The sequence below is a fragment of the Triticum urartu genome, chromosome 3A (genome assembly GCF_056163025.1).
Source record: "Triticum urartu cultivar PI428250 chromosome 3A, HENAU_Tu73, whole genome shotgun sequence".
NCBI classification, from domain to species: Eukaryota; Viridiplantae; Streptophyta; class Magnoliopsida; order Poales; family Poaceae; genus Triticum; species Triticum urartu.
In genome coordinates this window covers 625694339-625765601 of record NC_141875.1, presented here as the reverse complement: position 1 = coordinate 625765601, position 71263 = coordinate 625694339, and the positions used below count along the sequence as shown (strand labels likewise).

The 71263-nt window shown below is 46.7% G+C and overlaps 3 protein-coding genes, 2 long non-coding RNA genes and 2 pseudogenes across 7 annotated transcripts in view; 4 read left to right on the top strand and 3 right to left on the bottom strand.

The window, feature by feature from the left end:
- The window catches only part of LOC147980877 (uncharacterized), a 3566-nt gene extending 58 nt beyond the window's left edge, over positions 1–3508 (top strand). The window contains exons 1-2 of the mRNA XM_087516982.1: positions 1–540; positions 2216–3508. The exon at positions 1–540 is cut by the window's left edge and continues 58 nt beyond it. Of these exons, the coding sequence (XP_087373108.1) occupies positions 156–540; positions 2216–3105 (1275 nt within the window). The 5' untranslated portion in view covers positions 1–155 and the 3' untranslated portion in view covers positions 3106–3508. The remainder of the gene's footprint in view (positions 541–2215) is intronic.
- Positions 3509–10202: 6694 nt separating this feature from the next.
- LOC147980876 (uncharacterized) lies at positions 10203–13117 on the top strand. Its single transcript, XM_087513652.1, has 2 exons — positions 10203–11544; positions 12393–13117. The coding sequence occupies exon 1, from the start codon at positions 10417–10419 to the stop codon at positions 11539–11541; it is 1125 nt and encodes a 374-aa protein (XP_087369778.1). The 5' UTR covers positions 10203–10416; the 3' UTR covers positions 11542–11544; positions 12393–13117.
- Positions 13118–46867: 33750 nt separating this feature from the next.
- LOC147980875 (uncharacterized) lies at positions 46868–49651 on the bottom strand (annotated as a pseudogene). The gene is made up of 2 exons (XR_015598730.1): positions 49591–49651; positions 46868–48055 (listed from the first exon to the last, which is right to left on the bottom strand). The product of XR_015598730.1 is annotated as an uncharacterized LOC147980875 (transcript).
- Positions 49652–49801: 150 nt separating this feature from the next.
- Positions 49802–51996, bottom strand: LOC125529950 (uncharacterized; annotated as a pseudogene). Its single transcript, XR_007292797.2, has 2 exons — positions 51527–51996; positions 49802–51405 (listed from the first exon to the last, which is right to left on the bottom strand). The product of XR_007292797.2 is annotated as an uncharacterized LOC125529950 (transcript).
- Positions 51997–53069: 1073 nt separating this feature from the next.
- On the top strand, positions 53070–63069 carry LOC125529949 (uncharacterized). The gene is made up of 7 exons (XM_048694372.2): positions 53070–53347; positions 53665–53697; positions 57040–57441; positions 59828–59952; positions 60428–60969; positions 61042–61138; positions 62625–63069. Coding segments are annotated over exons 1-7 (1464 nt in total). The 5' UTR covers positions 53070–53084; the 3' UTR covers positions 62627–63069.
- LOC147980874 (uncharacterized) lies at positions 54138–56798 on the top strand. Its single transcript, XR_015598731.1, has 3 exons — positions 54138–56402; positions 56548–56660; positions 56778–56798. It is a non-coding gene; the product is annotated as an uncharacterized LOC147980874 (long non-coding RNA).
- LOC125529951 (uncharacterized) lies at positions 57167–63568 on the bottom strand. Its single transcript, XR_007292798.2, has 3 exons — positions 63229–63568; positions 57728–57750; positions 57167–57282 (listed from the first exon to the last, which is right to left on the bottom strand). It is a non-coding gene; the product is annotated as an uncharacterized LOC125529951 (long non-coding RNA).
- Between the last annotated feature and the right edge of the window lie 7695 nt (positions 63569–71263).

Sequence of the window (71263 nt, the reverse complement as noted above, 5' to 3'; positions counted from 1 at the left end):
GACAACTGTTGGATCTGTTTTTTCTTTTCGAAAAAAAACAGTTTTTTTTTGCGTGGAAACAGTTTTTTGGACGGTGTGATTTTTTTTGTCTGCTGTTGGAAATTCCCTGATCAAAACCAAAATCCACTAATCCAGTCGAAGGGGAAAAAGGAGAGATGGAGAGCGGCGGTGTCCAGGAGGTCGCGTCGTCGATGGCTCTAAGGAGCGGAATGACCTTGTGCGACGACAGCCCCCTCGAAGAGAAGGGTAGAGGGGTGGGGGGCGGTGGCGCGAAAGCCGTCTCATCGTCGATGACTCTGCGCCGGCGGAGCCGCGACGATCCAAACGAAGAGAAAAGAAGTGGGGTTGAGAGAGGCGGAGCAGAAGCGGTTGTATCGTCGACGGCTCCCCGGAGCATAGTGACCTTGGGCGCCGACGGGCGTCCCCTCGACGGCGTCATACGTGGTGAACTGCTTCACAACTTGAAGCATGGCGATGGATCCATCTACACAAGCAGCAGTTATTGTGCTAAAGTTTATCGTCTCTACGATACCAGCGAGAGTATGTATCTCTTTCCATTTCCATTTCAATTGTCGAATGACTTAGATATCAATCTTAGCTTAGCTCATATAGGTGATTTTAGTATTACCAAATCCCTAAAGGGCACCTCTTTTATATGTGTTTCTCGATCTGAACACTTACAAGAGCACAACTTCGGCAAAATGGCAACTTTAGATTTTGGCCATCAAAAGAGCACATCATTTTGCAATCTTCCATATCTGTGACCCTGCCGTTAACTACGACATTTTCAACTGGATTCAACACACAAGGAACATTTAAAAGCTGTCATTCGGTATAATAGCAACACAGTTGCTTAATTCTGACATGGTTCACAGCAACAACATCACAACAGGGGTTGTTCGCATAATAGTAGCATGGTTGCCAAATAGAGATCTGACATAGTTTTACACCAGAGAGATTCGCCCATGTACCAAGTACCAACTATAATTCTTGATAATAAGCCTTCTGTTTATTCCTTCAGATGAGATGGATAGCATTCTTTCTAGTTCTAGAATCTGAACTTATTATAGAAATACGTGCCATTCTTCTAGTGTCACACCTGGGCTTGAGTGAGCTATTGCAGATGAAGTCTTGTTGTTCTTCCCATTGCGAGGGTTCAGCAACATCTGTGGAGACTTTAGCGCCTCTGGATTTTCTTTTATAACTTTATTAAGACCACAGTTGGTCTGGGGGGCATGATGTGTATTGTGTAGTGTAGGTCAGGGGCAAACATGGAGAGAGAGGGGGGGGGGGGGGGGGGGGGGGGACATCGATTGAGGCAATGGACTGAAACATATGGAAGGCCCAAACGGAATCGTCTATTTTGTGACGCAGTGTTCTTCCCAATGCTATATATCTGAAGTCAGGTCTTTCAGTAATATTTTGCCAAAATGGTGTTATTTTAATGGTACAGATGCAAATTTCCCCTGTTAATGGTATATCTAAAGTTAAAATAGGTGTGTTCTATGATCTAAAAAATGTCTACTGATCATTTGCAATCACTTGTTTCTGTTGATTAAAAATATTTAGATGCACAAGATCGATGGATCCTCGTGTTGTTGTTTGTTTTACTTGGTAATTTTTTGCAAGTTAAATTCGGTTCATTCTTTAGATTATATATATGTGCAAGACGATGTCCCAGTTCCAAGCCTGTTTTAAATTAATCATGATCCGCTGTTTTCATACGTTCTGCTGCATATTCTAGAACATGCCATGTACTTGCAAAAGTCACCAATGGTACGTAAAAAAAATCATATTTAGCTATATGTGAAACAACTTTTGCAACTAGACATTTAGTGTACATACTCTCCCATTCTCATCCCACGAAGCACACTACACAAGTTCAGTATTTTCCACTCATTTTCTGTAGCCAAAAATTTATTAGATTGCCGTAACAATAGGAATTTTGCCATACTTAAGTAAGCTATATGCTTAACATTATGGTTTTTATCCAAATTTATGACTGCCGTATTATTATGTTAATATTCGTAATTGTCATATTTATGTTTCAGTCCTACATTATAATTTTGGACATCATTAGGTCTCATATGTATGAGTACGAAAATCATGATTCATGATATTTGTTTGTATCAATCTATTTTGTCTCCTTTCAGTTGAAGGCTGGAGGTTAATTGTTTTAAGCATGTACTGAATGATTTCTATTGTTGTCGATCAGCTTGTCTGGAGCCAATGATGATGACTGTGCCTTATGACAGTTGCATGCCTAACTGGAGGGTCTGTGGAAGGCATTCATATTGCGCCATGATGCAGATATTCTCGCTGAAGCTAGCTAACACATCATATCTTGGTGAACCAGTTGAGTTGTATGGCTACGTGGCTGTCAGAGATCTGTTGAACCCTATGCGCAACTATGTCTTCAACCGTACAAGAGATGCTCCTTTCATTGTGGGGCATGATGGCCTCATACAAATGTCTGGCCCTAAGAGAGGCATCAGAATGCAAGCTACTGTGGTAATCGAGTTTGACCTGAAGATTAAGACAGGAGGAGAAGAATGTGGTGATCTAGAGCTCATTGATGGTGTTGCCCAATTCAGCGACAGAGGCACAGGCCACGCTAGGGTAATCACACGACGATTGGATGGTGATTGTGGCTCAGTGGACATAACGTTTGCACTTCTGGAACAAGCCTCGGAGGCCACTGTACAGGTTGGGATATCAGAAATTAAGCAGGACAGTTGCTTAAGCCTGTGTTTGGTAGGGTCTTACACTAGCCCATCTTATGCTGCACGTGGCAAAATCCAGCTGTTTGATGGGGTTATCGCTGCCGAGACATCTGAGCTAACCAGGGCCGTGGTTGCTGTGGCGCAAGATGCAAAGTTGGTTGTAACATTGAAGCTCAGTCAGAAGGGTGGGCCGGACATGTATCGATGCGATGTTTTCCGGGTTGAAAAACATGGAACTCAGAGCTTGCCTTTCTATTTTGGTTTGGCCACTGTGGAGGTGATGGTAACTTGGTCAACTATGGATATTCCCTACAATCTTCTTGGGCCTAATTGCTTTAGGTACGAGTTCCAGGCATCTGATGGCATTGAGTTTGACGATTGATAATTGCACTTGTAAGAAAACTAGCACTCCTAACCCACTCCGTGATGTCTAATACCATAATGTCTATCTCAGCTGTGTACTACTACTCCCTCCGTTCCGAATTACTTGTTTTGGATTTGTCTAGATACGGATGTATCTAGACTTATTTTAGTGCTAGATACCTCCGTATCTAGATAAATCTAAGACAAGTAATTTGGAACGGAGGGAGTACTTGATAGCATATTCAAGTGCTCTGAAACCTACCCATGCGTATGTGAAATAACACCAGTTTGTGGTGTCATGAAAAATTGTTGCACTCTTTGCTTTGTTTGTCTTGAGATTTATGTGCAAATTTGAGTGCTCCTAGTTTTAGGAATTATTTGGCATTTGCTCATGTGGTCGTTAGACAGCTGATGTCCTAGCGCCAGGTCGACCTGCTGGCATTGGCTGCCCAGAGTGTGGCATGCCTCTTCATTCGCATGGCTTGAACTTATACGTGGCTGTTGGATGTACCCTGTTGGTGGTGTTTGCTCTATAACATAAAGCAGGGCTATGCAGTACTTGGGCTATGGCCTTTTGTCTTACAAAAAAGTACTCTTTAACATGTTTTCCATGGTCTGTTGCAGACATTAGGTATACTAGCAAAAGGGCCCGTGCGTTGCAACGGGAAAACAAAAAATCATAATCTCCAATGGCCATGACCACATTTTGCTGCATCTCATGCACATATTTGAAATCGTGAACATTATTCAAATTCGTGAACACTGTTACAAAATTTTAACATTTTCTAAAATTAAGAACATATTTTTTTAATTCATGAACATTTTATACTATTTGCAAACATTTAAAAAATTGTGAACATTTTTTGAAACAACTTTTTAATCGGCAAACATTTCTACAATCGATGAACATCTTTTTGGAAATTGATGGAATGATTTCTGGAATTCATGAACATTTTTTTATTTAACAAACATCTTTTAAATGCATGATCATTTTTTTGAATGGACGAATATTTTATGAATGAGTAAACGCCAACCGAATCCCGTGAGTCCGCCGAAAACAAACCTCCACACGCTCTCTGACAATGCTAGAAACACCACCAAAATGAGGACTAGACGGAAAGAACCTTATTACATGTTTAGACAGCCGCAGCCGCCTCGCCTCTTTGAGCAGGACACAATGCCTAACAAATAAAAACATGAAAACATGAAGCCTTCCCGCAGGCAAGGGCTAGGATCCACCACGCCTCCATGACCCTAAGACCATAGGAGACGAGGTAGACCGACGGCGGCACCAGCAGGAGCCACGAGATACCCTAGCAAAAGATGACAAGAAAAACGAACTATGGTTGACAAAGAGACATTTTGGCAGCAACCATTTTAATCAGAGACCAAATGTTTAGCCATTGCAATTTTTCCTATTTTGTTTCGAAAAGGGAGTACTCAGTCTCTGCATCATGTGATGCACACAATCATTATTTTAATCTGCGCCAATTTCAAGCCACCGAGTATCAATATCTCTACTACTTAAAAAAATGTAAGGTTCCCATTTCACATTTCTTCCCACCACCAGTTCATGAACATTTGTGTTAAAACTTATATTTATATACAACATGATATTTTTGAAGGTTTTTTGTTTTTTATTTCGTCCATAAAATACCTTTTTTTACTTTCTCACGGGGCAGTTTTATTATAAGTGGATGGCATTTTTTATTATAAGATGGTGGCATTTTTTATTGAGAGGATGATAGTTTTATTTTTAACGACATGGCAGTTTTATTAAGAAGAGAATGCCATTTTATTAAGTAGGATGACATTCTTATTATTATGATGATGGAATTCTTTTATCGTTAAGATGATGACATTTTTAATGCCATTTTTATTATTAGTGGCATGGCAGTTTTATTAATATAAGAGCATGCCATTTTTTGTTTATAATATGATAGCATTTTTAATAGTGAGGGGCTTTTTTATAATTATATGACATATATTAATAAGAGAATGACATTTTTTTAGGGAAAGAGTTTGACATTTTTTATTTATAACAGCATGACGTTAAGATAATGACATTTTTTAATATTGAGAGGTGGTATTTTTCTGCTGCCACTTTTTTTTGCAAACAAAATTTTTGGGTGATGACCGGGTACATGGCAACTTGTGTTACGTTTTTTCATTTTTCTGATTTTTCTTTATGGCGTTTTCTAGAGAAACTATTTAATGGACCTTTGGGCTGATTGGAGAGTCGCCATGGCAAGATGGTTCTAATAGCAAGATGGTTCCTTATTCTGACATGGTTCACAATAACAGCATCACGGCTGTGGTTGTTAGCATAATAGTAGCATGGTTGCCAAATAGAGATCTAACATAGTTCTGCACAAAAGGCCATTGTTTTACGCCATGGAGATTTGACCATGTACCAACTACCAACTGTTGTTTTGGATAATAATCCTTCGGCTTACTCTCCAGGTGAGATGGATAACATTCTTCTAGTTGTAGGACCCGAGCTTATTGGAGAAAGAGGTGCCATTCTTCGGGTTGTGACACACACCCCGGCTTGAGTGGCCTATTGCAGATGAAGTCTTGTGGTTCTTCAAGGGTTCAGCAACATCTGTGGAGGCTTTAGCGCCTCCGGATTTTGTTACTAGGAAGACACAACTTTTGGGGTAGGCAAGGAACAGTTCGTGCATAATGAGACACAACTCAGCAATTTAGTTCTACCTTGATTTTATTTTTTTTGGAAGAGTAAGTGAAAGCTCTTCGAAAGTGCCTTTCTGCTCCCGAGCTCATTTGAGCTCGGTGAACAGTAAAACCGAAAAAAAATCAAAAAAATCCAAATTTTTTTGGGAGAAACATTGACAAAAGTTCTAAGTGCTTGTAAAAATTCATCATGAAATCACATTCCTGTAAAGTGTGGCAAAAAAAACAAATTCAGTGCTCCAAAATGCTTTTGAAAGTAGCTTTTTCAGAGTACTGATTTTGTTTTTTTTTGCCACGCCTTCTAGAAATGTGATTTCATGGCAAATTTTTGCAAGCACTTAGAACTTTTGTCAATGTTTCTCCCAAAAAAAATTGGATTTTTTTTAAAAAAATTTGATTTAGTTTTAATTTTACTGTTTACCCGAGCTCATTTGAGCTCGGGTACAGAAACTCCGCGTCCGAAGCTCTTGTCCTAATTCAGCTTGAGTAGCCTTCTGCTTTCCCTACTTCGCCTGAAACATATGAAAGGCCCAAACGGAATGCTGTATTTCCTAACGGTGTGATCTTTTGATATTATTAAATAGGGATGTTGTATTATCTTAATAAAATGTCTACTGAGCATTTACGATCACTTGTTTCTGCTGATTAAAAAATATTTAATCGGACAAGATCCATGGATCCTTGTGCTTTATTGGACTGTGTTTCCCTTGTTTGTTTTACTTGGTAATTTATTGAAAGTTAAATTGGATTCATTATTTAGATTCGTTAGTTCTGTAGGATGATACCCCAGTTCCAAGCCTGTTTAAATCAATCATGGACCCACTGTTTTCACACACTGCTGCTTATCCCACAAAAGTCATCAGTGGTATGTTTACATAAAAAATAATATCTAAGGCACCTTTTTCGATAAAAGGTTTCCCCGCTTTATATTATAAAGCAATGACCAAGCACACGATACATCAAGCACGCCGGGGTTGCGGCACAACCAAGCCCAAAGAAAAGAAGAGAAATAAAAGAGAAAACAATGCCAACACCGGCAGATCGACAAAGAGGAAGAAGACTGAAGCCGTTGCGCCCACTGGAGAAATCCCACCGTGCTCCTAGCACTCCGAAGCACCGCGTACCCGCAACACCTTCAACAAAGAAAACGATGACAACGCCGCTGCTGCCCGAATGAGTCCGAGGGTCTCCCCTGATACGCGGGGGCAGTGGAGAAGGGGACACCCAAAGCCCTCCAGGAAGGAAAGGCGACACCCGCCGGCGTCACCGCCTCGGTGTCGGACAAGCCGAAAGGGATTTCTCCCGACCCCAAAGAACCATCACCGCCCCGCCAATCCGGAGTGCTCCACCCAACTTGCCACCCACGAGCATGGGCCACCACGGCCACAACACCCTCTGCAACGCTTCACCGTGGTTACCAGCACGAGGTCTAGAGGAAAGAGAATGGGGACGACGAGACCGGGGGCAACAACAACATAGTTGAACGGGAGGGAACAACCTCCGCCGCCCGTACGGCAACTGACCGGGCGCGACAACGAGGGACACACCAGGCCCCTAATGGCCCAGCCGGGTCCGCGAAGTCCTTGCCTCCGCGCTGCAGAACGTCCAGCGACCTCGTCGCCGCCGCCCAGAGACCACCGCAACACCACCTTGACCTCCAGGGAGCCGTGCCACCGAGGGAGAGACAGCCGGCCTGCCCCGACCCAGATGGGGCCCGAATGGGCCTAGATCTAGGCCGAGCGGGCGCCGCCGGCCACGCCCGCACCAGCACACCGCCCCGCCACCAACGTAAGCGTCGCCGAACCGAGGAACCACCCAGGCCCACGGGAACCACCCCACCAAGCCGGACCGCCGCCGGCCGAGCTGCACCGCCGCCGTCGGGAGCCCCCGCGCCACCCTCCGCGCGCACGAGGAAAGGCCGGCCCGCCGCCACCAGCGCCGCGTGGGCAAGGCCCGGCGGACCACGCCGGCGGCGGCGGGAGAGGAGAGGGAGGGGAAGGCGGGCTATGGTTCGCCCGTCGCCTGTGGGGACGAGGAGCGATCCAAAGGAGCGAGAGGGGCCTCCAAGGCACCTTTCACAACAAAATCTTTTATTTACATATGCTTGAACTCTCCCATTCCCATCATACAAAACACACTACAGGATGAATGGGATGGGAATCACACAACTACAACCACATCAGATGAAGAGATAAAATATGAGTGATAACAGAGCAAACATATGCCAATTACATAAGTATTTCATCAATCTAAGGTCAACACGACCCAACATTATATCAATCATTGCAACGGGGAAGGCACTGATCCGAGTACGAACAAGAAGCAAATGATGCCTACGACACAGAAATAAGCAACACCCACCCTGTAATCCCAGGCTGCCAATCTAGATCTCCGCAATAGTCGTCGTCGAAGAAGAACGAAAAGAAACTCCACGGAAGCTTCCACGCTCTCGCCTTGAAGCAAAGCTTTACCTGCACCTACACCTGGGGTTGTCGTGGAATCCGTAAGTCAATGAAACTCGGCAATAATATTACCAATGGTGCTAAGACTAACATCACTTATGGGTAGGAGTTAAGTGGCGAGGTTGTAGCAAGCAGCAGGCCCGTCGACAAGGGAGGCCGAGGTGGGCGACCGCACAGGCCCCCCCAAAAATTGGGGCCCCCAAATAGCTAGGTAACGCTAATACATCATTAATCTAATGGCAGCCTGCGAAGTAAACGTACCTCAGCCCATGAGCCACGAGGCGGTTAAGTGCTTATCCATCAATCCATGTATATGGATCGCTAACACTTCTGGCTTCCGCCAATCGATCAGCGGCGGTCTGCTGCCTTCCGCCATCGCCCAGGACGCCGTCCGGCTGCTTTCCGCGGTTTCCGCCAGTCGCCCAGATGCTGCCTTCCACCATCGGCGACTGCCCGGTGCTCAGGTATCGCCGTTTCGTCTATTTAATTTTATCCTTGTTCGTCGTCACTACATAGTACTTAATTAAGTTTGATCTCTCTGACCTAGGTTATGAGTAGCCGAGTAGGACGAGATAATTTGTTCTTGGATTAGATATTTGGTAACGAATTTATTTATCCACGGTGCTAGAATAGGCGTAGGACCAAATTAAGTTAATTCTTTATCAGTTGTAGATGCCTTTATATTTTTGATTCACACTAATTAGGCACTTTTATGTTTAACAGGAAGTCGTTTATTTCTCAATCCTCGTTATGTCTTCGAGAAACAGACAGCAGGATTCTGGTTGTAAAAAGCGTAAGAAAAAGGCAAAAGTTAGTAGCGCAAGCTCAATCTCAAAAGAGTGCTCTTGACAGATTTGTTGTGAAAGAATTTCCGTTAAATTCTGAAAATCAAACTCCCAATATTGTCTTGGAGAAGATTAGTATGAAGATATTGAAGATCTCATTTCAAGAAATACTAGATGGATTCTGCTTTTTGGTAGAACATGAGGTTAGTTTATTACTTTAGTGCCCTTTTATTATATTTTAGCATTTGTATTTGATATAAGTCAAAATATTGTATACATAATAAAACATACCTGAAATTATATAATAAGCCGAGAGTATGCTTTAGATACATTATTACTTCCGTAATACGAATTTTAAAAATTTTGGGCCCAATTTTGATTTTTGTCCCGGGGCCTCGAATTTCTGGAGACAGCCCTGGCAAGCAGCTAAGCAGGTTTTCTCGTTCGGTCGTTGTTCGCTCAGTTGCTCGCTCGTTCTATGGGTTGTTTTTCTCTTTCTTGTAAAATGGTTGCACTAGTCCATCTTTTTATTTTCTTCTTGTTTTTTCTTCGGTTCCTTCTGTTTTTTCACTGGTTTTATTTTTTTTCCTGTTGTTATAAAAAAAAATTCTTTTGTTTTTTTACTGGTTTTTTTCTATTTTTCTTTCTTTCTTCGTTATACTTTGGTCTCCTTTGTTTTCTTTGCCTTTTCTTTTTTGTTTCTTTGTTTCTTTGTCAATTTTCATTGGGTTTTTTTTTCCTGTTCAACATATGTTAACTTTTTAGTACATACTCCCTCCATCCGGGATTACTTGTTGAAGAAATTAATGTATGTAGACGTATGTTAGTTCTAGATGCATTTTTTTTTCGTGACAAGTAATTCCGGATGGAAGGATTATTCAACACTTTTCATATACATTAGAATCATTCTTTTTATATAAATGCTAAATATTTGTGAAATAAAGGATTTTTTAAAACTTATATTTTTTATGTTTACTTTTTTATACACATTGTGCAATTTGTTATATATGCAATATATTTTTATAATACATTCTTAACATTTTTAATACAATATTAACATTTTTTTGTGTACATGGTCAATATTAACATTTTGTGTGCATGGTCAATATCGCATCCCACGCGCCTGGGTCGGCCCATGTCACGATAGCAGCGCCCTTCTATTTCTCTTTCTCTCTCAAAGAAAAAGCAGCGCCCTTCTCTGAAGGAAAATCCCGTTCCCAAACAAAAGAAATTCCCCTACCCCTCTTCGTCCACCTCGAGCCACCGTCCCCTTCCCCTCCACGAAAAAACGAAGCTCCCCGTCGGGTAGTTCTCTTCCTGCTCTCCCGGCGGCCGGGCCTGCCCCCAAATCGAAGTCCGGCTGCCCGCTGCTCCATCCTCTTGGAGAGGATGAACGGCGACCTGACGGAGGGGCTCCTCCGCAAGAGCTCCGACGAGGGCCCCGGCAAGCGCCCGGAGTCTCCCCCTCCGCTGTCGCCGTCTTCGCGGGTCATTGTCATGGACCCTACCGACTCCCGCGACTCCAGCACCAGCGGGGCCGCGACGAACCGGGCGCCCGTCCGCGACGACTGCAAGAACCACCAAGAAGTGGTGGTGGCGTCCTCTGCGGCCAGCGAAGGCGAGCAAGGGACGGTATCTACCAGCGAGGAGGAGTATAAGGAGGCGGCGGCATCCCTTGCTCGCTGGCAAGCGCTGGCGGCATCCGCTGCTCGCCGGGAGGCGGCGGCCGCGGCGGCGGCACCCCTTGCTCTCTGGGAAGCGCTGGCGGCATCCGCTGCTCGCCGGGAGGCGGCGGCATCTCGCCGGGAGGCGGGGAGGGGCTTCTTTTTCGGCGGGGGGAGAGCAGGAGGTGGCTCGAGCGGCGGGGCCGTTTCGAGCAGGGCCGAGCACCTGATCCTCATCCCTCCGCCGGGAGCGGCGGGTCTGATCCACCGCGCCGATCACCTGTCCAACTCCTGGAGGACGGACCCTATCCTCGCTGGCCCTTCGACCGAGCTGACGGTCGCGCTGCAGGGGTTCGCCGCCGCACCAGATGCGACAACAGCGGCCAGGCTCGAGCAGGCGGCTGCGGCGCTGGACAGTGTTGCATCAAGCAACACGGAGGATGGTGCTGCCGCCAAGAAGCTGGCCGCCGAAGCGGCGGCACTGGCGGCCGGCTGGCGGGGAGACGGCCCGACGGGGCAGGGGTCGAGCGCCTTCGAAACGGCGGCCGGTCAGCGGGAACCCGAGGCGCCAGCAGCTTCCCATTCCACTGAATTCTTGCTGTGCGCTGTTATCTCCGGCTCACTGGCCCTTCTCCCCTATTTGCCTACGCAAGTCCCCAAGAAGTCCAGGCGCGTCTTCGCCGTTCTATTTGGCATCGCGTTCTTCCTTGCGTCAGTCAGTGCGATGCTCCTCGTCGCACCAGTCCCCAAGAAGACGGCCAACATCATGGCAAGAGTTTCTTTTGCAACATTCACAGTTTTGGTTGTGGCCTTTGTTGGGTTTGCTCTAGGAGGAGGTACATATAGTTGATAGGTATGTAGTATCTTAGATACCGGTATACTGTGAATTTGAAGTATGCCGACTTTTGAGAAATGTCATATCATGGATATTGGTGTGCTGTGAATTTGATGGAGTGACAAGTTTTAGAAATGTTGCGCCATAATTTTCCTGCAGTAGTATCAAGTTGGAGGAGGCCTTTTATTTTGCATCACATGTTCAGAAAATTCTTGCCTTCTTGAAGTTAACTTCAGTTAAGCATGGGAGGTGTTTGCTCCTCTCCATGTTTTGTTGGAAGATTCTGGTGTAAAACTACTTTGGTTTCATTATGGATGGAGACGGGGCATGAGAGTGTCCCCAATCCAACAAAGAATGATGTTAAAAGGATGTTTTATTTTGGAATTTAACAAATTGGTGAGTCAAACTCGTTCCTTTCATTTGCTTTGTTGACCTACGGTTAGCTCATATCTCGCATCTCTATCTGGACAAGTTATTTATTTCTTATACTATAGTCTCAATCTGAGGTTCCATTGTTTGTGGTTCATCTTACACTTTAACATTCAATCTACAGATAAGGAAAATATAAGTTTTTTGTGTGCTATTCAGATGGCTGAATCCAATACTGGAAGGACCGAGGTCTTCAGCTGCTCTGCTAGCAAAATCCAAAGTAAAAAAAAAAATTGTACCTGGCTTGCAGAAATTTCATTCAGCTGCAGATGATGACCCTGTTCCTGGGATATCAAGGACAAATTACATTATATTATTAAGAAGGCCTCCTTAGGAAGATTACTTCACTTAAAATACAGATCTATCTCTGAAGTATGGATTCTTTGGTAGTGTCAATCCATCTTTGCATTTATGCTAAATCCATTTTCAATTTGCAGTTTATGATGTCACGCAGGTTAAACGAGGACAAACCATGGAGATTACAGTCCACCATAAAGAGTTCTACACACAAGAAGAATTTGTCGATGATTGAATCGTAGCATTCTTCCAAGAAGAGCCATATAATGCAATCGTCAACAAGAGAAGCCCAGAGTTACATGATTTGTGACACATGCGTTGTCCCTGAGGCCTGTACAAAGGAGTACAATCAATATTACGGCTCTGTGTAAGGAGATAGGGGTCATGGAAGTCTTGGATGTCTCACATAAACAAGGAAGGGAAGGAGTTGCACCAGTTCTGTACATATGCTTCACTTATACCTCTATCAGCCGCCAAACTCTATCTAGCTCAAGCAAGGGGTCCAGAGTCATGCCACTGCTAAATAAATTAATTTCTTCCTCCTGGTATTTAAGTGAAATTATGCCTGCTTTTGGCTAATGAACTTATGGTATAATTGTTGGTCACAACATAGTTTTAGACTATAAAAATGCTTATATTTTTCTAACAGTTGAGTAATTCAAGTTTTTGTCTTGCAATAATTTACTTTAGGTCGCAGGTCGTGGGGATTTGGGCAATAACAGCTCCTATAAAATTGAGCAAACATTATAACAGTTACTATAAAATTGATGTGCCGTAAAATTGTTAAGATCATCTATCAATGGCCTCTGTTGATCTGCTCAAGTTCTTTTTCTGAAATTTACTTGCAGTCAAAGATGACTTGGCTGTATATCACATTATCCTCTCAATTATCTGACTTGAATGCACGATATGCTTTCCTCTCTCTGTTATGTGACTTGCTTCTGCAAGCTATCATTGGTAAATATACAAGTGATTCATGGGGAAATATATTTTCGTTCGATTGTTTGAGATTGCATCAGATAGTGGTTTTCGTATTTAAAGCCCATGTTGCTGTGATTTTTTTTACAAATTCAGATTGTCCTCTGCGGTCATTTCTGAAATCAATTATAGCTTAGGTTCTTACTTATCTTTCAAATGTTTCTAAGATGTTGTGAGATCTGTACATATTTGCCGACGAGACGGGTAAAGACACTAAGGCGAAGAGAGGCGTTGCCGTTTCTGATGGAAATATGAGCAAATTACTACGAGATTTAATCCGAATAAACAGAATATAAATCATGACCACAGCAGCAGAGATTAAACTAATCATGCGAACTAGCATAGCAGATGAACATATCACATCTAGGGCACATACTAGAAACATGAATTCTACCACGATCTCGAACAGGAAGGATAGAATCACATACGGTGCAGCGGGTGCAGCACCGCCAGTGTTGATGTTGTCGCCCATGTCGTCGAGGATGAGGTTGCTGAGGTCGGGGAAGAAGTCGTCGTTCGCGAAGTCGTCGCTGCCAGCAGTCGCGCGAGTGCGCTCCCCAAAAACCTGATCGCCCCTCTCCCGTACAGGATCACGAGAGGCGGGGTTCCGGAGGTCTGCTGTCCCTTCTCGCGGTGCACGCCGGAAGGGGGGATGGAGAAGACTAGCTTGGCGGCGCTATGATCTGGAACGGTGATGAGAAACCATACGAAGCGGCGGCTAGGGTAGACGTCTGCCCTGACTATATATTGCGGGCCGGGTAGGTCGTGGGAGTAAACCCCACGTCTGAGTCGTCACGATCCAAAAGAATCGGAAACGGTTCAGTAATTAACGCGTCCGTTAATTATTAATTAATGACTCATTAATTTTCCCATGCAGCAAAAATATAGACAACGTGCATAGCTCTGTCCTCGGCTCGGCTCAATCCCGCAACCCGCGGCGCGTCGTGACGAGGCTGTCGGCGTTCTGGGAACGGGGGTCCCCAGACTTGTCTGCCTGCGGCCTGCGGCGTGGCGCAATGGGGGCCCAACATGGCCCATCTTCATCAACACAAGACTCAAGACCCTCGCGAGGGGCCAAGCCTCGCGAGGCGGACGACACGGCGCATCCTCAGGCGCAGCCTCATCAGGCTGGCTCGCGAGGAGGCGGAGAGCTCAAGGCGGGGTACCTCGCGAGGTGCCCATGACGTAAGCCATGACGACTCAGGGTGCCAGGCGGGCACCAGCGCGCGCAGCGTCCTTCTTTCCTCTTTGGTGCAAAGGGGGCAAGCACAGCCGCGGAGTACCGAGGCATCAGGCAAAGGTTGCCATTTCGGTGCAACGAGACCAAGACCAGGCGGACTACGAGACGGAGGTCACCATGGAGCCCAGCACGGCGTCATCACCAGAGCCTTTGGCAGGCGAAGACTGCTTTTGTCAGGATAAGTGTACTCGCTGTCCCCCTTCAAATTAGCCCGCCATTGTTGGCTCCCTTCCCGCTCAATATTTGGGAAGAGGACCAGGGCCTCTGTAAATAGGACTAGCCACCCACATAGCGAGGGGTTCGATCAGTTTGAGATTGGTAGGAAGCAGAGTGAGAGAGAGAGAGGTGACTGAACTCCTCCTAGCAGTTCATCACCCCAGCCAAGAACAGACCCTCGCGAGGCTGTTCTCCCTTGTATTGTTCATCATCATCAGCCCCAGGAGGCAATCCACCAACCACACACTAGAGTAGGGTATTACACCACAACGGTGGCCCGAACCAGTATAAATCTTGTGTCTCTTATGCATTTCTTTCAGTAGTTTAGATCCTTGCGAGACGGAGAGGTTGAAGGCGTGATCTCCGCGCGCACCCCAGTGTTTGAACCTTAAGGGTCTGCCGGAACCCGCGAATCCGACATTTGGCGCGCCAGGTAGGGGTGCGCCAGAATTCGTCTCCCACCACTCCGTGCCCCGCCGCGTCTTCATCACCATGCCCGACGACCAGGAGGGCAACCCCGACCCGTGGGCTGCGTGGCCCAAACGCGCAGAATCGCTCGCCTCGGGCGACCCCGCGCCCCAGGCAGCTCGCGGTCCGCAGGGCGCTGCGGGCCGCGGGTGACGCGGACAGACTTCGACAACTCTTACGCCGCGGCAGGCACGGTCAGCAGCAAGGGCCTCCAACCACGCCACGACCACGACGCCCTACACCCGCCGGGAGCAGGCGAACTCGTGGGCTGCGCTCACGGTGGCCCGAGAACTGTTGCGGTGCAGACTGCTGGAGGGCGGTCGCGACGTGCTGCTGGAGCGAGTGGCGGAGCTCCTGGGCTTCGCCGCCTCGGGGGCTCACCCCTTCTCCATCCAGCTCCCACCTCAAGCCCAGGGCGACCCGCACGGGGGCTCTGCACGCGCCCGCGGACTCCAAGGCTACTCCGACGCCAGCGAAGCTGTCAGCACCAGACCGGCGGCGGCGCTGCCCCCGCCCCCGGCCCGCGAAGGAGAAGGACTCGACGCGACCCGCGGCCCTAGAGGGTGGCCGCGCTGCCACCCCGCAGCAGGCATGGCAGGTGGGACCGCGTGGCATGCGGGGTGTCACAGCGTGGCACTCGGGATGACGACGACGGAAGAGTACGTGCCCCTCATGATGGACCAAGGACACCCTCACGAGGACGGACAAGGCTCGCTCCTCGGCCCAAGCTGGGGGGACGAGGCAATGGAAGCTGAGCCCTTCCAGGAGCCTCGGGACGAACCCGCTGGCCACGCTGGAGGCAACGATTATCGGGCACCGCTAACTCTTCAGGGGCAGGTATACGCTAACCATGGATCGCGGGAGGTGCAGGTCACCGTGGCAAGCAGTTGCCCCGCTCCCACAGTCTCCTACCCCTCAGGAGGAGGGCGCAGGGGGCTGCAGGAGAGGGGCCGGGACCCGACATCACCACCGCGGCGTTCGGAGCAAGGCGTTCTCAGGAGGTAGGCCCTCTGCTGGGGAGGTGCCTCAGGGCCTGCCCCTGGCAGAGGACCCGTGGTCGTCGGGGGAACCGCTGGCGACCGCTCTACCCCATCGGGCGGCGTCCTGGGTTCCGGTCGTTGCTGATGGCACTAGAGTGTGGCGCAAGGCGGGGCCCTCGTCTGGCGATATGAAGCAAGGCCAGTACCTGTGAAGAAGGCCCAGTGCCTGTGAAGCTCGCCGCCCCGTGACACTCTCACGTAATAATGAGTGGGGCTGTACACGCCCCGGAGTCTCAGGGGTGCCGGCCTCAGGCCCTGGGGCTCCCTCCCACACCCAGTGGACAGCACTTAGCTCCGCGCTGGTGAGAAGACGTCCAAGACTAGATTAGGTGCCGGACGCGGCCTTTTGTCTGCTTTCTTTGCCTTTCCCTTTGGCTGTATCTTTCCTCCCGCTGGATTTAAGTTGGATTTGGATTTGCGATTTGCGTGTGTTCGGGGAAGGGGTGCTTGTTCTCGCTCGAGCTATTTCTCGCGTTCTGGTTACCGCTTCGCCACAGCTGCCTCCCCTCACGAGCCCCTCGCGAGTCGGGTCAGGCCAGGCTCGTGCGCAGCCCAACTGCTGCTGTTGCTCCCTCTCGGGAGGATTTTCGGATGCCTGCGGAGGTTGCCCTGTTCTGGAAAAGGCCCAGAGCCTGTGAAGCAAGGCGAGTGCCTGTGAAGCTCTTGCGTTCTGGAAAAGGCCCAGAGCCTGTGAAGCAAGGCGAGTGCCTGTGAAGCTCTTGCGTTCTGGAAAAGGCCCAGAGCCTGTGAAGCAAGGCGAGTGCATGTGAAGCTCTCGCGTTCTGGAAAAGGCCCAGAGCCTGTGAAGCAAGGCGAGTGCCTGTGAAGCTCTCGCGTTCTGGAAAAGGCCCAGAGCCTGTGAAGCAAGGCGAGTGCCTGTGAAGCTCTCGCATTCTGGAAAAGGCCCAGAGCCTGTGAAGCAAGGCGAGTGCCTGTGAAGCTCTCGCGTTCTAGAAAAGGCCCAGATCCTATGAAGCAAGGCGAGTGCATGTGAAGCTCTCGCGTTCTGGAAAAGGCCCAGAGCCTGTGAAGCAGGGCGAGTGCCTGTGAAGCCCTCGCATTTAGGAAAAGGCCCAGAGCCCGTGAAGCAAGGCGAGTGCCTGTGAAGTCATTACGCTCAGGAAAAGGCCCGGAGCCTGTGAAGAAGGCGAATGCCTGTGAAGTCATTGCGCTCAAGAGAAGGCCCAGAGCCTGTGAAGAAGGCCAACGCTTGTGAAGTTTCTCGTCAGCAACGATCTCACATCCTGAGGACCCAACTAGGGAGCACCCAAGACGTCGCGCCCTCCTGCAGGCCGCCTCGGAGCCAGTGTGGAGCAAAGGTAAACCAGCCCACCATCAGGCACGCGCACGATTTGACTACTACTGATATGATGGACACAAGTTTTTACATGAGGGGCTTCCCCTCCCAAAATGCTCTCACGACCATCAGGCCAAACACCTGAGTTTTATTCATGCAGGGCAAAAGACAGGAGTAGTACATGGTTAGTCTGACGAATCCCCCAACGCATCCTCGGGGGCGTCTCCCGAGCTGTCGCTGGCATCACTGAACTCTCCCTCGTTGTCTGCGTCACCACCAGCGACGTCAGGGCCATCCACCACACCGCCCTCGTCGGCAGCCACGATCACGTCGTCGTCATCCGAAGCGAAGGCGCGGACGAGAGCGTCCATGTTGTCCTCCACACACTTCGCCAGGTCGTCTCGAACGGCCTGGGGAACTGGGGCGATGGCGGCATCAAAGTCGAAGTGGGGATCCATGTGCTGGAGATGGCTGAAGACACGGGAAAAGGCGCGCTTGAGCAGGGCGCGGCTCCTCTCCTCCACCAACCTGTTGGCCCTGACCGACCGTGCCTCTAGCTGCGTCACCACAGTGGTGAAGAACTGCAGGTTGCCGGCATAGTTGATCGTGTGCGGCTCGCCGACGGATGCCTCGCAGATGTTGCCCAAGGCCATGTTAGCCCTCTCCCTGAGCGTGGTGAGCATGGGGCCGTGCGCGTGCTCCAGGAGTCGCCGCTGGCATATTTCGTCGGCATTCTGACGCTCAACGGCCTCAGCCTCTTCCATCCGCTGGCGAAGACGGAGCACCTCGGCTTGGGAGGCGGCCAACTCCTTCTGCGCTGCCTCAAGGACGGCCTGGGAGGCGTCGGCCCGCCGCGCCGCCTCGTCCCGTTGGGCCCTCAGGGCTGCGGTTCTGCCTTCGGCTTCGACCCGGATCATCTCCAGCTTCCCCTCGAACTCACGATCGAGGCCTTGGCGCGCCGCCGCCACCTGACGGCAAACCTCCTCCAGGACATGCGCTTCCCACACAGCGACATCGTCTTCCGCCTGCGTCACCAGGCGCTCCCTCGTCTCCAGCCGCTCGTACTCACAGGTGCGTTCGGCGGCCTCCAGCACCAACGCTTCCTCGCGCTTCTGAAGCTCAACCGGGTCGCCAGAAGCCACCTCCATCGATGCGAGGGCTGCCTCGCGCAGCTCCGCTTGCTCTTCCAGTGAGTGACACCGGGCCAGGAGCTCGCGAGCCCGCTCCTCCGCCGCCTCTCGCCACCCGTCAGCTCTCCGGGCCTCCTCGATGGCCTGGGAACGGGCCACTCGAGAGGCCTCCAGCGACGCCTTCGCCTCTTCATCATCAAGGTCACGCTGACGACGCACGAGGGCGACGGCGGCCTCCAGCTCGCGCCTCCCTGCGGCCAGGCGCAGGCCCTCGGCCTCCAGGCGAGCGTCTTCATCGGCAAGCTCCTCCCCAAGCAAGTCCACCGCGTCGGCCGCTCGTCGAAGGAACCCTTGGCGGCGAGTGCGGCGCTCCCGGGCGCGCTCTAGCACATCTTCCACGCCATCATCCGCCCCAAGCAAGCGCCGGGGGCCGCTAATCATCGTCCCTCCTTCGGGCAGGGGGCTGGGGGCTGGCGCCCTCGCGACGGCCGGGCGCGCCACATCAGAGGCCCGGCCTAGGGCCAGCCCACCTCCAGATGAGGGGCGCAGGAGGCGCATCAACCAGTCGCGGCCCCTGACCAGACGGGAAGCCCATGGCAGACTGGCTATTCCCTGAGAGGGTCTGCGAAGGAGAAGCGCGGGGAATGAAGGGCCGCAGTGCACCTCGAGACGGTCCGCCCCATCAGACGCCCTCACCACAAGGGCAGAACTGCTCGGGGCATTGGAGGACGGTAGAGGAGACGAAGCCAAGGGAGGCGGCACCTCGGTGACTTCCGCGAGCTCAGTCGGAAGGGGCCTGCGGAGCAAGGATCAGCGAAAGCAACAAGAGGATCAGGAGCCGGAGAGGAAGAAGACTTACTCGTCAGTGGCGAAGTACTTCCTGCGCTTCAGCGCGCGACAAGGGAGGTCATCACCCAGGGCCTCCCTCTTCCTCCGGAGGGCCTCAAAGTCCACACGGAAGCGGCCCAAGAGAAGAGCGCAAGGATCAACCCGCCGCGAGGACGAAGCATCAGAACGGTCCGCGTCAGGGGCACCCGCCTGGCGCGTGCCGTCCATCACCTCGCCAGAAGACGCAGCTGGAGCCTCCAAGGCCTCAGCCCCGGGCGCTAGGAGCGGCTGCTTGCCACCTTCGGACGCAGTGGCACGGGTCTCAGGAGCTGACCCCTCGCGAGCGTCACCCGGCGCTGCCACCTCATCAGGAGCCCCCTCGGCCTCCGGCGCCTTCCGCCTCCCTGCTCCGCCACTTGAGGAGGAGTCTCCTTGGCCAGTTGAAAGGGCAGTCACCGCCACGGGATTCTCGCGAGGTCCTTGGAGGCCGGCGGGGCGCAGCCCCCACTCATCGAAGACGGGCATCTGCTTCACGAAGTCAGCCCTGCTCTGGCAGAGATACAGCAAGGCCCCTCCCTGCCGGATGTTGCCGGGGTTGAGGTCCCCGGCCAAGGTCAAGAGCGTCGACTTCAGCGCCGCAGGAGCCAGGTCTTCTTCCTGGAGCCTCATGTCATCCTCGCGCCCACGAAAGGCCCACATTCGGCGAGAGTGGCGCTGCAGGGGAGCGACGCGGCACAACAGAAACTCCTTCACCACTTTGGGCGCTGTCACGCCGAGCTTCCTCAAGAGTGTGAAGCGAGTCCAGACGAAGACAAGCCGGGGGTTCTTAAGCGTCTCCTGGCCCCAACCCGAATTGGGGACAACAGGCGAGGTCGGCTCCGATAGCAGGGGGCTGGGCACCCCTGCGTCCACGTACAACCACCGCTCGCGGAACCCAGCCACGGGCTGGGGGAGTTTGAAGTCAATCCCAGAGGCCTCAGTCTCAGGCTCGGCAGCAAAGCTCACGCACGCCCAGCGTTGGGAGGGGTCGACAAGACGCAGCGAGAAGAAGTGGCGCAGCAAGGCAACCTAAGGAGGGATGCCCACCATGGCTTCGCAAACGAAGGCGAAGACCGAAAGGAGGGTGATGGACTCAGGACTTAGATGCATCAAGTGGATCTGATAATGGGAAAGCACGGCATTGAAGAAATCGGAGAAGGGGGGAACCAGACCCGCCCACAAGGCGTCGGTAAAACATGGGACCTCGGTTGCTATCCTGTCAATGGAGAAGAGGGACGCGGGCCAGGCCATCGTCCTCCCGCACTCGTTGAAGACGGTGGCCAGAGCCAAGTTGTCCCTGCCCAGGTACTCTTGGTTGAGTACAGTCGACTGGCCGACGACGGGGGCCACCGATGGCGGCGCACAAGACGAAGGCATGAGTTTCTCCCCTCTCTCCTTCCTCGTCGGAGTCATGGTGATGGGAAGGAGGGGGAAGATTCGAGATTGGATTGAAGGCGGAAGCAGGCGTTCGAAGGAAGGAAGAACAGGGGGCGCTCGGGCAACAGGAAGGGGAGCGGCTGTGTGCAACCACAAGTCCGCCTAGCAAGGCGCATAACAAGGAGGCGTGGGGGGAACAGTGCCTCCCACGTCCCATCGGCCGCCACGCGGCGCCCAAGGCCGCAGGCTGTTAGGGCCCGCGGCGCTTCGCCCTTGCCCTTTCGCCTCTCGGCACGGCCAAGTCCATGCGTGCCTTGGGCCCGGGGGCTACTGTCGGCGTTCTGGGAACGGGGGTCCCCAGACTTGTCTGCCTGCGGCCTGCGGCGTGGCGCAATGGGGGCCCAACATGGCCCATCTTCATCAACACAAGACTCAAGACCCTCGCGAGGGGCCAAGCCTCGCGAGGCGGACGACACGGCGCATCCTCAGGCGCAGCCTCATCAGGCTGGCTCGCGAGGAGGCGGAGAGCTCAAGGCGGGGTACCTCGCGAGGTGCCCATGACGTAAGCCATGACGACTTAGGGTGCCAGGCGGGCACCGCGCGCGCAGCGTCCTTCTTTCCTCTTTGGTGCAAAGGGGGCAAGCACAGCCGCGGAGTACCGAGGCATCAGGCAAAGGTTGCCATTTCGGTGCAACGAGACCAAGACCAGGCAGACTACGAGACGGAGGTCACCATGGAGCCCAGCACGGCGTCATCACCAGAGCCTTTGGCAGGCGAAGACTGCTTTTGTCAGGATAAGTGTACTCGTTGTCCCCCTTCAAATTAGCCCGCCATTGTTGGCTCCCTTCCCGCTCAATATTTGGGAAGAGGACCAGGGCCTCTATAAATAGGACTAGCCACCCACATAGCGAGGGGTTCGATCAGTTTGAGATTGGTAGGAAGCAGAGTGAGAGAGAGAGAGAGGTGATTGAACTCCTCCTAGCAGTTCATCACCCCAGCCAAGAACAGACCCTCGCGAGGCTGTTCTCCCTTGTATTGTTCATCATCATCAGCCCCAGGAGGCAATCCACCAACCACACACTGGAGTAGGGTATTACACCACAACGGTGGCCCGAACCAGTATAAATCTTGTGTTTCTTGTGCATTTCTTTCAGTAGTTTAGATCCTTGCGAGACGGAGAGGTTGAAGGCGTGATCTCCGCGCGCACCCCAGTGTTCGAACCTTAAGGGTCTGCCAGAACCCGCGAATCCGACAGAGGCGTGGCGTGGCGAGGTGAGCGAGGAGGAGGAGCGCGCGTGTAGGTCTCCTCTTCTCATGCTCATACAAGTGGTAGAAGAGCTCACCTTATAAAGAGGTGCAACTCTCTCTCAACTTCCAATGTGGGACTAAACTTTAGCCTCACTCACTCCACTCACATGTGTACATGAATGGGCCAAGAGAATTTCAGAATTTTAGTTGGGCTTTGGGCCAAAGGCCTACTAGCAAAATTCCAACAATCCCCCACAAAGTCTCATTGGCACATCTCATCATTTAGTTCCAAACCATTGTTTTATATATCGGTGCTTAGTGGAGACTGTGAAGTTGAACTTCCACTTAGAAATTTATGCTACACTAGATCACAACTTGAATAGTGGACTATGCCTTGAACTACAAGTTTTCTGTGAAACTAGTTTCACACAAATTCTTGACCGATACTGGGCTGCCGCAAGGCTTCCCCGCGGGTGGAGCGTATACGTCATACTCCAGGGCCTTTCATGAATTTATTAGAGAACACCCAATTCTCACAGACTGCGACGTTGACAGTCAAATTCATATAGGTGTGTTCCTCAGAAGATGTTCTGCGGGACAACATCTCTGCTTACCCGAATAAGCCACTTGGAACACATTAAGATAATTATCAACCTGCCATGCAGATCAGGAGAGTATTGCATCTTTACGGAGTGGGATAATTAGTATAGGGATACTCTCCTCCCAGCTGACCAACAGCTTGTCTCCCACTTCTACTTCACGGGATCTCCGATCACATAGAGTGGGTTACCACTATGGACAACTCATGCGGTGGGTCTCAAACCCATCTCCATCGATGCATTATCTATCACATTACATGATAGACCCTTTGTGAAGGGATCTGCCAAGTTTTTCGACGTTTGGATATAATCCAACGTAATAACTCCGGAGTTCCTCAATTTTCTGACAGATTTTAGTCTCCTCTTCACATGCCTTGAGGACTTCATATTGTCCTTAGAACTGTTTATCTTGACGATCACAGTTTGATTATCACAGTTCATCAGGATAGGGGGTATTGGTTTTTCAACCATAGGTAAGTCCATCAAGAGTTCACGAAGCCACTCTGCTTCAACAGTGGCAGTGTCTAATGTTGTGAGTTCTGCTTCCATAGTTGACCTCGTTAAGATGGTTTGCTTGCAAGACTTCCAGGAAACAGCGCCACCACCAAGTGTAAAAACATAACCACTTGTGGCCTTAATCTCATCAGCATCAGATATCCAGTTTGAGTCACTATAACCCTCCAGTACCCTCGGATACCCGGTGTAGTGAATCCCATAGCTCGCGGTGCCTTTCAAATAGCGCATAACTCTCTCAAGCGCATGCCAATGATCATCTCCCGGTTTTGACACAAACCGACTCAGCTTGCTCACAGCAAAAGAGATGTCAGGCCTCGTGGCACTCGCCAAATACATAAGCAAGCCAATAATCTGATAATACCTCAGTTGATCTCTAGCAATCCGTCGATTCTTTCGAAGCTACACACTAGCATCATATGGAGTTGGAGAAGGCGTGCAGTCGCTATACCCAAAACGACTCAAGACCTTTTCCACATAATGAGACTGAAGCAGTGTGATCCCACCATTCTCATCTCTCAACAGCTTGATGTTTAAGATAACATCAGCTACTCCTAGATCCTTCATCTCAAAACAGCGAGATAAGAAATCCTTAACCTCCTTGATTAAATCAAGTTTGGTTCCAAAGATCAATATGTCATCGACATACAGACAAAGAATAACTCCTTCGCCCCCACCATAGCGATAGTACACGCACTTGTCACCATCGTTTACTACAAAGCCGGCAGTAGTTAATGTTCTTTCAAACTTCTCATGCCACTCCTTAGGAGCTTGTTTAAGGCCATATAAAGACTTTAATAACTTGCACACCTTTCCTTCCTGACCAGGTACTACAAAACCATCTGGCTGATCCATGTAAATTTCCTCCTTCAACTCTCCATTAAGGAAAGCCGTCTTAACGTCCATTTGATGAACGAGAAGACCATGTGAGGCAGCCAGTGATAGTAGCACCCGAATTGTGGTCAGTCTAGCCACGGGTGAGTAAGTATCAAAGAAGTCTTCACCTTCTTTCTGGGTATAACCCTTGGCCACAAGCCGTGCCTTGTACTTTTCAATCGTACCATCAGGTCTAAGCTTCTTCTTCAACACCCACTTACATCCTACAGGTTTGCACCCATATGGACGGTCAGTGATCTCCCAGGTACCGTTAGCTAAGATGGAATCCATCTCGCTACGTACAGCTTCCTTCCAATAGTCAGCATCAGGAGATGCATAGGCTTCTGAAATAGTCATGGGTGTGTCATCCACGAGGTACACAATGAAATCGTCACCAAAAGACTTTGCAGTCCTCTGTCTCTTACTCCTCACAGGAGTTCCATTGTTACCCTCAACAGGATTCTCAACGTGTTCCATCGCAATGGTGGGTTCAGGAATTACAGTAAATTCCTCACTAGATGGAGTAGGTATCTCCTGATTTGATGAACTCGACATATCCTTCATAGGAAATATGTCCTCAAAGAAAGTTGCATCATTTGATTCCATAATCGTACCAACATGCATGTCGGATACCTCAGATTTTATTATCAAAAATCTATAGCCGATGCTATGAAAAGCATATCCCAGAAGAACACAATCCACGGTTTTTGGTCCAAGCTTGCGCTTCTTGGGAATTGGTATATTGACTTTCGCCAAACAACCCCAAGTACGTAGGTAAGAGAGTTTCAACATTTTCCTTTCCCATTCCTCAAATGGAGTCATGGTCTTATGCTTTGTGGGAACTCGGTTTAGGACATGACACGCAGTCATTAGCGCCTCCCCCCACCATTCCTTGGATAGACCTGAAGTGTCTAACATGGTGTTAACCATATCAGTTAGAGTTCGGTTCTTTCTTTCGGCTACCCCATTTGACTGGGGTGAGTAGGGAGGCGTCCTCTCATGGATTATACCATGTTCCGCACAAAACAGATCAAATTCATTAGAAAAATACTCTCCACCACGATCGGACCTAAGCCGTTTAATTTTTCGATCAAGTTGGTTCTCTGCCTCAGCTTTATAGTTTTTAAAGAAAGTCAAAGCCTCATCTTTTGATTTCAGAAGATACACATAACAATATCTAGTGGAGTCATCAATCAACGTCATGAAGTATCTCTTTCCACCTTTTGTCATCACGCCATTCATCTCACAAAGATCAGAATGTATAAGCTCTAGTGGTGCCAAGTCTCTTGCCTCTGCAGTCTTATGGGACTTGCGAGGTTGCTTAGCTTGCACACATACTTGGCACTTGGAGCCTTTGACAGTAGAGATTTTCGGAATTAAATTCATATTGGCTAACCGCGTCATGCAACCAAAGTTAATATGACAGAGTCGTGAATGCCAAATATCAGACTCATTATTGTGGCAAACATTATTAATAACTTTAGTGCAAATATCTGACAAAGATAGGCGGAACAAGCCTCCGCACTCATAGCCTTTTCCAACAAATTGTCCACACTTAGAAATTACAACTTTATTGGATTCGAAAACCAACTTAAAACCATCTCGACATAAACGGGAACCGCTAAAGAGATTTTTATTAATGGACGGCACATGATGAACGTTCTTCAGACGCACGGTCTTCCCCAAAGTAAACTTCAGATCAACCGTACCAACACCTCGAACGATGGCATGTGACCCATTCCCCATCAGCACGGGTGAAGTCCCTGTTGCCTGGTAAGAAGAAAACATGGAGGCGTCAGCACAAACATGTACATTGGCACCGGTGTCAATTAACCAATCAGGGGATTGAAATACTGAAAGGATGGTAGGAAAAATACCGTACCCTGATTCCTTCATATCAGTATCACCGATGACAACATTAGCAGACTTGCCGCTCTTCTCATGTTCGCGCTCCTCAAAGTGGTTAGGACACTTTGGAGCCCAGTGATTAGGATGTAACACCCTCGATGCGACTATAGCTCCCACGTGTCGAGGCACGACTTAGAGACATAATCGCATTGAAGGCATATGTCGCAAGAGAGGTAATATTCACACAACCCATGTAATACATAAGGGAAAGAGATACATAGTTGGCTTACAATCGCCACTTCACACAATTACATGAATAAAGCATTACATCATCCAAATACACTCAAGGTCCGACTACGGAACCAAAATAAAAGAAGAACCCCAAATGCGACAAAAGGTCCCCGATCGACCCCAACTGGGCTCCACTACTGATCAACTAGAACGAAACAACATAAAGATCATGATCTTCATCGAGCTCCTCCTGAGCTTGGTTGCGTCACCTGCATAGACTCAACGGCACCTGCAAACTGGTTTTGGAAGTATCTGTGAGCCACAGGGACTCAGCAATCTCGCACCCTCGCGATCAAGACTATTTAAGCTTATGGGTAAGGTAAAAGGTATGAGGTGGAGCTGCAGTAAGCGACTAGCATATATGGTGGCTAACATACGCAAATGAGAGCGAGAAGAGAAGGCAAAGCACGGTCGATAAAAGTATGATCAAGAAGTGATCCTATAGCAACCTACGTCAAGCATAACTCCAACAACCGTGTTCACTTCCCGGACTCCGCCGGAAAGAGACCATCACGGTTACACATGCGGTTGATTCATTTTAATTAAGGTCGACTTCAGGTTTTCTACAACCGGACGTTAACAAATTCCCATCTTCCCATAACCGCGGGCACGGCTTTCGAAAGTTCAAATCCCTGCAGGGGTGTCCCAACTTAGCCCATCACAAGCTCTCACGGTCAATGAAGGAATAGACCTCCACCCGAGACATTCCGATCAGACTCGGTATCCCGGTACAACAAGACATTTCGACAGGGTAAAACTAAACCAGCAACACCGCCCGATTGTGCCGACAAATCCCGATAGGAGCTGCACATATCTCTTTCTCAGGGCACACTCAGATTGTCTTAGGTACGGGTAAGCCAGCCCGGAGTTGCCCCTGGTGGCCATCGGCAGCTGACAGGTTGGACCAACACTCAGAGGAGCACTGGCCCGGGGGGGGGTAAAATAATGATGACCCTTGGGCGCGCGACCCCCAAGGGAAAAGAAAAGGGCTAGGTGGCAAATGGTAAAACCAATGTTGGGCATTGCTGGAGAAGCTTTACTTAAGGCGAACTGTCAAGGGGTTCCCATAATAGCCCAACCGCGTAAGGAACGCAAAATCCGGGAACATAACACCGATATGACGGAAACTAGGGCGGCAAGAGTGGAACAAAACACCAGGCATAAGGCCGAGCCTTCCACCCTTTACCAAGTATATAGATGCATTAATTAAATAAGATATATTGTGATATCCCAACAAGTAAATAAATGTTCCAACAAGGAACGACATCTCCATGTTCCAACAAGGAACAAACTTCAATCTTCACCTGCAACTAACAACGCTATAAGAGGGGCTGAGCAAAGCGGTAACATAGCCAATCAACGGTTTGCTAGGACATGGTGGGTTAGAGGTTTGACATGGCAATTTGGGAGGCTTGAAAGCAAATGGTAGGCATCGTAGCATTGGCATAGCAAAAGAGCGAGCATCTAGCAAAGCAAAGATAGTAGTGATTTCGAGGGTATGATCATCTTGCCTGAGATCCCGCAAGGAAGAAGAACGAGTCCATGAAGAAGACAAACGGACGAAGTTGAACGGATCCTCACAAACGCGACGTTATCGGAACCAACCAGAAGAAGCAACACCGGAAAGAAGCAAACAATCATGGTAAACAACCACCACATAAACATGGCATGATGCACAATCAAGTATGATGCATGTCCGGTTTAATGAAGCATGGCATGGCAAAGTGCACAAACAATCCTACAAATTAAGTGGAGCTCAATATGCAACGAGTTGCATATTGACGAAACACCACGACAAGTTATTTTGTTCGATCTCGTTTATGTACCCAACAATATTAAATGTTGTTAGCATGGCAAGAGGTGAAACATGATGAAACTATCTAATCTAGGCAAGTTTAAATGAGGCCGGAACAACAAACCACAAGTCCGGAAACTCCTCATGAGCATATTATAGATTTGGTACTGTTCTGCCCTAAACACAATTTTAGAGTTATTAAACATGCAAAGTAAAGCCACCATGTTAAACTAGGCATTTTTCTACCCCATTTACATATAAAGTTTATTTAGTTTGGAGCTACGGTTTAATAGTTATGAATTAAATCATTTTAACATGGCATAGGAGCAAATTAATGCAAACAACATTTTTAACATTTCAAACATAGATGAAAGTTGGATATTATTAATCTACACAAAATTCTGAGCAAGTTTCATATATAAAACATTTTAATCCGATGCACGGTTAGTGAGTTATTAAATGCATGAACCAGGGGGACTTTTCTGCAAAACTGGCAATCTCTGGATAAATAGGAAAATCCCAGGTGCTGGAAAAAACATGATATGGGCCGAAATGGACTAGCCCAACAGCAGAAAAAAAAAGGTGGGAGCTGGGGGTGTGGCCTCACCCATGGGCCAGGCCCAATCGAAGAGGAGAAGGCAGGCCGGTGGAAGAAGGCTTGGATCTGGCATGGAGATGGGCCGGGGAGGAGGTTGGCCAGGCGAGGCCCATGCGGGCGCGGAGCGACCCGGTAGTCTCTCCCGATCCGATCGGGATCGAGGCAGGGCGGCTGCGACGGGCGCCACCGGCGACGGGGAGGACGAGGTAGCGGCGCGGCGGCCTGGGACGGGGCGGAGCGGTGCCCGTCGGCGAAGGCGAGGTCCGGCGGCGGGGAGCATGGAGGTCGCGTGGTTGGAGGCGCGGTTGGAGGCGTCGGCCGGCGACGTCGGGCTCCGGTGAGGTTGAGAGGCGGCGGTGCTGGGCAACGCCGGTGAGGGCCGTAGGCGGCGGCGCAAAGACGCGGGCGGCGCATGGATCTGAGTGGCGGCGGGGAGCCTCGGGCCCGGGAGGGCCTGCGGCGGGCCTCGCGGGCCGCGGCGGCGGTGGGCGCTGGGATGCCACTTGGCGGCTCCCGGTTGGGCGAGGGCGGTGGCCGGCTGAGGTGTCGGCCCCTGATTGGTCCGGGTGACGAGGCAGCGGCGGCGGACACGCCCAGCGGCGGGACGGACAAGTCCGGCGGCGCGGGGAGGAGTGGATCTAGGGTTCATCCGCGAAATGATCCGAAATTTCGGGGAGGGGTGCTCTTTTATAGGTAGAGGGAGTTAGGAGAGTCCAAATGAGGTGCGGTTTTCGGCCACGCGATCGTGATCGAACGACCGAGATGATGGAGAGGGTTTTGGTGGGTTTTGGGCCAAATTGAAAGGGTGTTGGGCTGCAACACACACGAGGCCTTTTCGGTCCCTCGATTAACCGTTGGAGTATCAAACGAAGTCCAAATGATACGAAACTTGACAGGCGGTCTACCGGTAGTAAACCAAGGCCGCTTGGCAAGTCTCGGTCCAATCCGGAAATGTTTAATCCCCACACATGAAAGAAAGGTAGAAATTACCACCGGAGGAGAACGAAGCGCCGGAATGCAAAACGGACAACGGGGAAAATGCTCGGATGCATGATACAAACACGTATGCAAATGAAATGCGCATGATGACATGATATGCAATGCATGACAAGGCAACAACAGCGAATAACTGGAGGACACCTGGCACATCGGTCTCGGGGCGTTACAACACTCCACCACTACGAGAGGATCTCGTCCCGAGATCTGGAATGGCACCGGAGGGACAACGGAAGAGATAAGAGAAGAGGTAAAACAAATTGCTTCTTTGACAAACGAGTGAAACCGATGAATCTTGAAAGGTTAAGCCATTTCGAGAAAAGAATGCAACTGAGATGAACGAAGTTAAGAGCACTTCGTTATGAAGGAGGAAGAAGGAAGAACAAATTCGGGCAACACTCCGGTTGTGAAGGGATGCAAGGCTTGATAAGATGAAAAGAACTTGAGCCGAGGGCACAACTCTCTGGTTAAATGGATAGGCATGAAAATAAAATGATCTTTGACAAAACGAGATGATGGGTGAAAAGAACAACGTCGCAATGCCTCGGGAAGAAAGAAATAGAATATAGATCATTGAAATAAAATAATGGAGAAGAAAATCAACTTCTGCCACAAAAGAGTTTGAAAAGGGTATCCTTAGGAAAAAGGTCGAACGGAGTTGTCGGAAATCCAACCACGCAAGGAGTAAGCTAGTTGTGGGCTTATGGGAAAAACATCTCAAGATTATGAGGTGACAACCTACCACTCATGGGAAAAGAATTGAATTGATATGACCAAGGAGACGAGAAAACTTATTTCTCCGGGAGGATAAATGAAGAACTTGGGTCATTTATAAGCACCATAATAGGAACAAATCTTAGAGAAGGCTTTAGGTGAAATATAACCCAAGATAACTCCAATAACGAGATTGATGGATTTAAAATATCTCATTCTTAACAACATGTGTATCATGGAACATGAACTCAAATTATCAAGAATGACATAATACCACCTCAAAAGATACGGGAGAAAGAATTGCAGTCCGGATGCAAGATGAAGAAACTTAAGCTCCTTAGAAAAGAATCAAGATGAACGCTTGGAGAAGGAAATAAATCCTTGATGAATCAACATGTCGAGCCTTTGTGAAAACTCCGGTAGAAAAAGAATGATCAAACGAAATGGTGGATAAAAAGAATAAGGTTGAAGCCTTGCAATGATTTAGATGGAGCTTCGTGGTGATATAATTGAAAGAGGTTGGAACTCCGGGAAAAAGAGAAGATGACAACAATTGAAACCGAGAATTTGACGAGCCTCCGGAATAAGAATTAATCATTAGGATGAAACAAGAATAAGAATTACATTATGCTTATCCTTCACCCATTAAATTGATGGCAAGCAATGGAATTGACATACTACTTATTCTCGTAGAGAGCATTAAGATAGATATACGTCATACTCCAGGGCCTTTCATGAATTTATTAGAGAACACCCAATTCTCACAGACTGCGACGTTGACAGTCAAATTCATATAGGTGTGTTCCTCAGAAGATGTTCTGTGGGACAACATCTCTGCTTACCCGAATAAGCCACTTGGAACACATTAAGATAATTATCAACCTACCATGCAGATCAGGAGAGTATTGCATCTTTACGGAGTGGGATAATTAGTATAGGGATACTCTCCTCCCAGCTGACCAACAGCTTGTCTCCCACTTCTACTTCACGGGATCTCCGATCACATAGAGTGGGTTACCACTATGGACAACTCATGCGGTGGGTCTCAAACCCATCTCCATCGATGCATTATCTATCACATTACGTGATAGACCCTTTGTGAAGGGATCTGCCAAGTTTTTCGACGTTTGGATATAATCCAACGTAATAACTCCGGAGTTCCTCAATTTTCTGACAGATTTTAGTCTCCTCTTCACATGCCTTGAGGACTTCATATTGTCCTTAGAACTGTTTATCTTGACGATCACAGTTTGATTATCACAGTTCATCAGGATAGGGGGTATTGGTTTTTCAACCATAGGTAAGTCCATCAAGAGTTCACGAAGCCACTCTGCTTCAACAGTGGCAGTGTCTAATGCTGTGAGTTCTACTTCCATAGTTGACCTCGTTAAGATGGTTTGCTTGCAAGACTTCCAGGAAACAGCGCCACCACTAAGTGTAAAAACATAACCACTTGTGGCCTTAATCTCATCAGCATCAGATATCCAGTTTGAGTCACTATAACCCTCCAGTACCCTCGGATACCCGGTGTAGTGAATCCCATAGCTCGCGGTGCCTTTCAAATAGCGCATAACTCTCTCAAGCGCATGCCAATGATCATCTCCCGGTTTTGACACAAACCGACTCAGCTTGCTCACAGCAAAAGAGATGTCAGGCCTCGTGGCACTCGCCAAATACATAAGCAAGCCAATAATCTGATAATACCTCAGTTGATCTCTAGCAATCCGTCGATTCTTTCGAAGCTACACACTAGCATCATATGGAGTTGGAGAAGGCGTGCAGTCGCTATACCCAAAACGACTCAAGACCTTTTCCACATAATGAGACTGAAGCAGTGTGATCCCACCATTCTCATCTCTCAACAGCTTGATGTTTAAGATAACATCAGCTACTCCTAGATCCTTCATCTCAAAACAGCGAGATAATAAATCCTTAACCTCCTTGATTAAATCAAGTTTGGTTCCAAAGATCAATATGTCATCGACATACAGACAAAGAATAACTCCTTCGCCCCCACCATAGCGATAGTACACGCACTTGTCACCATCGTTTACTACAAAGCCGGCAGTAGTTAATGTTCTTTCAAACTTCTCATGCCACTCCTTAGGAGCTTGTTTAAGGCCATATAAAGATAGGCGGAAGAAGTTAATATGACAGAGTCGTGAATGCCAAATATCAGACTCATTATTGTGGCAAACATTATTAATAACTTTAGTGCAAATATCTGACAAAGATAGGCGGAAGAAGCCTCCGCACTCATAGCCTTTTCCAACAAATTGTCCACACTTAGAAATTACAACTTTATTGGATTCGAAAACCAACTTAAAATCATCTCGACATAAACGGGAACTGCTAACGAGATTTTTATTAATGGACGGCACATGATGAACATTCTTCAGACGCACAGTCTTCCCCGAAGTAAACTTCAGATCGACCGTACCAACACCTCGAACGATGGCACGTGACCCGTTCCCCATCAGCACGGGTGAAGTCCCTGTTGCCTGGTAAGAAGAAAACATGGAGGCGTCAGCACAAACATGTACATTGGCACCGGTGTCAATTAACCAATCAGGGGATTGAAATACTGAAAGGATGGTAGGAAAAATACCGTACCCTGATTCCTTCATATCAGTATCGCCGATGACAACATTAGCGGACTTGCCGCTCTTCTCATGTTCGCGCTCCTCAAAGCGGTTATGACACTTTGGAGCCCAGTGATTAGGATCACCGCAGACATGGCAAAGTCCCTTCCCCTTCTTATGAGAATTCTTTTTGAAGTTGGTAGAATGTGATGGCTTGTTCTTTGTATCAAACTTGCATTTGCCCTGAGTTTTGTTCTTATTGTTTTTGTACTTGTTGGGCTGGGAGTTCTTCTTCTGTACCTCCCTCAGCAACTCGAGCACGTGTGTCCTTTGCTCTCGCCTTCTCTTCAACATCAAGAGTACCAATGAGATCCGCAACGGAAAACTCCTGTCTCTTGTGTTTCAGGGAAGTAGCAAAATTGTTCCACGAAGGTGGAAGCTTGGCAACGAGGCGAGGCGAGCGAGGAGGAGGAGCGCGCGTGTAGGTCTCCTCTTCTCATGCTCATACAAGTGGTAGAAGAGCTCACCTTATAAAGAGGTGCAACTCTCTCTCAACTTCCAATGTGGGACTAAACTTTAGCCTCACTCACTCCACTCACATGTGTGCATGAATGGGCCAAGAGAATTTCAAAATTTTAGTTGGGCTTTGGGCCAAAGGCCTACTAGCAAAATTCTAACAGTTTCCTCGTGTGCTGACTGCTGGAGAAGTCATGGGCGGGTGTGCTGGAGTAGGCGTTGGTGCTGCCACCAGCCCACCACGGGTTTTGCAATGGTCAAGGCCAGTGCATATTCATTATCATAAACTGAATGCTCCTTATTCTAAAATAAATGTGTATATTCATTATCATCAAGGAGAGGCTTAATGATCGATGCATCAGTTTAGAGCCATTATTATCCATCAAACCACTAAATAGAATTGGTTCCGAGGAATGCATGCATATATTAAAAAGAGTGAAGTAACAATGCGAATAGAAAACAAGGAACATGCCATTTTTCTAAATTCTTGCTGACATGCTTCATTTTGTATGTACTTCATTCGCAGCTTGGGATCCAGGTGTGTAGTTCATAACTTTATTCATGGTTTCATTTGTATTTACTGCCCGTTGTAAGCTGTAATCATACGTAGGAGCTTGTTATTTTATCATACACCGGAGTTCTTCCTTTTTCTATTTCAAACAATGGAGCATCTTTTATGCACTGTTTCAGTTCTTCACTCAACCTGTTCTCTAAAACTTCTATATTAACAGGAAAGCCTTGCAACTTCTGAAGTCCAACAAAGTTTGTAAGGTTGGCAAAAAATTGTCACTGATGCAAGTTGCTCATAGCATGGTAGGTAGATGGTTTTTTGTGTGTACCAGGAAGGATGTATATCTAAATCAAACTTTTGGTTTAGGAATTATGCTCTCCTTTTTATTTGTTCAGGGTCATGTGCAACTTCAGTCCTGTAGGTGGACATGGTACAAACTGACAATGGAAGAATGTTTTTTTGGTATATTACTATTTTGGTTGCAGAAGGGAGATAGCATAAGCAGGAAAGTTTTTAGTTTGTTCTTTTGTGGATATTCCATATAAGTGCAGATATATTATATATAGTGCCCATGTGGTCAGCAATCGCAACGAGTGCATGGCACTTCGGCTGTCAATACCTGCTGCCACCAGTTGCACTCAACGAGCAGATGGAATGGCGTCTCAAGGTTTCAGCGACAAAGGGGGCAGCAGTAATGTTTCTCCAGCCCCGACGGAAGACAGCATGGGCAGCTAAGAATAGTGCAGCAGTCCAGAGAAAAAATCTGCATTTTTCTGGTGCCCAACTCTTCCATATGACTAGCATTTCCTTTCATTTTTTATAGGAAAAATACGAAGAAGCCTTCACTTCAGCTACTTACTGGGCCGATAAGGGGTGAACTTTGCAAGTAGTTTTTGTCATAGTGTGGTATGCATTGAGAGTTTTGTTCTATCACAGCTCTCAGGTATATTGGAAGTATCGTGGTAGTTAGGCAGGAATCATGTTATTCGCAAAAAAAGAGAGGCATGAATCATGTTCCAGTTGCGCTCAGAAGAATTTCATCCCTGCTATAGCTTTATTATTGAAGTTAAATGTATTCTGGCAAGTGCAGTCTTCCAGGTTGGTTTTCCTATTTGTATAATTTTGTTTGTTGTGGAAGATAAAGAATAACTTTTGCACGTTCCTCACCCTATCCCGACTTGGTCGGTTTACTAATGTTACGTTAGTATCATTTCTTCTGTTTCTCAAGGAGCACTCCCACTCAAATTATTTAATTCCCTATGTTTTCAATTTTTGAAGCTCTTCCATTCATTTGAGGTATTCAATTTTAAATTTAATTTACGATTTTGACAGGGTCATCGACTTTTAAAACCAATCAGCAGCAACCGACCTATAAAAACATATCAATCCCGCGCACCCTCCCACCACCTAGAAAAAAAATGCCGCCATTGTAATACCGATATAGTACATGTAGCCACCGATATCAAAACTTTTCATATTAATATATGTTGGTTAGCGGATAACACAGAACCACAGCATAAAAAGTCCATCAAATCACCAGATTATTATAAATAAAAATGAAAACACTAACGCCCACACGTGTGACAACATTGCAACTCGCCCATATGTCTGGATTACCGTTCAGTTAAGTTTTCACGAATCTTAACACACTGAGGCAGTTTTCGCGTGCCACGTAGGACAAGGCTGGTGTGTGGGCGTTGGAGAGGTCGCCCACACGCCTCACCGCATGCGGTTGACAGCTGTGCTGTGTGGGCGAACTAGTTTCTGCCCACACAGTCATCACCTAGTCCACACGCGTGTGGGCGAGCTGTTTTTCGCCCACACGACAACCGTGCGTTGTTGGATGGCAACTGCAGTTGCGTGTACATGGCAACTAGGCAAACACACATGACAACTATGATTTGTTTGCTAGACCGCAACTGCAGTTGCGCGTACGTGGCAATCAGATAAACATACATGGCAACTGTGATTAACCACACGTGGCAACTATTGTTTGACCATATGTGGCAAGTAGTTAATCACACACGACAACTATGGTTTGATTACACGCGGCAACTACCATAAATTAGACATGACAACTATAATTAACCAAAACAGAGAAAGTTGACATGCTTTTACAACCATATTTGCCATCCCGCATAACTACATCTACTATCCCGGATGGCAACTAAATTGTCATCCCGCGGGTCCCTAATGTAGCTGCGCTAGAACGTGTGGGCATATTTGTTTCATGCCACACGCGCGAAATGGGATGAGTAGTACTTGTTGGGCGTGTGGCACGAAGTAGCTGCGCCCACACATGTGGGCAATTCTACTATTCGCCCACATACAGTCAGTGTGGGCTGCCCCCTGGTCATGCCACACACGATGTGTGGACGAATGTCTATTATTTTTTTTTGAAAGAAAGGGATCTTTCCCCGATTTCATTTAAAGAAACCCAGTAATTCGATACATCCAAAACACATCAGGTGACACGAATGCTTATTATGCCACACGTATGGTGGATATCGGCGTCCAATAAAAATAGAGAGCACTCCATCGTCTCCCCCACCCACCAGACTAAATATTTCATTAGTTTCAGAACAAAAGTAATATTAGTTTTTCGCAGGTCAAATTCCTTTAACTTTGACCAAGTTCAGAGCAAAAAATATCGACATCCATAATATTAAACAAAAAAGTATGAAAAAGTATTAATATTGTGTGTGTCCGCGCGTGTACATTATGAGACAGATAAAGTATATTATTACAACAATCAAGAAAACCAGCCTTGAAGTGAAGCGATTAGAATTATGTCATGTCCTCTGGACCATGGCGGAGGTCAAACAAAATCCAGAGTGCTCCAGTCATGAAAAAAGCCCATAATAAGCATATAGAAACTATTTTCGCATAGAGTGACGCGTCCATTATGGCGATCATAATGGAAAATACAATTCCACCGGTGATCGCAAAAAACTGCAAAAAACAAATACAAGGGGAGATGTTATTATATGGGTTTGCACTTTCTGTTTTAGGTATATATATAGTCAGAGATTGAAAATTTTAAAACAAATAATTTTAAAACCTATAAGCACGTTTCTTACTAAGAATTTAGAAGTAAAAAGATCCGGAGCTCGACGGAGCGTGCATCATCCTACCCAGATTAAAGGCGTCTCCCAGGGGCTAGGCTTGCGCCGGGGACGAGGCTCGATGAGCGGGACGCCGATCGCCACCCAGCACTCGCCCTCTGCTCGCATCCGCAATGGCTCCGTGAGCGGGACGCCGACCGCCACCCTGTCCCTTGCTTCACGCGCTCGCCGCGCCACGCAGCACATTAAGGCGGCGTTCATGGCTAACCTTCCGGCCGGCGGCCGGTCGATCGTTGGTATGCCCGGGCGACTTGCCGGTCTCGTCTCGCAGAGGTGCCTCGAGGTTTTCCTTTTATGAGCAGAGCTTTTTTTTTTCTGACAGTTGATAAGGGACCGCGAGAGATCGAACCGGGTTAAGGGAAGTAGCCAGGGACAGCTAGTTTTATAACGCGGGACGCGACACGGGTCCGACAGGGCCGGTGCCGTAGACCATCCCCTGCGTCCGCATGCGTGCACACCATGGCAACATGACCTGGACTCGGTCGTCAAGTTTACAAACGTTGCAACTACTCCTAGATGGAACCGGAGCGCACATGCGATCACATATATAGTCCTAGCTTTTTTTTTCTTGCGAAAATATATAGTCCTGGGGCTAGCTACGCACGGCTTGCTGTGTATACGTACCGTATATGTTTACGCTACCTTCGCCTTGGTCGATTGGTCTCGTCTTACGGAGGCGTACCAGGAGCGCGTGGCTGACGCTTCGGTGGCTAGCTTGAACGATGAAAAAAAAGTCGCCCGGTTCCCTCACCATTGGCCGGACCAACGTCTGGGTCCCAAAGTGTTACTGTAATCCGAAAAAAATAGTAAATAAATTCAAAAAATATATTGTTTTATGGATGAACATCAACAAATTTTGTAACATCCTGCAAAAGTTCACCACGAGAAGACATCGGTAGATGTGTCTGCCGAAAAACCAAAAAAGAGTGCTCCAAAATGTGTCTCTTTGAGTCCTGATTTTTTTAATTTTTTATAGGCCTCCACGGATGTCTTTTCATGATGAAATTTTGGATGATGCTATCAAATTTGTTGATCTTCATCCAAAAAAATAATTTCAAAAATTTTGTTTACTATTTTTATCAGAATTTACTGTTCATGCGGTTGTATTTGAGCTTGGGTACAAATAATCCATGTCGCTTCTGGAATCTCCTATTTAGCGCAGTATGCTGGGAAGCCAGCCAATGCGCACCCCCTTCCCCTGCGCGTGCTTTGGACCGGCCCATATACGGGGCAGAGCGCCCATGTTTTCTTTGTTCTTCGTTTTTCCTTTTCGTTTCATTTTTGCTTTTTTTTCACTTGAAAATGTCCAGGAATCCCAAATTCGAAAAAACTGAGATTTCAAAAAATAGTTCTGATTTTAAAAAAATGTTCGGAAAATGTTCTTGGATTTCGAAAAAGATTCCACAATTTCAATAAATGTTCAGAATTACAGAATAATTTTCATGAATTTGAAAAAAAATCAAAGTTTCCAATAATGATCATAATCTCAAAACATACCCATAAATATGAAAATAATTCTTGGATTTCAAAATATGTTCATGCATTTAAAAATGTAAACAAATTTGAAAATTTATTCATGATTCCAAAAATGTTCATCAATTTTAAAAAATCTTATTCTATTTAGAAAATATTCGGCAACTAAAACAATGTTCAAGAATTCAAAAAAATCATGAATTTGAAAAAATGTCCCCAAAAGTTTAAAAACAATGGATCACAATTTTGGGAAAAATGACACCAATTTGAAAAAAATGTTCATGAATTAAAATATTGATCACAATTTTGGAAAAAAATGAATTTAAAAAAGTTACCAAGATAATTGTTCCCGAATTTCAGAAAATGTCCAAGAATTTACAATTAAAAGCAAATAAGAAAAATATAAAAAATAAAAATAAAGGAAAGAACAAGAATTGAAAAGGAAAAAACGAAAGATAAAACACAAAGAAACAATATGGGAAGGTTGGTTCTAGAACCTTCCCAAAACCGGAAAGGAGCTAGTTGGGCTGGCCTAGGTGTACGTAGCGGGGGGCGAGAGGTATGCGGTTGGTCACTATTTGGCGACCTACGCGCCAAATAGGATCTCCCCTCCCCCATCTCGCGCCACCCCGTGGTGCAATACCCACGCCTACTATCAGATTGGGCCATATGTTGTTGGGTCGTGGGTCATATGGACTTGGGCTAGTATGCCTAAGTGCCTAACCTGCATCTACAAAAGGCAGGGATCGACAACCAACAAAAGAACTAAATAGAAAATATCAGGCTTCGCCTTCTTCCTCCTCCCCATCCTATGAGACAAGCTTATCTTCTCTTTTATACCCTTGAATGGGCTCCTCCCATCCTTGATTCCTCAGGTACCCACCAACTCATGGTTTGATTGTAACCACAAACAACCATTATCAAGTCCAATTCCTACTGATTCATGTGACTTAGCGATGGTGTGTATCGATTTGTTATGTGCTCATTTGGGGACATGATAGTTGGTATTCAGAGCTAGAGCTGATCTGTTCACTGAATTTCTTTCGATTTCTCCATAAACCCACTAGAAAATTTTTCCAAAACCTTAAAAGGTTTCAACCACCAGTAGCCACCAACATGGATGTGCATAAGGTGTTTGACGCAAGGTCGACCCACCATGAGGAGCAACGCCATCCATGTCGCTATGAGCCACACGGTTTATCCAGTGAGGCAGTGACAGAGGTTGTGGTCCGCCAAGTCTTTGAGTTGTCCTAAGTCCAGCAGCAAGTGAGGTGCAATCAAGCTCACCCCGCTTGTCACAGACAAAGCAGTCACGACTTTGTTGGGTGCAGAAGTGATCATGAACACTCCTAAGTGTCAGGAGAAGATGCAACATCACCGTGCTATTAGTGGATCTACCCAAGGAATTAATAATGCATGCTTGCCTTTGCGGTATAAAGAAGGCATGATAAATAACATCAGTTGCTAACATAACTCACATCAACAAATTTGGTAGAGCCAGTAGCTATTGAGAATGACCATATAACATCGCCATCGGACATCATATTAAATATTTTTCAGTTAGGAAGTTGAAACTCACCAATAAGGAGCCTTTGGAAAAAAGTTTGGAAGAATTAGTGGTAAAAAATCACATGCTATATTCAATTGTTAAGTAGAGTCTTCGCCAAGGCAATCTGTATGGTCTTGCAAAAAATATGTGAGTTAAAGCAAGTTAAAACTAAATTTTATAGAGCATCCCATATATATAAATGGCATACCATATGGTTCTCGCACCATCCGAGAATATAAGGTGAGAAGGGTGGTTCGGTACGACCAATACGCCAATTAATGCCATGTTAATGGCACTCAACCCACATAATCAGCCAACGAACAAGCCTGCATGCTCCCTCCCTATTTACGGGATTAAGGGTACTCCCAATGCATTAGAGCAAGTTTAATAACATACATACAACAGGTTGTAAGGATTAAAATAATATACTTTTGCTGAGTTGGATGAGAGGGGAGAGAAGAGAGAAGGGAAGTAGACTGTACATTAACAGCCAGCTGTAGCACAGACTCCAAGAATATTGTGAGAGTGTAAGGTGGGTCATGTATTAATAAAGTATCACTTCTTAATAACTAACTGCTATACACGTTGGCTGTAGCCGGTTATTGGCTATACTATTAACCATGCTCTTAGGGTATACTTTAAGGCAAAAAATGGAAGTCATATGGCAATTCATTCTCCATGAAGCCGTTGGGGGGTAGATAGGACAAATTAGCAAATTTGGAAATAAGATCACATTATTGTTATTTAGCTAAGATTGATGAAATCAACAATGACATACTCAAGGAGTTATAGAGAAGTCCATACAAGCTCTCTGATATTCAGAATATCATCAAACAAATTGAGTTTCTTCTCTTGTTGATTTAGCCACAAGATATGTTCAAGGATAATTGGCATCGTATAACAACAAACCTATAAATTTGTACGTAGGAAAACCCATGTGTAGTATATCAACCATATGAAAACACTTTCCCATCATGTGTCCAACTTAAAGATGAGAACGTCACCTACATCGTTCATAGACACATGTAAGATTTATGTAACTAAAAGAACCAACAGGTAAGCACCAATTTGTACCGTTTGGACAAAAAGGGATTTTTACTAAGGCGCAATAGCAAGCAACAACTACTTATTGAGAATTTTACTATGAACGTTAGACATAGGATGCTTGCATTTCCACTTAGCCGGTAGGTGATGTACTTGCCAGTTCCACTGAGCAATTGTCACATCCTTGCTTTAGAGTGTTTGGATCCAAGAGAACATTCACCACTCCTTCCAAATTTTAAGACAAAAACCAAAGGTGTTTAGCACCCCAGCTAAAACACAAGAAAAAACTTGATGTCCTTCAAATGCACATGATTTAGTTATAGCCTTTTCAGATTAAGAGTATTGATCCCATATAGATCTTAGGAAATGGTCTTTTGCCCCTTGTATATGTTTATTGGAATGTGCCTACAAGTTATTTTAGATCCCAAGCAAAGGGGTGGAAAAGTGGAAATATTTCAGGAGTGTGGGAGCAAGAATTAAAGTGTGCAAGAGTAATAAGTGAAATTGAGATAGTAATGAAAGTGATGGAAACTACAATGGAGATAAAGGCATTCTTGGGAGTCCGGAGTTACCACTAGTATTTATGTTTATTTATTTATATGAAAGCACAATTTTTGATGCAGATATGTAATCCTCGTTATACGTATAGAGTGTGGGTGAAGCCAATAATAAGAAAGGATGTCACATGAAAGTTCCGGAAGGAGGGCAAATACTTAATGTGAGGAGTGACATGGGGAAAATGAGCATACTAACCTTGTTCACATGCATTTGGAAATCACCTTCTATACGACACTCCATATTCTAATCAACTATATATTTGTTCAAATTATTTTAAAAAATTCACATATATACATGTTTGCAACAACCTATCTATTTTTAGAGTTTGGTGGAAAACATGCTTTCTTGCACCTATGGAAAATGAGTGATTTAGAAACACATATGGTTGATATTTTAGCCATTTATTTTTGCCTTATTTCTCATGGGAATTTATAGGTACTTTGTATATTATACATACATGAGTTAAACTCTTTAGCTTTTGTAGATACTATAAAATGCACGGCCTGATTTTATTACTAAAGGGTGTTGACAAGCTTGGAAAAAGAGCCCATTATGGTTGAGATATTTTAGGACAGGGTCTCCTCTGCTGAAGCTGGCGTGGAAGATGGCGTCGGTGCCATGGGGGATGGAGGGGGTGCGCGGACCGGATCTGGACCGGTGGTGCCACGACGAGTGATGGTGTTGGTGGCGCTCGGGGCCGGGACTGAGGCTTGGTGTGCTTATCTCCACTTGCAGCGGCGTGTCTGGTCTGCGAATCATGGAGGATAACTGCTTGTGAGTTCCTGGATTGTGGCTGATGCATGACTGTCCATCAGAGTGGTGTGACTAGTTGTTGCTCGCAGTGCCGGCAATTCCTGGTTTTGCCGAAGTTGGAGAGGGGTGGAAGCTTCAGTTTTTGGCCATGCAGGAGGTGGAAGTTGAGCTGTGTGCCCTAGGACGTGTGAGGTGTCGGTGTTCTGCAATGTTATGGGCTCGATGGCGAGGTGCTGCCATGGCGGCGGCGTGACCCACGAAGCCTCGGTCCGTGCCGGATTGGCGATGACGACGTCTTGGCGTCGTTACTCTGTTGGGAGCATCGCGTGTGGAGAGCTGGCTTGGAGTATGTGTGTTGCGGTTCTCCGGTGCTCGCTGATGGCCCAAGTTGATCTTCATGGGTGCTATGTACACAACTGTCAGGGAGTCCAAGACGATGGCTTTCTCGGGATAGACCGAGTCCCGCCATCCACCTGTCGTCTCCTCTTAGGCACTCAAGGGTGATGGTGCGTTGGCAAGGAAAGTTCAGTTGAAGATGTTGCTCTTCGAGGTGATCGGTGCTTGTCGAGACGCGGCTTGAGGATTGATTTAGGACAAGCCCTTTGTGTTGTGTTAGTAATAGCTGTGGTGGCTAATCATTTGGTTAGTTGGGTGTGGTGTTTGTGGTGTTCAAACTACACTTGTTGTTCGCAACAAGTTGTAGTGTTTTGCACTTATCTTCCAACTTCTATAAAAATATGATACGTCATTGACATACTCTTAGAAAAACAACCCAACACACAGAGAGGGAACAATGCATCTGCGTCCGTACTAACAAAGCAATATGAGCAGTAAACTCATGAAAAAAAGACACTACAATTAAGGCAGTATATTTACAACACACAAGGCGGTATGATAAAGATAACAATTACATTAATATAATATGTCATCGAAATTCATTGGAACCTATCAACTATGGATCTAGTTATGTAAAGCTCGTCGCGAGAAACACAACAGACTGTAATTTAAGCATTCGGGTCAACAATTTTTGTGGTCTTAAAAATTCAATCTACCAAAAATTCGAATTAATCCACCATGCACCTTTGAGCGAGGCGCCCTCTGCTCGGCATGAAACTTGTCTTATGAGCAGTTGGGGCATCTAATGTCAAACTCTTTTTTAGTGGAATCTAATATCCAACTTGGTATTTCTCCTAGCCAATTCGGTTCCAACTGCCATACTTTGGGCAGCCGACACGCCTAGCATGGATCTTTTTCATGGGCGTTTAGCATGGATCTTCATTTTACCCGGGGCCATAATTTGAGCCATCCCTCGTGTTCTTCAGGAGAAGATGCTGAAGAACCACCATTGTTTTCCCGGTGAACAACAAAATAATTGCACCTCCTGGCTTTATATGCAGATTTATGTTTGAAGATCCACCGTTGCGCTTCATAGATAAATTGTAAATTGTACAACTCAAGAAGGAGCGAAAAGAACCATTTCAAACTCATCAGAGTTTGAAAAAAGGCCAAGCTTCGCGCTTGAGCTAAAAACTAGAGTAGGAACTATACTACAATGTGAGCTCAGCCTGGGTCCTCTGCATCTGAGATTTCAGCTGCTGCTCCACCCTTCCTGTTTCTAGTGTTGTTCCAGAGACAAAGCTTCGTCAACGATGGTATGACATACAGTAGCTGAAGCTGAACTGACATGTGTCTGGACTTGCAAAGTTCTTGCATTTCTCTCTTTCCAAAGAGACCACCAAGAAAGAATTCCCAGGGTGCTCCATTGCTTCCTTGCCTACTTGGTGAAGTAGTATGGCTGGCCATTCCATCACTCAGCGAGATTGGAGATAGTTGCAGCCGGGCAAGGGCCAATGTTTTCTTCCAAGCACTCACGGAAAAGGAACAAGAGGCAGGCAGATGAGGTTCACTTTCTTTTCTGCTGAAACGGAGATTACATGCGGCAACCGCTCTTCTCTCAAACGCCTCTGCTTTCCCGCTCCTCAACCCAGATCATCCCCTCCCTCATAAATCTCTCCCCAGTTCGCTTCTCCTCCAGCCTCCAGCCCTCCCCCAAATCTCCTCGCCCGAATCCCCGGCCCTCCCCGAATCGCATACATCCCGTCCCCAAATCGCATCCGCCCGCCTGCCTCTCCTCGCTCGCTCTCGGAGGCGATGGACGGCGATGAGAGGAAGCCGCTGCTCCTCCGCTCACCCGCCTCCACCTCACCGTCGCGGGATGGCAACGACGACCTATCCGGCGATCGGGCACGGCACTACTCGCCCCCTCGCTCTCCTCCTCCTACGACCCCGTCGCCGCTCGCCAAGGGACAGCCAACCTCGCCCTCCTCGACTTCGTCGCCTGCCTCTCCTCGCTCGCTCTCGGAGGCGATGGACAGCGATGAGAGCAAGCCGCTGCTCCTCCGCTCGCCCGCCTCCACCTCGCCGTCGCGGGATGGCCCCTCCGGCAACGACGACCTATCTGGCGATCGGGCGCGGCGCCACTCGCCCCCTCGCTCTCCTCCGCCTACGACCCCGTCGCCGCTCGCCAAGGGACGGTCGACCTCGCCCTCCTCGACTTCGCCGCTCGCCAAGAACCCGATGGCCTCCGACGCCGACAAGCCCTCCAACGGCAACAGCACCAGGGGCACGACCCCGCCTCGTCGTTCTCCGACGCCATCGTCGTCCGCCGACATAGGGAAGCAAGAACGTCAGCCGCAACTGGCTCCCAAGGTGGAAGAGGAGGCGGCGGTCGACTCCAAGTCCAAGAAACACAAAGAAGAGCAAGCGAAGGCATCTCCTGGCGAGGAGAAGGAGAAGACGGCGGAGGCACCCGCTGCTCTCAGCGAGAAGGAGAAGGCGGCGGCGGCACCCGCTGCTCTGAGCGAGAAGGAGAAGGCGGCATCCGCCTGTCGCGCCTACTGATGCATCAGTAGCGGACTGGACGAGTGCAGTTAGTTATTCAGATAACTGAACTGCAACGTGCATGTGTGTGGGCCTTGGGCCAGTGTGTGTGCGCGTTGGGCCAGAGGCCATGTAAGGGTGGCCCAAGGGGGGCAGCTACAAATGTACGAACCACCGAACGAGATGGGCAACGTGTGATGAATGAACTCCTTTCCCTTCCTCCAAGTCTGCCCCTCACCTACTCTGTTCTCTCCTTCCTCACCTCAAATTCTCAGATCTGATCCAGGGGCATTACAATCTGGTAATCAGAGCCTTCTCAAAAAAATTTCCCCACCCGCCGTCGCTGCCGTCTGCTGCACCGCGATCCAGTGGTAACACCCACCGAGATAGGTGCGAGCCGCTCCGGCGCGCTCGCTCGAAATCCTACTTGGGGTTCGCCAGATCCGGTGAGCAACCACGGCGCCGTCCAAGCCGTCAGTGCAGACCCGCCGCGTACTGGATGCGATGACGGAAACCACGGACAAGATGCAGGGCCTCCTCGAGTCCATCCTCCGCCGCCTCGACGACAGCCAGAAGACTGCCGACGAGCGCCATCAAGCGCAAGTCGCCTACAACGACCAAGTCTCCACCGAGCTCAAGCACCTAGCGAAGCAAATCGATCTCACACAAGCGGATGTGGATGAGGCCCGCAAATCCCCTCCGCCTCTCGATTCCGCCGCGGCAAGCAACCTCGGGGCATCTGCATCAGGGACGTCGACGACCTCAGGCCCCCTCCACCCCGCACCACCACCTCCACCGCCGACGACTCACCCACCCCCGCCACCACCGCTCTACACAGAGGGCGCTGCCCAATTGCCGTTCGCTCGCCTGGTCAACCATGGGCCACCGTTGTTGCTGCAAAATTCGCCCACAGCGTACGAGAGGGGCGTTGAGCACCACACCAAGCCGCCCAAGCACGACTTCCCTCGTTTCGACGGCGACGCGCCGCGCATCTGGCTGGAGTGCTGCCTCTCTTACTTCAAGCTCTACCGGGTGCCTCAGCATGTTCTACGGGTTTGATGTACGTATAGTACAAACCAGACGATAGAGAAGGAATTTTTTTCATGTACCTGCTTGCCATATCCGTGATCTTTGGTGAAGAGTAGATACTCCTCTTTGTTGTCTTCATGAGTTTCAATATGAAAGCCATTTTTACGGATATCTCGATAACTGATCAGGGTACGTGATGAGTCGGGATACAACAAAGCATCCTCAATTGTCACTTGTGTACCACTTGGGAGGGTAAATATGGCACGTCCAGTGCCAACGATTACCGTATCGCGTCAAGCGATAGTTAGAATATCTTCATTCATCTTTTTCAGAGTTTGAAAATATTTCATCTCCCTCAGTATGGAGTTTGTGGTTGCACTATCCACAAGGCATAATTCCTCTTCCATCGGATTGTCACCGTAGAGAACTATATATAAAACAAAGAACTTTCAATAAGAAAATCTCATGTAAATACATAGAATACAATCTTATTTATATCAAATATGTTAGTACAATTACAATCTTATTATATCAAATGTGCTGATACAATATAAGGACAACAACAAGACTTATATTCTTATTACAACATCACAAATGGACATAGCTAAATAGATCACTATGGAGATTGTGGGACTAGTCAAAGTCTCCAAACACTTCGTTTGAGGTGTACTCAATCATCATGTTTTCCGTGTCAGCAAGGTCCTCTGGCTGATGGAACGCAATGGTGTTGCTCGGTCCAGGAGGAACGTCGTGCGAACTACCGGCTCCATTGGTGCTGTCTGAATGAAGGTTGAAGTTGGCTTCGAGCCTCTTCCCTTGAGGTGCTTTGCGTCCCTGAGATTGCTGGTACAACATAACCAGATGCTTTGGGATCTTGCACTTGTCGGTGGGGTGCGTGTAGCATCCACACTTGTTGCAAAGCAGAGATTTATCATGCTTGGGCTTTGCAGTGCCTTTTCCCTTGTCTGAGTTCCTAGACCTCCTGTTCCTAATGCGCTTTCGCTTATTCTGGACATTTGATTGATTGCCTCTAAAGGCACCATCAAACTTCTGTCTATTCGCGACATTCATATGAACTTCAGGTAAAGGTTGTGCCCCAACTGGGCGTTGAGAGCCATTCTTAGCGAGTAGCTCATCATGCTTTTCAGCCTGAAGTAACATATGAATAAGCTCGGAATAGACAGTATAGTTGCGAGCACGGTATTGCTGCTGGAGGATCCTGTCTGAAGGGAGCATTGTAGATAAAGTTTTCTCTATCTTCTCCGCGTTAGTAGGTTCCTTCCCGCAAAAGCGCAATTTAGAACTTATCTTATGAACCTTGTGGTTGTACTCACCGATGGACTTGAAATCCTGAAGACGAAGGTGAGTCCAATCATGGAGTGCTTCTGGCAGGACAACTGCTTCTGCTGTTCATATCTTGTTTTGAGGGCTAGAAACAAAGTATTGGGAGATTCCTCCTCTAAGTACTCAGACTTAAGATCTGGGTGAATATGATGCCTTATGATGTATAAAGCTGCATAGTTTTGTTGTTCTGTCAGCGGCGTGGTTCCGGCCGGTAGAGGAGTCTCCGGGTCCTGGATTGCACGCGCTATCCCACGGGAAGCAAGACTGATCTTGACGTCCATGGCCCATGTAGGGTAGTTGTGGCCATTGAGGGCAAGCTCCTCAAATTCTTTTGCGGTCATCGTTTACCTACATGGATGAACCAGAGATAATTAATTTACTGAGGGTAAATTAAAAACCATCATGGTTGTATTGTAATAATGGTGCAAAATTTGATACTCAAGTGAAGAACTTGAATAATGTAGACCTCAATTGATTGAACATAACACGTCCAAGATCGCATGGATCTCACAGTAATAGGCTACATAATCTGACAATGTCAGTAGATGCATTTGTTTCTATTACTGTGTGTATGTTATCAATTCAAATATAAGGAAATGCACATTCAAGGTAATCATTTGTCGAATTGGACAAAATATAGACCGTGATTCCAAATATAATGAGGGAGGCGTGTATCAAAAATTTGCAAGTTTGTTGTACGAGAGAAATTAATCTCAATCGTTGGAACATGTTCTAGAAAATTGGAATGTGGTAAACACAATGAACATGACATTTCTAGATAATGTTGGTCCTTTATTTACATTATCAAATACATTACATAATGTAAACAGCCTACAAATACTTACACAAGTCCTAAAATAGAGTAAATCTAAATACCAGACTAGAATGTAAATAACTACATGTCAATAGGCTAAACAGTACTAAAACAGTGATAAATTACTGCTACAACTACTGTTAAAAGGATTAAACAGAAGAAAGAAAGAGAAATTTCTGCAATTCAGCCCGTAGCCAGGGACAATCTGGGCACAGGCCCAAAGCCCACGTGGAGTGGGGGCGGTCGGCTGGCCTTTATACGGCTGGTGATTAGGGATCGAGGGATCCCAATCCTCCCGACCAACTCCTGTGCGCCGCCACCCCCACACACTCCATTGCTGCTGCTCACAAAGTGGTTGCCGACGTGCCTCCTTCTTCCTCGGACGAGGAGATGTAGACGACACCGGCAGGGACGCCGTTCGGCAGATCGGAGGCAAGGTCGGAGCGACGACTTGGGCGGCGGTCGATGGCGGCGATAGCGCGGCCGAAGAGGCGGCGGCGACCGTCCATGCTCGCGGAGTCCAGGAGGCGTGGTCAGGCGGCCGTACGCGGGGGCGGCGGTGCCTCGTCCGGGACGGTGTCGTCGGCGCCCGGAGGCTCGACGGCGACGCGACTCGGGCCGGCGTCCTCGTCTGCAGGCGGCGCCACCAGCGTCGGTCCAGCGCCTTGGCTCGCCACTGCAGCGCCGTTGGGGAACGGCACGAAGACGAAGAATCCCGGCTCATCAGCCGGCGCCGGAGGCGGAGGCGGAATCCGAAAGGGAGCCGCGAGCCTGGGCTCGGGGTTACCATCTCCTACGCAGGCGGAGCTGGCCACCGTTGGGGCGTGGTCGCCGCGAGCAGCAGCGCGATGGCCGTGTCCAGGTGCGCGGAGGCCACGTCCAGGGCCGCGTAGAGCAGCATGGTGGCCTTTTCCAGCGCCACGACGTCCAAAACGGCGGGGGCGGTGCACGGCCCGGCGAAGTCGGCGGCGCCCGCCTACTTGATGATGGCGACGGGCGGCGAAACGGCGACGGCGGCCGTCCTCACGGATGAGGCGGAGGAAGAAAGAGATGAGTCCATGCATCTCACCGTTGGCGAGGCCTTCGTGTGCTCTCGGCAGAGCGTGCGTGATAACGTGTTTGAATGAAAAGATCAACTTGTATTGATTGATAGAAATAGTACAGCTTATATATGTTTGGAAGAGACGCATCGCACAAGACGCGATGGTTGGAACCGATGCAACGGTTAGAGGAGGGGAAAAGAGATGTGTCGGTTGCTACAAGACGCCTGCATGCCGCAGGACAAGGGGAGATTTCCCTCTAATTAATATGCGCTAACTAATCACAACAGTGTAGAATGATGCATGCCAACATAATATTATTGAGATCACCCTGTTCATATGAACATGCCGGAAGCCGTAAAATAGACCATCGCGCCTGCAACACACCAAATACACGTTCCACGTCCTTTCTTGCTCCCTCTTGATGTTTCACAAACAACTTGTGCTTTTCTGTTAAAGCCATCGGTATTGACTTCATGAATGCTGCCCACTCGGAGTATATTCCATCTACAAGGTAATAACCAAGTTGATATTCCTTCTCGTTGACAGTATAGTTCACTCGAGGAGCTTGCCCTTTCAGTTGCTCAGTGAACAGCGTTGATTGGTTAAGCACGTTGATGTCATTGTTGGATCCGGCAACACCAAAAAAGGCATGCTATATCCAAAGATCTTGAGATGCAACCGCCTCTAGAATAACAGTAGGGGCTCCTTTATACCCGCTAGTGAATTGCCCCCTCCACTCTAACGGACATTTCTCCCAATGCCAATGCATACAATCGAGGCTTCCTAACATACCGGGAAACCCACGTGTCTCTCCAATATCAAGTAAGCGTTGCACATCATCAACATTGGGTCTTCGCATATACTCATCGCCAAATATATGAATCACGCCTTCAACAAACAGTTTTAAGCACTTAATTGAAGTGCTCTCGGCAATCTTCAGATACTCATCGAGAGCGTCCGCCGGGGTACCATACGCCAATTGGCGAATAGCCGATGTGCATTTCTGCAACGGAGAGAGTCCATCGCGGTCAAGAGCATCTTTCCTTTGCGTGAACTCAGGAGACCACTCTCCTAGTGCATGCACAATACGCTCGAAAAGAGGCCTTCTCATCCGAAATCTTCTACGAAATACTTTTTTCTTGTAGGTAGGATTATCACAGAAATAGTCGCGTACCAATTGCTCGGCGGCTGCTTCACGTGGCCTGTTCACGTAAGTCCTCGGACCACTTCTGCTTGATGTTACTTGATCTTCGAGGCTTTCCTTCACTTCTGCTGCGATCCCCTTGCCTAATGAGTCTAACATGTCCATCTGGACAAGGTAGTCTTCTAGTGTGTAGAGGGAGGAAGGATTGGTGATACTTGCTTCAGCTTCACCATCGGAACCATCGTCTGGTTCACTACTGGCCATCTTGAACAGGGAAAGAAGTGGTGCAGTATGCAGGAGTGAGGAAAAGAGAAGGCATACGCTTGTATATATAGCACACTGTTGTGAAACGATTCATGTGTAAAGGAAAACTCAAACGATTGAGCTTCAGCAATGATTAAAAAAGGTAACGGGCAGTAGTAGTAGCTGATCGGTCCATCAGGTAACAGTAACGCACATCAATTAGAGTAGCTTCACCGATGATTCATAAAAGGTAACTGACAATAGTAGTAGCTGATCAGTCCAAAAGCTAACAGCAAACCATCACGTTCACATCAATTTTAGAGTAGCCGATCGGTGCACACAATAAACTGACCGGACAACAAAAGTGATGAACGATCCATCAGGTTCACACAACAAACTGACCGAGCCAATTTCTAATATGCTTCATAGTGCACCACTTTTTCCCTTCAATCACCTTGCCAATCAGTAGACAAATAAATAATCAGTAGCCATAATTATTATTTTCTCATGAAATAGAGCAGCGATTCAGGTTCACAACAAAAATTAACCGATCGAGAGACAAACAATGAAAATACCTGAATAATTAGCTGAACCAAAAATCATGCTATTCACCTTGATCAACTTGTCAAACTGTAGACAAATAAAATAGTCAGTAGTTGCTTGGAGATGCTTGAAATGAGTACATGTGCTTGGGAATTAACCAGTCGAAAGACAGAAAATAACAATACCTGAAGCTTCTTCGGGAAATAATATGGCCTCCAAAGCTTGCTATTAGAAACTTTTGTCTGTTCTAATCATTGCAAGAAAAAAGTACAAACAAACAAGCGAAGCACATCCAAGTTCAAGTGTCTGATATAGCAGTAAACCGTTTGCACAATAAGCACACAGACACACATCACGGGGGACTTGCATATCCTGCTACGTCCACAGCGAAATCCGATTCAGCAAGCAAAAACCTGAAGAATTGCAATGGTCTAATGCTACAGAAATTAAGGCTAAGACTTCAGAGTCTCTCTGCTTCAACACGCACACATGCTGAATCAGGTACTCGAGCTATAGAAATTACAATTACCTAATGCTGCTCTATAACCCAAATAGAATTGCATAATGCTGCATACTCGAGCTAGAGAAATTGTAATTGCCAAAGATTGAATTAAAGCAGAAATTTTATACCATGTAGGGTTGGCTGAGGAGGATTCCATGAGAGGCGGGTACAGGTGTGGCGGTGTCGAGGGGCTGGCCGAGGATCTTGTCGGGGCGCCGGGGTAGAAGAGAAGCTGTGGAGAGCGGCTGGCGTACGAGCTTGCTGTGGCGCCGGGGAAGTGATGCGGCGGCGGCGAGGTGGCCGATGGCCGGACTTGCGCGGCGTCCTTACGGGCACCGGACTTGGCCATGAATCTGGTGGCTTTGCGCCGCCTGCCAGAGCCGCCGCCGGCCGGCAAGACGGAGTGCGGGGCGCCGGAGCTCCAAGGCGGCAGGGAGGGAGAAGGATGAGGCCCAGCCGTGGAGGAAGAGAAAGTCACACGGGTGGGGATTTTCTTGGTTGCTTCGCGATGCGTCCGGCCGCCCGCACACAGGATCGATTAGCATTAATTTTTTCTCGTATGCAGCGCTATGTTACCGGAACTAGCTAAGTTCCTCCAAAGCTCTCTCTCTTCATTTAATCAATGCCACGTAGGAATTTTTGCTGAGTTGGATCCAAAGTTCTTGCTGAAGTTCTCTGCATTGGGGCCAGCCTCAGGTATAATAATCCCTACCTGGAGGTTGGCGTGGTCCTATTCGATGTTCGGCTTGCTAATTTACCGGGAATGCATGTGATTTGGGGCTTGCGATTAGTAGTTACGAAGCCTGACTAATGGGGAGGAACATGCGAAAACTTGTTGTTGCTTCAGATTATTCGATGCTTGAATTAATTGGAGGGCGCAGTAAGCTGACTGTGAATGCGCAGTGGTAGGAGTACTAGTAACACTTCATTTTCCTTTGTTGGCATGCGCGTTCCGCATTAAACACACACACGCCCATCTATCCATGTCTATTTATTTTTAGGGATGTTGGCATGCAAATCAGCATTAAAGACACACACACACATCCTCTGATATGCTACCTTTATATTCTACTCTACACATTGCAGACATGGCATCATCCACTGATACAGATATGCTGGAAGAGAATGTGCCCGCCAAGACAACTACTGTTCAAGTGAAATGGTGTGGCAATGATTATGATGTGGTGGTACAATCTGATGCCGATGTTGGAGAGCTAAAGCGACGTGTCGAACACGATACGGAACTTCCTTTCAAGAGGCAAAGACATATAAACACTCAGACAAATGATGAATTGGCTGATAATTATCGTGTTTCTCTGTTGGACAGTCCACCCACGACGTTTCTCATTGGGTAATGTTTTTTTTCTCATTGTCCTTGTAAATGCACAAGGATTCAAGTGTCAGTCATGTACGCATTTTTTACATGTTTCTATGAAATATATGTTGAACTCCCACTTCTTTTTATCGGCTGAAGCATGATGCAATTTTTTTATCATATCTCCTTTGTTGTCAAATTCTGAGTTCGTAGCATGATATCATCTAAACACTAGATATTTCTCATGCAGATTCCTGTATATTCCTATTAGTTTTAAAATACAATGTTTCCTGTATATTCCTATTAGTTTAAAAATACAATCTCATACCTCACTACAAACATTTCGAATCCAGGTTGAACAAACCGGACCTTCCACTCTACTTGCGGTATTTTTCTTACGGATTTGCTATTTTACAGCTCAGTGTTTTGCAATTCGTTGTCATTCAAATCCTTATCCGTCCGTTCTTGCGTGGAGATTCGTGCTGGTTTTTGTTTTTGTTCGGTCTCGTTTCTTGGTCCGGTTTTGTTGCCGGGCGCGGTTTTCTTTCTGCCCGTTACCGCCGCCCCACGGCCCGGCTCCCATTCTGGTTGCTCTGTTTCGATAAGGCCGAGGGCGAGCTCGAGCGGCGCAACAGAGGAGGCGCTTCGTCCCCGGCCATGGCGTTTTTGAGATCTTCCACCGCTCGATCTTGTTTTCGGTTCCCTTACTCTTCAATCCCCGGTGTCGCGGTTCGTTGTTCCTCTCTTTCGCTCTCTCCCTTGTGCTTTTGGTTGCGTCTGGTTCCAGATCTAGGTGAGTTCATGTCGCCCTCCCGCCGCGCCCTGCTGTAGTTGTAGATGCCTGATTTGGTGTCTTCCCGTTGGAGATGGAGATGCATGATTTTGTTGTCTCCCCACGCCCCTGATGTAGTTATAGATGCGTGAAGTTGTTGTCTCCCCGCACCCCTGATGTAGTTGTACATGTGCGATTTTGTTGTCTCCCCGCTGGAGATGGAGATGCGTGATTTTATTGTCTCTCCACACCCCTGATGTAGTGGTTGTTTGCCTTGTTTCCCCCAGTCCGAAGTTGGGGGATTATGTATATGCACCCTGTAGGTGCGCGATTCCGCGGCTTTGTGTCCTGCTCTTTTATGTTTTGATGCTTCCTGCTCATGTTTAGTTTCATTTTTGCAGTCCCTGGTTTTACCTCCTGTTTCGTTGTTGTAAATGCAGGTGTTTAGCTTCCTTTTCTGCCATGTTTTTTACCCTATGTGTTTGTCTGATGTTGACTACAAGCAGACATGTAGTTTGAGTCCAATTTCAGTGTAATTTCTCCCAGCCCATTCAGTGTAATTTACTGAATATATCGAATGTAATTTGTCTGATGTTGTCCCAGCCCAATTCATGTTTAGCTCTTTTTCAGTGTATCTACAGTGTTATTTTGATCGTAATTATAGTGTAATCCCAGTATTTCAATGTAATTTGTCCTAGCCTTACAGTGTAGTTTATCCAATATCTTTCCCGCTGTGTTGTTGAGTGAATTTTACTGTGTTATTTGAGTGTAATCCATCTCATTATTACAGTGCAGTTTGTCCTGGACTTACAGTGTACTTTCACCTAATATTCCAGTGTGGAAATTACAGTGGATTTATAGTGTAATTTGAATGTAGTTGCAGTTTAATTTGTCCCAACTTTACAGTTCAATTTTGTCCCCAGACTTACCCTAATTTTTCCAGTGTGTCATAGTGCAATTACATATCCCAATTTACAGTGCATTTTGTCCCAGACTTACTGTGTAATTTTACCTAATTTTTCCAGTGTGAATTGTCATAGTGTAATTACAGTTGATTTATAGTGTAATTTGAATGTCAGTTGCAGTGTAATTTTTATCCCAAGTTTACAGTGCAAGTTTGTCCCCAGACTTACAGTGTATTTTACCTTATTTTTCCAGTGTGTCATAATGTAATTACAGTGTAGTTTATCCCAATTTACAGTGCAATTTGTCAGACTTACAGTGTAATTTACCTAATTTTTCCACTGTAAATTGTCATAGTGTAATTACAGTGGATTTATAGTGTAATTCAAATATAGTTACAGTGTAATGTCCCAACTTTACATTGTACTTTACCCAATAATCCCAGTGTGATTTGTCATAGGATTTGAGTGGATTTTTACTGTGTAATTTAGGTCAGTTTGCACAGTAATTTTGTCTAGATTTTCAGTGTAATTAAGTCCAGTTTAGCTAGTTTTCACTGTACTTTGCTTGGATCAGTACTGTAGGGCTTTCGAATGTTTCCTGCAGCATAAGTTTTGTTAGCTTTTACTTTTCTATGTATTTTAAACATCTTCCGGAAGTTTTAGCAACTGTATCTCACATTAAGTATGAGTTCTTCCTATGATAGTCTCAGTAGATCCTCTTCAGTTACTGCCCTCATCATGCTCCTCTCATGACACATTTGAAGAGAAGAATGTCAGTGTTAGCGTAATCATGAGCAGCCAAGCGTTTAGAAATAGATGATAGTGTTTGCAACGTCTATCTGCTTGTTTTGTAATCTGTATTTTATTTTTTGCACTGGCTTGTGCTCTCTACTTACTAGGAACTTACAATGTATTTATCTCAGTTTTTAATTACTGTAGTTTGAATTATAAAATTTCTAGTTGCTTACACTGGAAGTTCCTAGTTGAATTCACTGGGATTTTCTATTTGCAGTGGGATTGTACACTAGAATTTCATAGGTGCTTACACTGTAATAAAACTTGTAAGTACATGCATTTAAAAAACTTGAGTACACTGAAATTTTCAAGTTACCAATAGTAGTATGTACACTGGAAATTACCAGCTAGTTACACTGCAATTTACTGGGTAGTATTCACACTAGTTTTTACATTGTGATGTACACTGGCATTTACATGGATTTTAAAAATGTAAGTACACTGGAAATTACAAGTAACCTACAGTAGTTTTTATACTGGAAATTACCATCAACTTACACTGGAATTTACTGTAACACTTGATTTTACGTCAGGATGTACACTGGAATTTACATTGGGATTTACACTGGAAATTCAGAAGTGCTGTATTTCCATGTTAATTTACATTGTAAATATTCTTGTAAGTTTTCCGAAAACTAAACTGTATTTTCCATTGAACAATTTCAGCATTTCAGTGTAATTTCCATGTTGATGTCAATGTAATTGATCACAAAAATTATGGGATTTGCCCAGAAATACAGCTGATGTTGATCTATCTCTTGTAGATGAAGAAAATTCCTCCTGATTTGTTCTTGTGACAGGTGAAGAGAGAAGATGGCGAGCAGTTGGGATAGTTGTTGAATTCCCTCCGATGTTCTTCCTTCTTGTTCCTCGTCAGGTACATCCTCTTCTCCCAAACCCTTCTGATTTATGCTTGATCTCCCTTCTTCTCCTCCCCCCTCGCCCATGGCCGCCTCCATCTTCCCCCTTCTGATTTGCTGTTTTGTGTTGTTAGGTGAGATCTGTTGAGTGGTTTGTGGGAGGGGTTTGGCCCTTTTCATGCGTTGCAAGCTGGGCACGTACTGTGTGGTCCTGAAGATCAAGGGAGTTGGTTCCTGAATTTTTTGGAGTGGCTAGTTGTCCAGCGAACCGGGTCAGATCTTTTCCGTGATCCGTTTTGGCGTCCCATTTTGTGCTGTCGACAGGTGTCAACTGTTCATTTGTCAGAAAATATGAATGTTGTCGAATTGAAAAACAGTCAAATGTCAAATAGACAGTCCCTTTTCTTATGACAACACAAACCGCAGCTGCTCTGTCAAGGCCATTAAGCTAGGGAACAAAAAAGACTTCCTTTCTGATTTTCATGAGGTGCCTACTGCCTTCTTCAGAGGAACCTACACTGTAGGGAGTTTCACCACTGATTGCCTCTTGAAGTGGTATGATGCTAAAGACAAAGTTCTTTCTTCGCTCCGACTGATGAGCACCTGGAGGCACCCAAATGTGGTGGTGTTGCAGAATATCTACAAGGTGCACCCAGATTATCGTCTTATAATATCCACCAGCTCTTTTGATGGTACCTTAAATGGATGGCTCAAGCATGGTGAAAAGAACAAGATTGAAGAGAACAGGATTTTAAATATGGATGGAAAATTCACCCCTGTTTTCAGCAGAATCACACTGTAAGTATTTTCAGCAGAATCACACCTTCAATCTTATAATAGGATCTGGGTTGGCGACGGTCCATTCACTTCGATCGTTACTATGTTTTGAATTACTAACAATTGGCGTATTATTATCTAAAACATATATACTGCTATATATAGTGGGTATTTATGTCTTAAATTACTAAGAATCGTTACCGTAACTATTATATATAGATGGGCTGGATATATTCTACAACCATTCTTTAGACATACTCTACAACTAGAAACCCACCGAACCAGCATATGCCATCATCCATCTCACCTCATCCATATGCGGAGCGGAACCTGCATGGCGCAAAGGGAGGCAACAATAGCGATGTGAGGCACACAGTTTAGTGGCGTGACACAGTTTTCAAACTGCTATTAGGTCGTAACGAATTTGAAAAAACATTCTACATGAAAATTGCGCCTAATCGATTTATTCCCAATGTTATATCATTTATGTCATTCCCACAAAACATTACATCTATATACAGCTGGTTGTTGTACAACCAGCCCTTTGTTTCTGTTTAACAAGAAATTTTCAAACCATATTTTGGAATTATGCAAGTGAATACCGTTAGAAAGATATTGATTAGGCGCAAATTTTTCATGCAGCATATTTTTCAAAATTTAAGGTTCAAGAGCAGTTCTAAAAATTGTGCAATTCATATCAAATGACATGGAGCGCATTTTTATCAAAATGTTCAAACCACTTATCGAAATGATGCAAACAAAATACCGTTGGAAAGACATTTACTAGATGTAACTTTTCTTTTTGTATGGAACACTTCATTCAAATTCCTTGCTATTTAAGAGAAGTTTAAAAAATGGTTAGATTCGAGTGTTATTTTTGGGCGAACCCCCAATGAACATGTGAACTGTCCCTATGAATAACTAGATTGCCGAAAGTTAACTAACTTCTCACATAGTATAAGGCCAACTTCAGCACGAACAACGTGAATTGCCGAACAAAAAATATTTTTCCTAACATTTTTGTGAACTTCCCGAACGAACGAACAGAACTTCCCGATTCATAAGTACTCCTTGTGTGAGGAAGTGAACTTCTCGACAAACGACAAGCTTCCCACAAGCTGAGAAATTAACTTCTCATCTGTATCACTAATTTTTGCAACTCTTTGACGAATGTTTTTATTTCCAAATGTGTGGAATGTCGCTAATGATATGACGACAGGGTTGAGAACTAACTGTCCACGTGTCAACTGCCGCGGGATGGGGGTGGAGCCTTGGAGGTGAACTAGCAAATTGGCTTGGCAAAAAATGAACCATCACGAGGCAACTAGCAGACCTCCTGCAACAAAATATGCGAACTTCTCGCAAAGCAGAAACTACACAAAAATAAACAGGGATAGAAAATCAAACATCGACAATCTGCGGAGCATTCTCATTGTAGATGGTGGGTGTTGCAACATGTGGTAGGAGAGTGATCCTGCTCCACACTCCGCCCTGCTAGCTGTGGCCATGGACATCAGTTAGGGGACGTCATCGTGTGTGGAGCGAATTTAAAAGTTGTGCATGGGCGTCCGTGTGCTTGATGATCACCAGCCTGCCGAGGAGAGCAGAGGAGGGGGACTCGCCTAATGGACCTTTCTGACCATACCAAGGTGGAAGACCTCCTCTAGCCGAAGCAGTGCCGTAGTCGAACATCCTTGGCTGCCTTTGACCGAGGAGAAGGTGGCGGCGCGGGGTGGCTGGTCGAGGCTAGGTGTGGCGGCGCCGCGGTTCCTATGTGGCTGCACGGGAAGGTGGATTGGATTGGAGGGTAGATAAGGCTGATGCAAAACTATGGCGATGAGGTGCGATGGGGAGGGGAGGGTGTGGCGACGCGGTGGCCTTGGGGTGATAGGGGCACAATGCTGGGAAGATGGGTCTAGTGCAGCGTTTTTTCTTTTAGTTTAGGGCGGTGGGGTTTGCTCCTGCAGTATTTGTTACTTTCGAGTGGGTTTGGCTGATCTAGGAGGGTTGGTTGTAGAATATTTCATCTACAATTCTCAAGGGGTGGTTGTAGAATGGACCACGTTACACATGTATATAATCACCTTTTATTATGCTTTAAATCACTGGTAATTATTGTGATCACTATCCAACCTATGTAATAGACATATATATCACAATCTTATGATTAATTGATCCTATATTTTGGAAATATATTCTCTTTTGCCCAAAATTTGGGATTATTCTTTTTGAGAAAAAAATAAGTACCAACGACACAACCATTTAGACAATGCATGCAAGAACGAAGAAATTTCGGAGTAACGCACCGGCGATCTGCTAGTTTGTACTAATATTTTATTTCCACTGCACAATAACTAATATAATGTTTTTACTTCCACTGCACACTAACTGAGATACTGTTTCACAGAGATCTACTTGATATCTTGGACAAGATGATTAGACGTAAGATGTGTCCGAAAGACCTTACAGTTGACAACCTATATCTGAAGACTGTGAATGGTCAACCTCAACTTAAAGTATTCTTAGATGATGGTAATTTCTTTTTTGCACTCTCCTAAGATAGTGCGTCTCTAAAGTCTATACAAACACTATAATTTTATTCTACAAATAAAAAAAAATTGGGTTATGTTGTGCAAAATTTTGTCTTGTGGAGGTTATTTATAAGCATATTTTAATTTAGATATAATGTTGCATATTTGCTTACACGAAAATGTGCATATGTTCGTAGGACCATCTGAATCAGATAGGATTTTCTTTTGGAAAAAGAAGACATTTTTAAGTTCCGGAAATATAGGAAAATTGATCTTGCATGTAGATGGTGAATACAAGTATGTGCACCCAAAATTTTAAAACTTCAACATTAACATATGTGACCTTTATGTTTTTTTATAGGTTGCATACAAAATTATCCGCTAAGACTGTTTCTTAATATCAACTTGTTATTGTCTGATTTAATTTATCGCTCCTGGCCACATCTGTCTGATTCACCAACTCCCCTAATTCGCAGTTGAGGATCTCAGGGGTAAGGCTCAAACGTATATGGAAAAACTATATGTGAAACTATGTGCGGAGATAAAGAAAATTATGACAGCCGACGTTTTGATACAAATGCACACAGGGACCAGGGCGTACTGTGATTTCATTGAGAAACACGGTCCTGACTGCATTGGCAAAAATTTGGCAAAAGTTGCCAAGTTTTATCCCATTGAGTGGAATGATGAAGACAAGAGCAAGTATCTCATTGACATATTCTCATCAACTCGAGATTGTAGTGCGGCTCTTAATGCTTGTGGAATAAGATGGCCAAGAAATGAGTCTGAAGATGACATGTGTCAGGAGCTGAAAACACTAAAAGAAATGATGGAAAGAGCGAACATAGATAACAACAAAAGGAAGGCGGCGCTGAAACTTCAAGGAGCCGAGGGTAGAGCTGCGGCCAACAAGATCAGGGAATACATATGGAACTGTGATATTGACTATCCAAATGATCTTGTCAGGCTCGTGAGGAACCTATGGAAGCATTTCTCCACGTACCCTCACTACATTAAGGTAACTAATTCTCCATCTAGCTTGCATGCCAAACAAGGTGTTAATATTGATTAACCATTTGGTTAACTGCAGACGCACCTTGGGGGTAGCCAAAGTGCTGTTTTGCGCAAGTTCGAGCAGTGGTGCCCTGATGCCTGGACGTTGATCTACAACACCGTGGGCCAACCATGTACGTTGTCTTTCCTGTTTAGATTTAAACTCCTTTCTCTCGTCATGTATGTTTTTATTTTTCATTGTGCTCATGGATTTCGAGTCGCTCGACTAGTCGCGACTAGTCGTCGACGAGTCGCAGTTCCAGGGCCGACTCAGCCTCTCGACTCGACTCCTGGGATGAGTCGAGCGACTCGCGCGACTAGTCTCGACTAGTCACGACTAGTCGCGGTTTTTGGGTCGAACGACTCGAGGCAGCGCTGGATCTGGAGCACTCTCCCGCTGCCGTGCTGCTGCTGCTGCTGCTGTGCTGCCTCACTGCTGCTGCGCCCCCGCTGCAGCGCTGGCCGCCGCCGCTGCTGCTGCTGAAGCTGCAGCGGCAAGAGGAGCGGGCTGGGAGGAGGAGCGGTGGCAAGAGAGCTGCTGCGGGAAGTTGAGAGATCCATCGCTGGGAGGAGTGGTGGACTGGTGGCAAGAGAGTGGCAGCAGAATGTGTGGCGGCTGTGTTGAGGGAGGAGGGTGTGTGGATGGTGGATTAGGTCACGGGAGGAGTATATAGCTACTAGATGGGCTTTTGGGCCACAGGGAAGTGCATAACTAGTGGCCCATCTCTCAGTTGGCCCTGGTTACTGCTTAACTCACGTCGACTCGTCGCCATGTCGACTCGTCGCCATGTCGACTCGTCGACCGTGAGTCTAGACTAGTCACGACTAGTCTAGAATCGCCCCCTCCGAGCGACCCGTCGACTCATCGACTCGAAAACATTGATTGTGCTGCTACGCATGCTTACATGGTCTTGTGTTGGGTGCTACTTAGCTCATACCACACCATGTGGTTTCTGAAAGGCGTATGTGGCCAGAGTAGAGCTGGTTTGTTGGGTCAAATATTGGCATCCTACAGTCTCCCCATAGGTCCATGCTCAGTTGGTGTTCACAGCAGAAATTGCTAGTCTAAGTCCATGGCCATACCATGTAATGCAGACAATGGAAACTGGTTTGTAGGAGTATTTTGTAGCATGGTGAATAAATTGTTGCTGCATGAATATATCTCAAATCATTAGCAGGGATAAAGAGTTCAGTGCCTCCATGTCAAATGTCCTGACCTAGTACATTCTCAATAAATGCTCTTGGCATTTAAGCAGTGGTGGTATGGCCAGAGAGTAGAATCAGGCGGACAACCAGGCATCATGCTGTGACTTGTGAGCAGGGCACCTTTTGGTCAAGTGAGCTAGTTGTGCCTGCTGCTGTAAACTCTGCCCAGCTAACTAGCTAGTACTAGGAGATTATGATGCACTTGACATGGCTCGGGTCTAGGCTTTGCAAAAGTCAAGTGAGACCACAACCTTTCGTTTTACGCAATCCGGGGTGTCCTTTGTTCCAAAATTTTAAATAAATCAATCAATCAATCATAAAGCTTGTTTGATCTGTATATATATGGTTATAAATACTATAGATGAATTTCTCGGAGGATCTGCTTTACATGCATTGGTTTGACATGTTTTGCAGGAAGCAAGGAGACTGGCGGCCAAGGAGATTGCAGGCAAGGAGGAGGCTGAAGCAATGTTTTTTGGAACTCAGTAGCATGGAACTGACGAGAGCACTGAATATATTTTTTGACGGTGCAAAACACTGATTCGTAAACTGCGCTTGCGGGAAGCGTGAGAAACCAAACGAAAGATTTGGCGGTGCAAAACACCTGATCTTTTTTGTAAGATGAAAAACTGCGCTGGAAGTGTAATTTTTTGGATAGGAGCGCTGCAAGTGTAATTTTCTGGATGGGCGCGCTGGAAGTGTGCGTGCGTGCGTATGAGACCAAAAGAAAGATTTGGCTGAATGCCGCGCCAGCCCAGCTGGAAGTGTTTGAGACCAAACGGATGATTTGGCAGCCGGCCGGATTCTGTAAACAAATGCTATGAGTAGGAACCAAAAACATGGATTTGGTCTTGCTTTATTCTGTTCTTGTACTAGTGTATTGTGAGGTTAATTTGGCTGTCAGCAACCTTCCCCGGCCGGAAGAAACAGGGGGATCCCAACCAAAATTTCCGAAAAATCGACGAAAACTCCAACCATAAACACCATGAGAGAAGAGGAACGATAAGAAGATCCAAACCTAGGGAATTAGAAGGATGGATGAGATGAGATGGCCGATCGAGCATCTCATCTCCTCGGCTGCGTCCACCTCGATGGATCGGCCGTCTCATCGATCTCCTCGGCTGCGTCCACCATGACCTCGATCGATCGCCCGCGCGGCACAACCATCGTCCGTCCCCCCTTCCGATTCCGATCACCCATCAGGGAGCTTCTCCCTCGTCAGATGCGGCGACCGCTGTTTGTGGCCGCTGATGTATTCCCACGGCCACGGGTGAGGAGAGGAGGACGCGTGCAGGCTCGCTGGGATGTGGCGTGGCGGCGGCACACCCCACCAGTGGTATACAGATCGACCGCATCTACTAAAAGATCTAGTAATTTTTTTATATACTAGAAAGACTCATTTATGTTCTAGGACTCTTTTCTTTTTTTTCCTTTTGACGAAAATAAAAAGATCTCTAGCATTCCTCTAGAACCAGAGGAACAAGATCTCTCTGACGCCGGATATTTTGGAGTAGAACCGCACGCAACGGAGAGGAAGAAGCCGCTTGGTCGTGCATGCAGGGATCTCCTTGTGGAGATGTAGCAACTTCGCTGACCTGGTTGCGCCGCACCCGATGACCACAACATGACCCCAACAATCTTCACGCATATCAGATGATTTTTATTTAAACCGGTCCACGTTTTCGACATATTTCATTAAACAAAAGCCACCGGGACCCTAACCTAGTCTAAATCTTCGCCGGGGCATGTTCTTCAAGTTCTTGTTGTTCCCCGAGTCCATGTTCCGCGGCCGTGAGACTCGGGAAGTGAAGCTGCAGCCGCCGGCGAAGAAGAGTAAGAAATGGAACACGAACTGGCCCACATATAGGACGGGAGACACCGCCGTCTCCCATGTCCTACTTTTTCTCGTCGTAGTCTGCGGGCTAGGTGTCGCTAGTGGAGGTGAGGTTCGACGTGGAAGGGTTTGCCTCGTGGTTGTAGCGGCGCCAATGGAGCAGCTGCCGAGGTTCCCCTCCGCAACCGCCAGTGTCGCCTCCGCGTCCGACGCCACCAGGCGAGCGTTGCATGCAGCCTCCCGGAGCGTTCGCTGCACCTCGATGAAGTTTGGGTTCTCCACGACCATGGCCCTCTCAGCCTTCTCGCTCACGAACTCGCCGTAGATCTAGCCCTCCGTGAACCGGTGATGCGGGAGGAGGACGAGGTTGCAGCGCTCCTCCTCCCGCGCCTTACAAAAAATCGACACCAACAGCGGCGCCGACTGCTTCTCCGCCATGACGGCGTCAAAGTGCATTTGCGCCTGCTCCATGGTGACCCTGTCATTCTGAAGGAAATATGCCCTAGAGGCAATAATAAAGTTATTATTTATTTCCTTATATCATGATAAATGTTTATTATTCATGCTAGAATTGTATTAACCGGAAACATAATACTTGTGTGAATACATAGACAAACTAAACGTCACTAGTATGCCTCTACTTGACTAGCTCATTAATCAAAGATGGTTATGTTTCCTAACCATAGACATGTGTTGTCATTTGATTAACGGGATCACATCATTAGGAGAATGATGTGATTGACATGACCCATTCCATTAGCTTAGCACCAGATCGTTTAGTATGTTGCTATTGCTTTCTTCATGACTTATACATGTTCCTATGACTATGAGATTATGCAACTCCCGTTTGCCGGAGGAACACTTTGTGTGCTACCAAATGTCACAACGTAACTGGGTGATTATAAAGGAGCTCTACAGGTGTCTCCAAAGGTACATGTTGGGTTGGCGTATTTCGAGATTAGGATTTGTCACTCCGATTGTCGGAGAGGTATCTCTGGGCCCTCTCGGTAATGCACATCACATAAGCCTTGCAAGCATTGCAACTAATGAGTTAGTTGTGAGATGATGTATTACGGAACGAGTAAAGAGACTTGCCGGTAACGAGATTGAACTAGGTATTAAGATACCGACGATCGAATCTCGGGCAAGTAACATACCGATGACAAAGGGAACAACGTATGTTGTTATGCGGTCTGACCGATAAAGATCTTCGTAGAATATGTAGGAGCCAATATGAGCATCCAGGTTCCGCTATTGGTTATTGACCGGAGGCGTGTCTCGGTCATGTCTACATTGTTCTCGAACCCGTAGGGTCTGCACGCTTAACGTTACGATGACACTTTCATTATGAGTTTATATATTTTGATGTACCAAAGTTTGTTCGGAGTCCCGGATGTGATCACGGACATGACGAGGAGTCTCAAAATGGTCGAGACATGAAGATTGATATATTGGAAGCCTATGTTTGGACATCGAAAGTGTTCCGGGTGAAATCGGCATTTTACCGGAGTACCGGGAGGTTACCGGAACCCCCCGGTAACCTAATGGGCCTTAATGGGCCTAGTGGAGGAAGAGGAGAGGAGGCCTAGGGGTGCCGCGCGTCCCTCCCCCAAGTCCGAATTGGACAAGGAGGGGGGGCGGCGCCCCCCCTTTCCTTTCCCCCCTCTCCTCCTTCCCCCCAAGTCCTAATCCAACTAGGAAAAGGGGGGGGGAGTCCTACTCCCGGTAGGGGTAGGACTCCTCCGGCGCGCCTCCTCCTAGGGCCGGCCGCACCCCCCTTGCTCCTTTATATACGGGGGCAGGGGGCACCTCTAGACACACAAGTTGATCTTCGTGATCGTTCTCTTAGCCGTGTGCGGTGCCCCCCTCCACCATACTCCTCGATAATATTGTAGCGGTGCTTAGGCGAAGCCCTGCGACGGTAGAACATCAAGATCGTCACCACACCGTCGTGCTGACGGAACTCTTCCCCGACACTTTGCTGGATCAGAGTCCGGGGATCGTCATCGAGCTGAACGTGTGCTAGAACTCGGAGGTGCCGTAGTTTCGGTACTTGATCGGTCGGGTCGCGAAGACGTACGACTACATCAACCGCGTTGTCATAACGCTTCCGCTTTTGGTCTATGTAGGTACGTGGACAACACTCTCCCCTCTCGTTGCTATGCATCACCATGATCTTGCGTGTGCGTAGGAATTTTTTTTGAAATTACTACGTTCCCCAACAGTGGCATCCGAGCCTAGGTTTTATGTTATTTGCACGAGTAGAACACAAGTGAGTTGTGGGCGATATAAGTCATACTGCTTACCAGCATGTCATACTTTGGTTCGGCGGTATTGTTGGATGAAGCGGCCCGGACCGACATTACGCGTACGCTTACGCGAGACTGGTTCTACCGACGTGCTTTGCACACAGGTGGCTGGCGGGTGTCAGTTTCTCCAACTTTAGTTGAACCGAGTGTGGCTACGCCCGGTCCTTGCGAAGGTTAAAACAGCACCAACTTGACAAACTATCGTTGTGGTTTTGATGCGTAGGTAAGATTGGTTCTTGCTTAAGCCCGTAGTAGCCACGCAAAACTTGCAACAAACAAAGTAGAGGACGTCTAACTTGTTTTTGCAGGGCATGTTGTGATGTGATATGGTCAAGACATGATGCTTAATTTTATTGTATGAGATGATCATGTTTTGTAACCGAGTTATCGGCAACTGGCAGGAGCCATATGGTTGTCGCTTTATTGTATGCAATGCAATCGCCCTATAATGCTTTACTTTATCACTAAGCGGTAGCGATAGTCGTAGAAGCATAAGATTGGCGAGACGACAGCGATGCTGCGATGGAGATCAAGGTGTCGCGCTGGTGACGATGGTGATCACAAGCACAAGATGATGATGGCCATATCATATCACTTATATTGATTGCATGTGATGTTTATCTTTTATGCATCTTATCTTGCTTTGATTGACGCTAGCATTATAAGATGATCCCTCACTAAATTATCATAGTAAAAGTGTTCTCCCTGAGTATGCATCGTTGCGAAAGTTCTTCGTGCTGAGATACCACATGATGATCGGGTGTGATAGGCTCTACGTTCAAATACAACGAGTGCAAAACAGTTGCACACGCAGAATACTCAGGTTTAAGTTGACGAGCCTAGCATATAACAGATATGGCCTCGGAACACGGAGACCGAAAGGTCGAGCGTGAATCATATAGTAGATATGATCAACATAGTGATGTTCACCATTGAAACTACTCCATCTCACGTGATGATCGGACATGGTTTAGTTGATTTGGATCACGTGATCACTTAGAGGATTAGAGGGATGTCTATCTAAGTGGGAGTTCTTTAGTAATATGATTAATTGAACTTAAATTTATCATGAACTTAGTACCTGATAGTATCTTGCTTGTTTATGTTTGATTGTAGATAGATGGCCCGTGATGTTGTTCCGTTGAATTTTAATGCGTTCCTTGAGAAAGCAAAGTTGAAAGATGATGGTAGAAATTACACGGACTGGGTCCGTAACTTGAGGATTATCATCATTGCTGCACAGAAGAGTTACGTCCTGGAAGCACCGCTAGGTGCCAGGCCTGCTGCTGATGCAACTGACGACGTTAAGAACGTCTGGCAGAGCAAAGCTGATGACTACTCGATAGTTCAATGTGCCATGCTTTACGGCTTAGAATCGGGTCTTCAACGACGTTTTGAACGTCATGGAGCATATGAGATGTTCCAGGATTTGAAGTTAATATTTCAAGCAAATGCCCGGATTGAGAGATATGAAGTCTCCTATAAGTTCTATAGCTGCAAGATGGAGGAGAACAGTTCTGTCAGTGAGCATATACTCAAAATGTCTGGGTATAATAATCACTTGATTCAATTCGGAGTTAACCTTCCAGATGATTGCGTCATTGACAGAATTCTCCAATCACTTCCACCTAGCTACAAGAGCTTCGTGATGAACTATAATATGCAAGGGATGGATAAGACAATTCCCGAGCTCTTCGCAATGCTGAAAGCTGCGGAGGTAGAAATCAAGAAGGAGCATCAAGTGTTGATGGTCAACAAGACCACCAGTTTCAAGAAAAAGGGCAAAGGGAAGAAGAAGGGGAACTTCAAGAAGAACAGCAAGCAAGTTGCTGCTCAGGAGAAGAAACCCAAATCTGGACCTAAGCCTGAAACTGAGTGCTTTTACTGCAAGCAGACTGGTCACTGGAAGCGGAACTGCCCCAAGTATTTGGCGGATAAGAAGGATGGCAAGGTGAACAAAGGTATATGTGATATACATGTTATTGATGTGTACCTTATTAATGCTCGCAGTAGCACATGGGTATTTGATACTGGTTCTGTTGCTAATATTTGCAACTCGAAACAGGGACTACGGATTAAGCGAAGATTGGCTAAGGACGAGGTGACGATGCGCGTGGGAAATGGTTCCAAAGTCGATGTGATAGCGGTCGGCACGCTACCTCTACATCTACCTTCGGGATTAGTATTAGACCTAAATAATTGTTATTTGGTGACAGCGTTGAGCATGAACATTATATCTGGATCTTGTTTGATGCGAGACGGTTATTCATTTAAATTAGAGAATAATGGTTGTTCTATTTATATGAGTAATATCTTTTATGGTCATGCACCCTTGAAGAGTGGTCTATTCTTATTAAATCTCGATAGTAGTGACACACATATTCATAATGTTGAAGCCAAAAAGATGCAGAGTTGATAATGATAGTGCAACTTATTTGTGGCACTGCCGTTTGGGTCATATCGGTGTAAAGCGCATGAAGAAACTCCATACTGATGGGCTTTTGGAACCACTTGATTATGAATCACTTGGTACTTGCGAACCGTGCCTTATGGGCAAGATGACCAAAACATCGTTCTCCGGTACTATGGAGAGAGCAACAGATTTGTTGGAAATCATACATACATATGTATGCGGTCCGATGAATGTTGAGGCTCATGGCGGATATCGTTATTTTCTCACCTTCACAGATGACTTAAGAAGATATGGGTATATCTACTTAATGAAACATAAGTCTGAAACATTTGAAAAGTTCAAAGAATTTCAGAGTGAAGTTGAAAATCATCGTAACAAGAAAATAAAGTTTCTACGATCTGATCATGGAGGAGAATATTTGAGTTACGAGTTTGGTGTATATTTGAAACAATGCGGAATAGTTTCGCAACTCACGCCACCCGGAACACCACAACATAATGGTGTGTCCGAACGTCGTAATCGTACTTTACTAGATATGGTGCGATCTATGATGTCTCTTACTGATTTACCGCTATCGTTTTGGGGTTATGCTTTAGAGACGGCCGCATTCACGTTAAATAGGGCACCATCGAAATCCGTTGAGACGACGCCTTATGAACTATGGTTTGGCATGAAACCAAAGTTGTCGTTTCTTAAAGTTTGGGGTTGTGATGCTTATGTGAAAAAGTTTCAACCTGATAAGCTCGAACCCAAATCGGAGAAATGTGTCTTCATAGGATATCCAAAGGAAACTATTGGATACACCTTCTATCACAGATCCGAAGCAAGACTTTTGTTGCTAAATTCGGAAACTTTCTAGAGAAGGAGTTTCTTTCAAAAGAAGTGAGTGGGAGGAAAGTAGAACTTGATGAGGTAACTGTACCTGCTCCCTTATTGGAAAGTAGTACATCACAGAAACCGGTTTCTGTGACACCTACACCGATTAGTGAGGAAGCTAGTGACGATGATCATGAAACTTTAGAACAAGTTACTACTGAACCTCGTAGATCAACCAGAGTAAGATCCGCACCAGAGTGGTATGGTAATCCTGTTTTGGAAGTCATGCTACTAGATCATGATGAACCTACAAACTATGAAGAAGCAATGGTGAGCCCAGATTCCGCAAAATGGCTTGAAGCCATGAAATCTGAGATGGGATCCATGTATGAGAACAAAGTGTGGACTTTGGTTGACTTGCCCAATGATCGGCAAGAAATTGAGAATAAATGGATTTTCTAGAAGAAGACTGACGCTGACGGTAATGTTACTGTCTACAAAGCTCGACTTGTCGCAAAAGGTTTTCGACAAGTTCAAGGGATTGACTACGATGAGACCTTCTCACCCGTAGCGATGCTTAAGTCTGTCCGAATCATGTTAGCAATTGCCGCATTTTATGATTATGAAATTTGGCAGATGGGTGTCAAAACTGCATTCATGAAAGGATTTCTGGAAGAAGAGTTGTATATGATGCAGCCGGAAGGTTTTGTCGATCCAAAAGGAGCTAACAAAGTGTGCAAGCTCCAGTGATCCATTTATGGACTGGTGCAAGCCTCTCGAAGTTGGAATAAACGCTTTGATAGTGTGATCAAAGCATTTGGGTTTGTACAGACTTTTGGAGAAGCCTGTATTTACAAGAAAGTGAGTGGGAGCTCTGTAGCATTTCTAATATTATATGTGGATGGCATATTACTAATCGGAAATTATATAGAATTTCTGGATAGCATAAAGGGATACTTGAATAAGAGTTTCTCAATGAAAGACCTCGGTGAAGCTGCTTACATATTGGGCATTAAGATCTATCGAGATAGATCAAAACGCTTAATTGGACTTTCACAAAGCACATACCTTGACAAAGTTTTGAAGAAATTCAAAATGGATCAAGCAAAGAAAGGATTCTTGCCTGTGTTACAAGGTGTGAAATTGAGTAAGACTCAATGCCCGACCACTGCAGAAGATAGAGAGAAAATGAAAGATGTTCCCTATGCTTCAGCCATAGGCTCTATCATGTATGCAATGTTGTGTACCAGACCTGATGTGTGTCTTGCTATAAGTCTAGCAGGGAGGTACCAAAGTAATCCAGGAGTGGATCACTGGACAGCGGTCAAGAACATCCTGAAATACCTGAAAAGGACTAAGGATATGTTTCTCATATATGGAGGTGACAAAGAGCTCATCGTAAATGGTTACGTTGATGCAAGCTTTGACACTGATCCGGACGATTCTAAATCGCAAACCGGATACGTGTTTACATTAAACGGTGGAGCTGTCAGTTGGTGCAGTTCTAAACAAAGCGTTGTGGCAGGATCTACATGTGAAGCGGAGTACATAGCTGCTTCAGAAGCAGCAAACGAAGGAGTCTGTATGAAGGAGTTCATATCCGATCTAGGTGTCATACCTAGTGCATCGGGTCCAATGAAAATCCTTTGTGACAATACTGGTGCAATTGCCTTGGCAAAGG

What these genes read in the sequence shown, in the direction of transcription:
- LOC147980876 (XM_087513652.1), top strand. Translation starts at nt 10,417, where the DNA reads ATGAACGGCGACCTGACGGAGGGGCTCCTCCGCAAGAGCTCCGACGAG.
- LOC125529949 (XM_048694372.2), top strand. Translation starts at nt 53,085, where the DNA reads ATGGCATCATCCACTGATACAGATATGCTGGAAGAGAATGTGCCCGCC. An exon ending in GACCTTCCACTCTACTTGCG is followed by an intron (nt 53,698 to 57,039) that starts GTATTTTTCTTA and finishes TCAAATAGACAG; the next exon opens with TCCCTTTTCTTATGACAACA. An exon ending in TAAAGTATTCTTAGATGATG is followed by an intron (nt 59,953 to 60,427) that starts GTAATTTCTTTT and finishes CCTAATTCGCAG; the next exon opens with TTGAGGATCTCAGGGGTAAG.